The sequence below is a fragment of the Camarhynchus parvulus genome, chromosome 5 (genome assembly GCF_901933205.1).
Source record: "Camarhynchus parvulus chromosome 5, STF_HiC, whole genome shotgun sequence".
Classification (NCBI taxonomy): Eukaryota; Metazoa; Chordata; class Aves; order Passeriformes; family Thraupidae; genus Camarhynchus; species Camarhynchus parvulus.
The window spans coordinates 2,077,779-2,149,867 of NC_044575.1; the positions used below are offsets into that span (position 1 = coordinate 2,077,779).

The 72,089-nt window shown below is 41.2% G+C and overlaps 1 protein-coding gene across 1 annotated transcript; it reads left to right on the forward strand.

The window, feature by feature from the left end:
- Positions 1-6,909: 6,909 nt before the first annotated feature.
- Positions 6,910-18,810, forward strand: RCN1 (reticulocalbin 1). The gene is made up of 6 exons (XM_030950196.1): positions 6,910-7,156; positions 11,358-11,551; positions 13,100-13,278; positions 13,806-13,866; positions 16,396-16,595; positions 17,436-18,810. The coding sequence occupies exons 1-6, from the start codon at positions 6,930-6,932 to the stop codon at positions 17,541-17,543; spliced, it is 969 nt and encodes a 322-aa protein (XP_030806056.1). The 5' UTR covers positions 6,910-6,929; the 3' UTR covers positions 17,544-18,810.
- Positions 18,811-72,089: the final 53,279 nt, after the last annotated feature.

Genomic DNA, 72,089 nt, shown 5'->3' on the forward strand with positions numbered 1-72,089 from the left:
CCTGAAGGAGACATCCTGGCCATGGGAAGCAGAGGACTGGATAACTTCAGTTCAATGTTTTCTCTGACTCTGGTACTGCTCCAAAACTGGCCCATGAACAGGGTTTCAGCAGGTCTAGCAGTGCAGGTATTACAAATATTATTTTGAAGAAGCGTGTATTTCACTTGCCAGGGCCTCTGTAATTCCAAGGCACCTGTTGTTCTCTTTGATGTGATTTGGGTTTTAAGGAGATGCCATTCTCAGACAATCACATGCTGAAAATAGAAATGACAAAGAAATATCCATTAAATGCAAAGTAGGCAGACAGGCAAGTTCTCCTGCAGATAATTAGGTTCAATAGTTTCTGTCAGATGACTGAAAAGCCTGATCTTATATACTTCTTTTTGGTGCAGTTTGTTTTTCTTAGGAAGGCATCCTAACAGGTGGTTTCCTCTGAAAGGAAGGAATATACTTTTAATTTAATAATAATTACAATATTTCTTGTATATAAATATATATACATAATATATAAAAAACTATAATATATACTATTATATATTATAATACATAATACTATATAATAATATATATTATTTGTAAATTATAAATTTGTATATTATAGTTTATAATTTATAATTAATAAATTTATACATTATAAGTTATAATTATTTGTAAATTATAAATTTTTATAAATTCTATATATTATTTGCAGTATTATATTATTATATAATATATATAGTATTACATATATTATATATATATAATACTACAAATAATATATAACGAATAATTTAATAATAATTACAATATACTTTTGATAATTTAATAATTACAAAGGTCAGTAATATACTCCAGTGTAAATCAGAGGTGTCCACAACTTCAGGTGCTGTGGCAAGGTTTGACAACAAGCTGGATGACCTGAACATGGGCACCTTTCAAACTGCACTGCTTGGGAGGCTGGCACAGCTGAGCAGTGCTGAACTGTTACATCACAGAGAAATTAGAGGGGAAAAGATTAAACCTTACAATGTGGGATTTGAAGGCTGACCTGTAGGAGTGGCAAATCCTTCTGTACAGATATCAAGGGATACAGATTAGCAGTATTTTAATCCCCAGTTAATTAATTCTCTCCATGTCTACTACCTTTAGCACAAACAAAATTTCTCTGTGACTTCAATAATTTTGTTTGCACTCTCCTCCACAGTTCTGTTTGAGACAGACCATGTTTTTATGATGAAGACTATTCAGTGCTGGCCCATTGAAGAGCACAGCCTGCTCTGGGATCATATCCCTTACAAACTGTGATCCAGCTGTCCCTGTGGCTGTCTGCACCAGTCTTTCCATCACTCCACAAATCTCCACTCTCTTCTCTTGGGGTATTTCCTCATTTAAAGGCTGGGGCAGTGCAGCTTTCAGTAATCAGCAACTTCAGCATAGCCTGCAGCACTAAAACCACATTTTCACTATTTAAGTCCAAAGAAGAAGAAATTCAGCAACCATTTCACTCTTCACCAAAAAAAAATGCAAAATCTTTACTTAACCAATTTCCTTGTCTGCTTTTTCTCTATCTTTAACAAAAGACTCCAGTTACAGTTTGGAGGTGTACCTTAAAGTAAAGTTGTACCTTACTTTCATACATCCAGGGTTCTAAGGATACACAAGGACTAGTGTATATGCAGATCAGCTCTCCCACAGATTTAATTTTGCTGCTCTTGCTTATGACTAAACAAGGGACAACTTTTCCCAGCTCCTTCTCTGCTATTTCCCCATTTCACTAGCAATACTGATAAGTATTCAGCTACAGCAGTGTCTGCTTGGAGCAACAAAGCTGCTCTCCCCTATCTTCTGTAACTGATTTGAGGACATTTACACCTCAGTCCAAACATCTGTGCCTGCAATTCCACCCTCACGTGTTTGCAAACACAGGAACTTGGGTTTAAGCACAACAGTGTGTCCAAGTCTCCAGACTTTTATGCCCTACATACACCGTGGAATTTCCACTGTGCATACAAAATTATTCATGACAGAAGCATTGAAGGTCCATCCTCCCCCCTTCCTCTGCGAATACCAATGAGAAGCATAGCAAGAGGTTTTCTTTTGCTTCCTGATCATAGGGAGGAAAGGAAATTTTAACCCAACATGTTTTGCGGGAGGGAAAGGGGAAGTCACTGCAAAATGTTGAAGACCAGGGGTGCAAGTACATACTTGCATTAACATCTCCCATCCCTGGAGCTGCAGTAATTTGCATGACATTATCTACCTGGGATGTTGCTATGGTTATCACCATACATAAGTAATTACCAGGGCAAATTGCACATACAGCATACGGATTCACGCTGTCAGAAGCAAAGGATCTTTTTATATACTTGAAAATGTACATGTTTGAAAAAACCACTAATCACAAAGATTCCTGATATGAGAAAAACTTCTGGAGTGCTCCAAAATTGTTGTTAACTATGCTCATTGACACTTTAAGGACCAAGTCAAACCATGTCCAAGTGAAGAGAGACGCTGCACAGGCTCAGTAGAAAATCAGCAGAAAGTCACCAGTAGCAGTAAGCAGAAACCAATCAGCAGGAAAAGTGGAAATCCCTGCCAAAGAGTTTAAGGTACAAGCAGATGAGAAAGGCAAAGAGAAGGAGAAGGGGTGTATCAGACAGAGCAAATAAGATTGTCAGCTTCCTTGACAGCACAGGCCATGATTATTTTGGGTAGATTATGTCATGAAACTTTCTTCTCACAACTAGGCACAAAAAAATGAACAGAAGAGAAGGAGGAGAGAGTGATGCAGACTACACCCATGCTAAGAAAAAGACAAGAGATGTGGTGTTGTGATGAAGCAGCTAGTCAGGACGAGCCAAAACCAAGTCTAATCCAAGTGGTTCTCTGCAAGTTCCCCTACTTCCTCTCCTGCAAAGTTTCTGCTGCTGTTTGCAGGCTGAGATCTGATTGTGCTCCCCCTGGTTTCCCACAGGAGCTGAGACAAAAGTTACAGTCCATCTCCACTTGTACACCCAAGCTGAAGAGAGCAATTAACACCCAGCAGAATTTGGATGAAAGTAAAAATACAGAGTATCTAATGCTAGCTCATACAAAGTAAATTCGACATTAAAAGCCCATTCTGAAATACTGATCCTGTTACACTTCCAAAAAAATAATACAGCTGCACTGTAAACTAACAGCTTGAGCTGCAGTCCACTGGCATCAATGAAAACCTTCCAACAAGTCTGAAGTAGGTGTTCTGTGTCCTCAGGAAAAGACAAAGCTTTAAAAATAGTGCTGATACTGTGACCTGAGTAAACCACATTAGGCTGACTGGGATGTAAAATATAATTCTGAAAAGCACAAAATACGTTTCTACAGTTTAATTTGAGGTGGCATACACAAGTCTCATATCCATTCAAACCAACCATGTTTTCCATGTACAGAGAAATACTGTGATTATTCCAGATTTACAAACTACAGTACAATTGAGGAGAAAAAAAGTCATATTTTTCCATTTGTAGCTTCTCTTAAAAACAAGTTCTTCTGTTTACTTAGAAATCATCTGCTTCTCTCATATATTTTTACCTCCTAGTAGTACCAGGATACTACAATGCCATCAAATATTTTGACTATTTAAGCAGCTAGAACTAGAAAAACATAGAAGTATGCTCTGAGAAGAGCTTCAGAAGTGTGACAAGAGCAGGTATGAGCCAGCAGGCAGTCAGAAAGCACAGCAGCCCTCAGGGACTGTTTGCATGGCCTCAGGGGAGTCACAATTAATGATGTCCAGAAACACTGGCTAAAGATGCAAGATATGTGTAACCTCATTAGGATAAAGGAAGGCTGAAGACAAAGAGAGATGTGAAATAATTCATCTCAAGCTTTATCCCAGTGACTGAAAACCCACGGTGACAGGAACACTGCAACTCTAAATATATTTCATACAAAATAGTTTGTTGGCTTTAACTATATCAGTGAAAGGGAAAGTAAATATGTGAAGAGCAAAATGCAAGATGGAAAAAGTGAGATAAATATTGTTAGATTCAGAGGAAAAATGCTATAAACAGTAAGCAAAGCTCTTTGATTTGCACTGTTTTCCAGCCCATAAAACCCTAATATCTGCCAGCATTTCATTAAAAGCTTATGAACTACCCAGCATGCCTGCTCCTGCATAAATGTATTGCTAAAAAACACTGTTGATGTTGCAGATCTGGTATTTTGCAATGTTTCAAAGAAACCTTATGTGTATAAAACTCAGATGCATTATTGAAAGACGTGGGCATGGTGAAAATAGCCCCACAAACTCTAAAACTAATTAATCATTCAAGAGTGGGAAGTTTCTCTCAGAGATGTTCAGAGTAATATCTCCAAACCAGAAAATACAAATATTTTAAGAAACAGGCATAGTGGATAAAGGACTTAAGAGAAAGCTACCATTTTGTGAATTGAGTAAGAGGAGTGGAAGGCATGTCTTCACAGAGGATTGAGAGTTCCAGGTCACGACAGGCCAACAGCAAAATCTGTAAATGTTAATCTGACTGATACAAAGATCTGGCAATGCTAAGACTGACCAGATCAACAACTGTTCTGACTGAATGTGCAGCCTATTCTCAGCATTACAATCTCAGACTTCAGCCCTCTAAGGACAAGTAATGGCAATATCATTCCTTTTCCACAAGAAGTCATTTTGGATCAATCAAATCTTTATTGTTATTACCAATGGTCCCGAACCGAGTCTGGAGGGATCAGGACACTCATGATTTCCCATCTTTCATAAGACCACTGCATTTCAGGGCTCATTCTCACTGGAACCCAAACACAGGGCAGAATTAAAATGTTCCGACGGGCAGAACCCACATCCCTGAGGCAAAGCCTCCCAGTGTCTGGAGGCTTTCCAGTGATCAGCCATGTATGCACTTAGCCCATCCTGCATTGCTCTTACTGCAGCTCTCCTCACACAAGTGCCTCCAAATTGTTCTGACAACAAAACACAGGCATTCATTTCCCACATCTCTCAAATAACTTCGTATCCCTCTGCTGCTAAGATCAAGCATCAAGCTGATGTTTGATTACAACACTGATGGGGTGAATGGGCAGCAAAGCCCACCTGTTACCCATGCAAATGACTTGTCTCTTAACTAGCAGCACACTCTGGCACTTGTGGATATGCAAACTAAAAATTCAGCACCTCAGCACAAACCCACCTCTGGAATAACGTTAATAACAATATTATAGATGTAGGAAGCAGAGACAGGAATATTAGAAGACCAAGACAGAAAAAAGAGCCATATCTGAATTATTGCACAAACATGAGATTCCTGACTATGTTAACAAAAACTTGGTTTTGAAGGTAGATGCTTAAAAGCAAACAAATAAACCCCAACACAGCAGAAGGATTACATCTCACTAGCTTTGGAAACTCAAACGCAGCTGGTCTGATCAGCTGAGCCATTCTCAAGCTGCCACATGCCCATCACAGCTCTCACCAAACTGCACTGGAGCAGCTGCTCAGCTGGGGATGCACAAACAGCCCTAGAGGACAGACTGCCCGGGCCCACCGAGTGACTGAGCTCCAGGGGGTGCATTAGTGTTCCCCTCTGCCTAATTAACTAACAAACCAACATATGTGACTGTTTAAACCTTTGAAATCTGCTGCTGGTGCCAATGGTTCTGAGGCAAAGCAGCACTAGCCCTGCATGGCTCTCACTCGCTCCTTGCACGAGTCACAAAAGGCAGAGGACAGCACACGTGGAAATCTCCAGCACCACATTTCTGTGGTCATTACAACCAAATCCTCTACCAGGCACAGCTCTGGTATATGAGCTTTAGGTCAACAGGAGCTCTACCAGCGTAACAAGAGCACAAGGGGAAGCTGTGGGTTGGTGCAGCATCCCGCACATCCGTGTCAGCGGTACACCCAAAGGCCACATCAGACGTGGTTTGTACACGCTGTGGGCTGGGCTGACAAACCAGTTCTGGCAATTTGGAAAAGTAACAATGGACGGACCAGCCGTGGTGGTGGAGCACAGCTCACCACAGGACCCCTTAGCAACAGGGACATTACCCTGTAGGGTGCTGCACACGATGACAATCTTCTCTGCACTCTGTTTCTGGAGTTGTGAATGACGTGTGTAACATAGGAAAAAGGATCATACTGGGAAAAGGAATCAATTTCCTCTGCCTAGAGACTTTCACAACTGTCAACAAAATAAATTTCACTTCAAGCAAAACAAAAACTTTTTCTTTTGCTATATGGTTTAGGCTTCCCGTCTCCCACATTTTCCGAAGATCCCAAGTTCGGTTCCCTTATAGTGACAGCGACCCCATCATGACAAATATCCTTTGTGAGAGTGCTGGCAACCTCTTCTGTACCCCAGAGTGGAGCCCTGAACCCAAGTGTGGGACCCTGTACCCCAAAGTGGTGCCCTGAGCCCTACTGTGATGCTCTGTACCCCAAAGTGGTGCCCTGAGCCCTACTGTGATTCTCTGTACCCCAAAGTAGTGCCCTGAGCCCTACTGTGATGCTTTTCCCCTCGCACTTTTCGGGTATCAACACTCAAGACAGCGTGCGGGGGTTTGTTTGTTTGTTTGTCTTCACACCACACTTTTTGTCCTTTCCCAACCGATTCAGGATGACAGCAGCAACCATCATCAACCCGGCGCTCCGGACGTGCGAGCAGCAGCGGCGGGACAGCCCCGAGCCGCTGTCTGGAGCTGCCGAGGTGTTTGTCGGGCTGAGCTCGGGGCGCTCCGGCGATGAAGCGGCCCCGCCCGGCTCTGCCCGCCCGGCTCTGGCCCGCCCGGCTCTGGCCCGCCCGGCTCTGGCCCCACCGCCGGGCCCCGTGCGGACGTGGCGCAGCCGGGCCGGGCGCGCTGCCAAAGGCCGGCCCGGGGGCGGAGCGGGCCGGGGGCGGGGCGGTGCGGGCAGCGGAGCGGAGCGGAGCAGCGAGCCGGGCCGGCGGGGCATGGCGGGCGGCGGGGCGCTGAGGGCGCTGCCCGCGCTGCTGCTGCTGCTGGTGTTGGCGGCGGGCGCGCTGGGCAAGCCCACGGCGCGGCAGGAGCGGGCCCGGGCCGGAGCCGCGCAGCACGAGGACCGGCCCGGCTTCCAGTACGACCACGAGGCCTTCCTGGGCAAGGAGGAGGCGCGGAGCTTCGACCAGCTCAGCCCGGAGGAGAGCCGGGAGCGCCTGGGGTGAGCGCCCGGCACGGGCGGGAGACGTGGCAGGGGGAGGGCCCGAGCTGGGCCCGGGGCGGAGGAGGCGGCCTGGGGCTGCCTGAGTGTCCGAGGGGACAGCGGGACTCTGCAACCCACAGTGGTGCCCTGAACCCCGCTGGGATGCTCTGTGCCCCCATGTGGGACACTGTAGCCCAGAGTGGTGCCCTGAACCCCAGTGTGATGCTCTGTACCCCAGTGTGGGACTCTGTAGCCCACAGTGGTGCCCTGAACCCCAGTGTGATGCTCTGTACCCCAGAGTGTGATGCTCTGTACTCCAGAGTAGCACCCTGAGCCCCATTGTAGGACCCTGTACCCCAAAGTAGTGCCCTGAGCCCCAGTGTGATTCTCTGTACCCAAGTGATGCCCTGAACCCCAGTGTGATGCTCTGTACCCCAGAGTAGTGCCCTGAACCCCACTGTGATGCTCTTTACCCCAGTGTGGGACCCTGTACCCCAAAGTAGTGCCCTGAGCCCCAGTGTGATGCTCTGTACCCCAGAGTAGTGCCCTGAACCCCACTGTGATGCTCTTTACTCCAGTGTGGGACCCTGTACTCCCGAGTGGCCTGCAGGTCACTGGTCACCCAGGTCACCCAAAACCTCTGGGTTTTGACTTCTCTCCCACCCCGCTGGTTTTGCAAAGGAGCAGCCAGCAATCCATGGCTTTGGTGTTCCTCCCTGCTGCCTTTTCTGGCCCCACAGCAGTAAGGCTCTCAGAGGGAGCTGCTGTACCAGGTGTTGGACCTGCTGCTGGAGGCTTTGCTGCTGCTGCTCCCTGCCTCTGGGACACCTGCCCACACCATATCAGTGTTTTCTGAGTTTAAACCATTCCTTCTCCACAGCCACGTTTACAAGTGCACTTCCCACTTGTGCCTTCTTCACTCACAGTGTTTCAGCTGCTGTTACTTCCATGCAAAGGGCAGGGACCATGCCTTACTTTACTGCTTCTCCCTCCTTTACACCTACAGGAAGCCCGATCACTAAGCAGAACTAAATTTAATAGGAGTTAAAGAAAGATCCTTTAACGTAGTTACCATGAAGAAGATTGCTTAAAATACCCTGCATGTTCTCACTAAGATTTCCCCCCTGCCTTCTCTTCCACAGGGAGTTGCACTTGCTAATTTTCTGTCTAGTCCTACCACAAGCAGTAGCACTGCAGTCTCTCTTGATCCTTCTCAAAGCTGTCACTGCTATTTACATGTCTCAGTGAGTAAACAGATGAAGTGATTACCAGAAATGATCGACTCCATCCTCATTGTTTCAAGAAGGAGCAAAAGAAACAATGTTCTCAGCATGCATGGCTATGACCTAGATTCTCATCAGTTGTGTCACCGAAGTGGACATGCCCTCCTAATATTGGTCTGCACTTACTGGTACAGCTAATTCAGTCAGAGATATGATTTAACAATACAGATGTTTTTAAACAATTTTTACAAATTGTAAAGCAAGGGAAGAAGTTTTAACTTCCACTGACCTCACTGATTGCCCTTTGGAGGGGTGACACAGGCACATTAAAGTACACAGTCAATAATTACCTTTTAAATGGAGGTGACTGAAGTGGCTTGCTGAGGACACGTTGAGGTTGAGCACTGTGCATCTCAGTATCAGGGATGTGGCTCCTGGGGGACTTTTGGGAAAGTTTCATAACTTCCAGCATTCCCCAACCTTGTAATCTTGGATAGCAGCGCACTGGGAGGTAAAGAGAGGATTAAAAAAACATCTTGTGGCTTAATAGTCACATGCTGAACTCCTTCTCCCCATTCTTGTTATGGGCAATTTCTGTAGTGGGTTACAAACAGAGTCACTTCTCAGCAAGTGACTGCTCTTAGGAAGAAGGCAGATTTAATTAAAAGCTATTTTTAAATGATTTCTGGGAGAAAACAGAAACATAGAGTCTGCTGCTCTAACCAGAGTGCATGCTGCTGTATTTATAAGACATTTTACCTTGCTTAGGAAATGTGGCAGCACATTGGTCATCCCAGTAATAACAGTAAAAAGTGAAGTCCACACAATAGGTTTTTACCTGTGCCTTTGGGAGCCTGTAGGCTTGTTTTATTGTCCCCAAGACTGTTTTCTTGTCCCCAGCTTCAGCTGAGAAGTGGGGTGGAATAGTGCACATGGATGCAGTGGACCTATAAAAACAGGTGAAAAGGAGAAGACATGAAACATTTTCTGGTACACAGAAAATGTGTACCTGACTTATTTCATGTTATACCTTGCCAAGAGCTACCAGCATAATTATTTAATACCTTAATAGTAGAAAGAAATACCAGTTAAACAAATGAAATTAAATTCTTTGTGGGGAAAATCTTGTGACAAATAGAGTCCATCATGCAGGGAAAGGGACCGCTGGCAATGGATACAGAAGAGAAAAGGGTTTCTAGTCAGTTCATCCACACTTCTCTAATTCAGAAAGGAAATTCAGCAGCCCCTTTTTTTACCCCATAACTCAAACAGCATGTTCACAAAATCAGTCTGATACTATCAGACTCACACAAGATTGCTGGAAGTTCAGCAGAAGCTGCTGCTGCTATTTCAGCAACCACTTTTGTAACAAAGGCTTGAGCACAGACATTGCTTCACTACTTGGGCAGTTCCAAATGTGGTTTCTTTGTGGAGAGCCAAGATGTGGAATTGAAAAGAATGTTTAGAAGTGCAGATCTTTTTCCCTGAGGTTTAGGGAGCTCACCTGTTGAGTGTCAAGTCAAGATTTAGACAGGTGAGCTCCTGCTCTTCCCCCTGCATTCCAATGGCACGTCAGTATTCCATAGGCATGGCATGAGCTGGCCACTGGATGAGGCAGAGATGAGGCACTGCAGACAGGCTGCCCCTGCACCTCATGGGCAGGGGGAAGGGTGCTGATGTGCCCAAAGCCAGCCTGGATGTGCCAGAGAGCCAAGGTGGATGTGCTCAATTCCAAGAGCAGGCACAGAAGGCAGTTTCACAAGCTCAGCTCCAAAATGGTGGAGTTCATCAATTGCAGAGAGATTAATTGTGGAGAGATTAGTTGCAGAGAACATAAATGGTAGAGAAAGCATTGTCCTTTTTTTTTTTTTTTGAACTGCAGCTGTGTGCAGAATGTTTCACTCCTGCTGATTTCAACAATGCTGGCAGCTTTACACTGGACAGAGGTTTATAGCCCAGCTGCCAGCAATGGCTGGAGACCTGCTGCAGACTTGAAACTGCTTTAGTGAGTAACAGGCATTCCTGGCAACACCAGCAGTACTGGCTTCCACTGGGAATCAAAGAAAAGAAACAAGGGGAGGGACAGGTTGGGAAGGGGAGACTGTACCTGGTGTACATCCCCAGCATTACACACTCATATACTCACTTCACCCTGATGTCAGCCTGCTGGAAAGCCAAAGGAGAAACTGCAGGTGTCCACCAAGTCCTGGATTTTTGCTCTGGTTGCCTCCAACAAGTTTAAGTTCAGGCTTTGTCCTGAAGTGAAGTTGGTGTCTGTCGCAGGCATATTTTCTGAAAAATCCTTTTGCTAGGATTTTTCCTCCTGAGAAGCTGAGAAACCTCAGAGGAAAAGAAAAACAATAATTATCTGCTGCTGTGGAATGCAACAGGTGCATCTTTGATTGGTCCATGTGAGTTGTTTCTACTTGATGACCAGTTGCAGGTCCAGCTGTGTTGGGACCCTGGTCAGTCACAAGATTTTATTATCATTCCATTCCTTCCTTGCTAGCCTTCTGATGAAATCCTTTCTTCTATTCTTTTAGTTTTAATATATCATTTTCTTTTAGCATAATATATATCATAAAATAATAAACCAGCCTGGAGTCAAGATTCTCATCTCTTCCCTCGTCCTGGGACCCCTGCAAACCCCACCACAGGTGTCTCCTGCTCTGAGCCAGCACAACTACTCCTTGTAGGCAGTGAAGAACAGATGCCCCTAAGACAGGAGGCACAACCTAAGAAAAAGAAAGCCAGGTATTCTCTGCTCACTAATTTTGGTTGTGCAAGTTTCCTTTGAGTTTTTCATAGCAATGCTGAATGACAAATAAAGACACATTCCTTAAGATGATGTGTAAAATGCAGGAAAGCCTTAACCAACAGGACAGCTTTAGGAGTTTAGGGCACTCTGTTTTTGTGGAAAATCAGGGCCAGATAAAGATTACTAAAATTGGCTTGACGTGCAGTTGGGCTTTAAAGATGCTGATCTCTTTTTACAGGAAGATTGTGGATAGAATAGATGATGACAAAGATGGCTATATCACAACAGAGGAGTTAAAAACCTGGATTAAACGAGTGCAGAAACGCTACATCTATGAAAATGTGGCCAAAGTTTGGAAAGATTATGATCTAAACAAGGATGATAAAATTGCCTGGGAAGAATACAAACAAGCCACATATGGTTATTATCTAGGTAAGAGAGCAGATTGTATGATCAAGGATTTTTAAGATTATAAAATATGATTTCTTGCCTTGCAGTCAACTGGAGGTTGTTGTCACATTTAGGACTCTTGAAGCTCACATTAAATTTTATAGATGCTCAGAGGTCAAAAGCACTTTTTAGTTATTTATTGCAGCCCTTTGCACATGGGTCACCAGCACACAGAAGGTTTTGTAGAGGTATCATTAAATATACTGACACAGCTGAATTAAAGTCTCCTCCAGCTAGAAATATATTATTTTTTAACATTGAAAAGGGTACTTTAATTAAAAAATAATATATTGTCTAATTAACTGTATTTGTGAATTTAGTCTCTAAAATCCTAAGTCTAGATGTTAAAAATGTAGTCTGTGTCTAAGCTATAGCAAAGTTATTGATTAAAATCATTCTTGCAGAATAACATGCTTTAGACTGTGATCAACAGCAAATGAAAATCCTTAACAAATCTGGCAAAATAAACATTTATTAAAAAATATACCTGAATTCCCCCCACCCCCATCCATGCTCCCTTTGCTTTTATAAGTTAATGAAGGAAGAGGAGGAGAAGAGATCACTTAAGCTAAAGGGCAATACTGACAGAGCAACAAATCAGTATTAATTGACCATTTATACTTACTGGAAATGAGAAAACAATATTTACCTACCACAGAAGCAGTTTCTAGAGCAAGCTTCATGTAGCAGTAATAATTCCAAAGTCTACCTTAGATTTAAATGGAGTTTGTTGCATTTGTGAAAGGAAATATTTGACACACAGCCTCTGCAGAATTATCCCTGGAGCCCTTCTCAGCCCTTTGTCTTTGCTCCCTCTAAGCCCCAAGATTTGGAGAGCAGCATTGTGGGCTTGTGTTAATGAATACTTAAAATTCCCATCTGTAATTCCTGACCCAGTCTTTTTCGCCTGTGTTTGTCTCCCAACACGTGAATTGTGAAATTGTTACAAATATTTTTCATTTTTAAAGTCAGTTTAATGATCCTATTTTCAAAATGATATCAAATACCATTCCTTTTATGCCACTGAACACTCTGAAAAAATGCCATTGTTTTAAACTGAAAATAATTGTTAGATTCTCTGTAGCAGAGGCGTAGCACTGAGATAATTTCAGTCTGCCACCTTCTGAAACCACATTTCCTTGGTTTGCTCTTCTTGAAACTGAAAAGTTGTGTGGATCATATTGGTTCCTAAAGAAGAAGAAAACTTCTGTGAATGAAGTCCATTCCAAATATTGCCTCAGTGGTACTTGTAAAGGCAGATTAAAAAAATACCTGTGAGGGAATACTGCAAAATCCATTATTCTGGATTGTAACAGGAGGCTTGCTCAGAAATTTACCTCCTACTACTGTCACCTTTAAAAATCAAACCAAGTATTTGACCCCTGAATTTAAAACTTCATGGGGAAGAGAATTTCCATTTAGAACAATAGCTATTCTGGCAATAAACCTTTTTATTTCTAAACTCAAGCAGCTTTGGTTTAGTATGTTTTAAAGGAAAACACCTCTGAGATCATCTTGATTTGTCTGCAGAAAATCCAGAAGAATTCCAAGATGCAACTGATCAGCACAGTTTTAAGAAAATGCTGCCCAGAGATGAAAGACGATTCAAAGCTGCAGATCTGGATGGAGACTTGGCTGCCACTCGTGAAGAGTTCACTGCTTTCCTGCACCCAGAGGAGTTTGAGCACATGAAAAACATTGTTGTCTTAGTAAGCAAAGCAAAATCAATGCCATTGTTTCTACTTTTATGGGCGAACTTTGAAGGCTTCTCTCACCTTTCCAGGCAGGGTTTAGAAAGAGACACACACATAATAGATTATAGCTCAGTGGGGAACAGAAAGGGGTGCCTTTCATGATACTCACTTGGTTTAGGAGTCTCAACATAAGAAAGACTTTTTGAGTGCACTTAGACAGCTCCTAAATGGAATCAAGAAACAATCTTGGGGCACAGACTTAAACCAAAATAAAAGGAGGGTGTGCTGGCATGTAGCAGCTGAGTGTTTCATGCAGGCTGGTATCTGCCCCTAACATAAGCAGTTCATACAGGGAGTCTTTTCAACATGAAAGGATATTTTTATATTCATTGTGTAAACAGCAGTCCCACACTGGATTTAGTGAGACTACATTCACTTGTGTACAGGGGCAGGTCAAGGCTTCAGAGCATTAAATTATCAAAGGCAGGTAATCAGAGCTCTCAGTTTATTCTTGATGACTTTCATGCAAAATTGCTTTCCAGGAAACCTTAGAAGACATAGACAAAAATGAGGATGGTTTTGTGGATCAAGATGAGTACATTGGTAAGTGTTGTTACTTGTTTCTTATATAATCTCCAGTCCATTTTTTCCATCTTCTCTCAAATTGGCAGCAGCATTAACAACCCAGAGCAAACAGTTCAACTATTTTATACCAACCATCCAACCCAGAAAGTTTAATTTCATTTTAGGTAGATAGCAACATGACCAGGAAGAATTCCTCATGCTTCACAACACAAAATTCTCCTCTTGTTCTTATTTAACTCAGCTAAGAGTTATATGAGAAGAAAAGAAGAGAATCTGGAATAATATTTTTCATGGCAGGGATATTCTTTGTATATATTGCACCGTGTTAACTGCTGTTTGAAGGCATTGTTTAGAAATGCAGAAGGATCAGAAAATGAATTATTCTTTTCCCAAATAAATGGCTTTGGATGGTTCTCAAATATCCAAAACACCTGGTAATCAACCATTGCAGGAAGAGAAAGTTCACCTTGTTCCTACTAGGTTTTTTTTCCTAGTTTAATTAGTAAGTAAAGTCCATACTTCTGTACTGATGATACCATTCTATTTTGATGAGTTTTAAATCCAGAAAGTAGCACTAAGAAGGCATTAGTGCAAAGTTGGATGAAGCTTTCTGTTTCTAGTGGTGCTATAAAGATCACTTCACATAGAATCAGGAACAATATACACACGCTAATTAATGGCAGGGGGTTCTGTTCCTTGTAAATTATATTTAGCCCAGAAAGTGAATGCTATTCATCTATGACTGAAATAACAGAGCAGCATAATTTCCACAGTAATTTCAGTTCATTCAGTGACATTACCTACATATAATTATAAGGTAATTGTCAACATTTGTTACCATGTGAATGCTGGTTTTTCTTGTCTTCTATAGATAGGAACATAGAATGTTCTAGTCACGATCACCCCACATTGGCAAGGATGATAAAAATCAAATTGACAGGACATGTCAGTTGCTTCAAATAAACAATATAATTTGCACTTTAAAAAATGAAAAAAGAAAGTGAATGTGTTGTCTGAAGTTTTCTTCCCGAGTTGAGAAAACTATGCTTAAAATATTCCTACTTTCCTTTTTCAGAAGTAATTTTTTTTTAAATTTTGATGAAGTTGGGATTAAGAAACCAACAGAAAACTAAATCTCTTCTTTGGTAGTTTATAAGGAGCAACAAAAGGAAGTCCAAAAATTTCAGTCTCTATATGGAGTATTTGTTGGGGAGATTTGTTGAAGCTTATAGAATGATCCCACCCTCCTTTCCCTTCTTTCCTCCCATTTTGTCTTTTGCAAAATTTGGTTTAGATTTACACAAGCAGCAGAGCAAAATACCTATAAAAATGTTGAGCAGAGAGAACTAAATTCTCACTGTGCATGGGCAGGTAACAGAGTATTTCAGGGACACTGGGGACAGTGACAATGGAGAGCCTCATCCCAGTGCGCACACTCACACTGCAGGGTCAGGGGGGTAATTCCTGCCTTAGAATTCAGCATTTATGTTTCCCACAGATACTAGCCAGCCTCTGACCCTCACACCATCCAGGCTTCAATTCTAAATAGAGGAGTGGGAGGCTTGAGGAATAAGATCAGTAGGAAAGGATTGGCCACAGTGACCAGAAGAATGACAGAGACACACCACTCATGATGTGGAAAGCCCTGTGATGTAAAGAACATTTAGAAGTCAGTTGGTTTTAATAATCACTGCTGCTCTCCTGTGCTTGTGCAGAAAGCAGCTGCCACTGTGGCACTGTGGCGTGGTCCTACCAGTGCTCCCAAAATGCAGCACAGGAGTGATGTGCAGAGCAGCTGGGCTGTCTAACCTCTGCCTCCTGTCACACACAGTGCTCCCTCCCCAGGTCCCAGTCTGTGACAAGTACACTGTGCCTGTGGCTCCTCACACAGTGCACCATGACTCCTGACTTCTCCAGCTTTCCTGGAAGAGTGTCTTCTGCTGGAGTGTGCTGCAGCACTGCATGGTTAAAAGAGAGCTGATCTCCTAAGCTGGATGTCTCTCACACAAGACTTGTCTAAAAGCAGTACAAATGCATGCAGGTTCCATTTAGCAATTTTTGTTTGCCTAAATTCCCCCTGTGCCTTTTTTCCTGTAATCACTCTGCTGGCTGGAGTCTGATCTTATCCACAAAGACATTTGCTGGCAGGGACAAGATAAAATGGCTGAGTTCCTTTCTCCCCATGTGACTAAGCCTAGCACTAAAGCTTAAGACTGCTGTTCAGCCAAAGATCCTTAGAGGATTTTGTTCACTCTGAAATTCAGATGATGGCCTTTGAACATGTTAGCTCTCCTGTTAGCCCCAGCAGAAGGGCACAGGTATGATACAGGGTGCTGTGAGAATGGGCAGTCACCAGCAGTGAAGAAACAGGCCTGAGAGAAGGTACAGCTACTCTATCTACACGCCACATTTCTCTTTCTGTACAGAGCCACTGTGCAAAGAATGAAAAGTTCAGTCCCCTCTGAGGAACACTGTGAAAATATCTTTCTTTTGTGCTGAATTTGCAAAGTAAATAGGACTCAAGTAAGACCCTTATTTCCTCTCCAGCTGATATGTTTGCAAATGAAGAGGGTGGACCAGAGCCCGACTGGGTGATTACAGAGCGTGAGCAGTTTTCAGATTTTCGTGATCTCAACAAGGATGGAAAGATGGACAAAGATGAGATCCAGCACTGGATCCTCCCCCAGGACTATGACCATGCACTAGCTGAAGCCAGGCACTTAGTCTATGAATCTGATATAGACAAGGTATGTAGTGCTCCAGCGTTGTTTTTAAAGAAGTTATATAGGGTCTTGTGGGTTTTTTAAAATACCAGCTTGCAGGAATTTATTCCTAATAAGTTTTCTTTAGAGGCTAGACTTGCTAGTGGATTAATATTGCCATGCCAATCTCAGTTGGTAGTGTTAGAATTACAAAGTTTTGCAATACAGTTTATCAGCTCTAGAAGGTCCCCTGGCTTTCATTAGGTGAGATGAGAAACTATCAATATTTTAACACAGCAAAAAATACTCCTTTTCCTTTAAGAGTGGTCATTGCTTTTGTATGTTAATATAGCCTAAAAGAGGAAAATAAAGTTACATTTAGATACCCCTTGTACTCAAATGTAGGGGTAGCAAAACCACTCTCAGTTCTATATTCAAGCACATACCTTTCACTTAAACACTGGCTCTGATGAGGGACAGCATATGAGTGTATGAGGAACCTGAAAGCCAAAATGCTCTGAACACAGAGACTGCTAACATAAGCAACCACCTTCCACAAAGTGCACCAGAGGATTTTTGTTTTTACAGTGAGGAAGATGAACCAAACCACAAAACTGTGCACCAGGTTAACACACTGTTCCTGCTGCTTGGCATTACAAAGAACTTTCAGTTAGCAGTTTGATCTGCCTGAAGCCTGTGGGACTTCTGTCTTCCACTGAGGCCCAAATTTCACTCACTGTGACAGCTACAAATGATTGCTGAACCTGCAGTCTGCTGCTGTGAAGAACTGTCTGTTTCCCAGGGCTCTTGCAAGTCTGTGCTGGTGTGTCTTTGACTTAGTTCTGAAAATATTCTTACAGAGTTGTTTTTTTTTCCTTCTACCAGGATCAAAAACTAACAAAAGAGGAAGTTCTAGACAACTGGAATATGTTTGTTGGAAGTCAAGCTACTAATTATGGGGAGGACCTGACGAGAAACCATGATGAGCTATGATACATTGTGCCAACCAGTGTGCCACACATCTTTTCTCCACCTTACTGAAATCACTGTGTCCATCCCCTCCTGGAGGGAAGATGGGCAAGGGACACTCACAACTGAATGACTTGCATTAATATTATTTTTAAATGCCAGCTTATTACCTCAGAAACCACTTAGAAATAGCCTTTTTACTCCTTTCACATGGTTAAATACAATCTATAAGTTACTACAGTTTTATTTTTGAAAAAAATTAAGAAGGTAACTTTTCTGAATAGGTTAGAGCCTGACATGGAAAAGACACTTCTAAAAACATTGCAAAGATTGTTAATAGCCAAATATTTTCTTCAAATACTCACTTTTACCATAGTGAAATGCACCTAGGATTAGAACCCTAATGTTTAATCAGACTTAAGTTATTTAGTTGTCTTTTCTAATAGCATGTAACAGTCTAGAGGTGACCCTTTGAGCCTCCCACCCAGAGAAGAGTTTGATACCAGCTTTGTCTCCACAGAGTTGCTGTGTGCCTGTTGGGTCAGTGCTGCTGCAGGAGTGTCCAGCAGCCCCCTGGCTCCTGCTCCAATGTGCAAATGCACAGGTCCCTTGTCCCTGACCCTGGCGTTCCCAGGCAGGGGTGCAGAGTCCAGCCCGGCAGCAGCTCCTTCCACAACAGAGTGTAATGTACAGCTGTTTGTGGGCCCTTGGCCTTGCTGCTTCCTGGGAGGAGTTGTGCCACATGGAGCATAATTTATCTCCTGCTTTTCACACTTCACCCCAGCCCTACTCTTGTTCACACAGTGTGAATGGCAGCAGCTCTGTGATGGAGAAGGAATGAGACATATCACCCCTCTGGGCCTTCTGTCTCCTCTGCCACTAAGAGGACAGATTCTTGTGGCTGAACTCCTGGGTTTGTGTGTATATACCTGTAACTCTAAAGACAGCTCTCCTTCCAAAAAAAGGGGGAAGCTTTCTACATAGGTGCTTTATTTTTTACTGTATAATGTGAGTTGTTACATGTATATTTTTATATAACCAACTTCTCCAAGTTTGGTTGGTTTTAACTGTACTGGTTTTAAAAGAAGCACAATAAAACCAATACTCTTTTTGATACTGTGAAGGTGCAATAACACTAACACAGATTAGCAGAGAGATGATGTGAAAACAGAAACCAAGCCTCTAAAGCCAGTAGTTCCCAAAGCACTGGGATGGTCATTTCCAAAAGCATCTGGACATACAACCCCAATTGTTCTTTGTCACCTCATTAAATAAAAAGAAAAGCCAAAAAGAAGTGCATTATGCATAGTAGCTGTAACTGGAATTTGTTCTGGACACTAGTACTGGGAGATCAGGACTCCCCAGCAGTGTTCTCTGGGACGTTCCTGGAAGGTTTGGTGTAAAACATCACACCCTGGTCCCAGAACCATCCAGAGGGGAGGGAGCTCTGAGACTCCCAGGCTGTGAGACACTTCAGCAGTTCAACACATTTGTAAAAATCATCAGGAGGCAGTGCAGAACTGTGACCTCTGTGAACGGTGTCGTTTTTATAAGGTCATGGAAGAACCCTGGTGCAATATTTTACATCTTCCACTTGAAGATAATTAAATGTAGATTACTGAGTCTGACAGAAATTACATGTGCTTGCTGGCAGCACCACTAAGCTTTTGGGGTGCACGTCTTGTGACATTGCCAGCAATGTCTCTGAAAAATCCCTACCTCTCCCACTAACATACAGTAGGGCAAATGTCATAAAAGTGAACTGGTTTTGCTTTTACAGTACCCTCAAGTGAAATAAAAGCCTAAATGCAGTGTTATCTGGGAAGCAATAAAATTGTATCTTGGCACGTGGAAATGATTATATATTTTCTTTATGGCTTGGATTTGGAAAGGTTTATTGTACTCAATAATCCTGACAATCTTTATCAAACTAACATATTTTGCTAACAGATTTTTCAGTACTCTCTGTGTACTCAGATTATCTTCTGCTGTTTCAGGAAACAATACCTTAAAAGACCTCAAAAAACCGCTTGTTTCCTGCAAGTGAAACTGCAGCTCAGGCTGGATACTAAGCCAAGGATTTTCACTGGAGCCCAGGGGAAGGTTGTTTGCTCACTCTTGTTGAAATTCAGTGGGAGTTGGGTGCTGAGACACTAAGCATTGTTGCCCTCAGCTAAACATGACACTTCTGAATGCTCTGTGCACCGTCCCAACAAAAAAACCACATCTGTGCTTTGACAAGCAATCACATTTTCTTCCACATTACTAAATGAATTTGGAACAGAATTAGCAGCACGCGAGAGCAAAATCCTGTTCTCATATTTGTTCTTGATTCCTGTTACTGCTTGGAACACATTGGTATTTTCCAGGGTAAAACTGTACTTACGTGAGGAAGAATACTGAAATCAGAGGAGCTTTCCACACAAACAGTAACTGAAAATTCAGATCCAGAAAAAGGGTTTTTTTTCCCAAAATAATGGTACTGAGGTAGCATATATCCAGCTAGGAAAAAGACAAACATGCCAATTAGAATGAGATTTAAAATAATCAAATTATTTATCAGTAGTGGGTTAGGGGGTCATAGTAAGATTAGGAGCTTTTTTAATAAAGCAGAATGTAGAAGCAGTTTCTGAGAACATAACTATCCCTGATGTGATTTCATTTTAAAGGCTCCCCCGTTTCTGCAGTTCTCCATGGTGTTTCTCTTACCAACATTCAGTAATGGCACAGTACATTCCATGCTCTAAATTTCCCTTTCAAGCTCAATGCGCTATGGAAGAGTAGCTCCAAAAGAGACTAGAGCTTCTGGGTTTAAATTTAACACTATTTAAGGAAAGCAAACCTTTGCTAGGGGATATAACTGTTAACATTGTGATTTTTCAAGCCTAAGGTTTCTAATGGGGTTTGACTGTTCCGGAGATAACATTTTTTTTCCTAGGTAACATATTTCAACTCATATTATGAGCAAATGTTACAAAATTTTAGTGTAATGTGAAATACTGAAATGTCAGATAGCATTATTTATCTTCTTAATATGACTAAAACCATTAATTGCTGGGAGCCATACTTCATCCCAGCAACATGAAAATCCATTTTGTGCCTATCTTGTCAGTTATTGCCAATTTTCTTAATCAATTGTGACACAGTGAAATTCTGTTGGGAAGCATGTTTATATATTTCCAGCTGCAGGTTCTGTATGGTAACTTATTACACAGATCCTCCATTAACTCAGTGTTTTCACCATGACTATGCCACAATACATCAAAGGTGCATTTTTCTTACTTAGATATCTGGAATAGCCATTATTATTGCCCATGCAGTTTTAATTATTGGAATTTATGAAATGAGCTAAGTGGCTAATGTTCGTTGTCTTATAATTCCATTTAATGATTCAGTCAGGTTGAATCTGTCTCCTATTCCAATGAAAGGGACTGCAGAGAACTCCCTAGGGAGAGGAGGTCACAGCCCATCCTGCTCCTGTTACAAGAGTACCTTACAATAATTGCAGAATGTTTCATTATTTGCTGTGCAGAAGCTGATCTTGATCCCAGTGAAGTTATCATGAACTCCTAAGGAATATAAGAACTACTCTAAGGCCTACTCTAAGGCCTTGGCCACCCAAAGGCAAGCAGAGCAATGGGGTGGTGGGACTGGAGGTCAGAAATAACCTTACAACCATCAGATCCTGATCTCCTTACCACCACTGGCCCCTCACATTTAGGAATTAGACTGGTTCATACTCCTGTGAGATAGGCTGTAAGTCTAGTTCATGGAAGGCAGTGTGTAAAGTCTTTGTGGTCTGCTCAGGGAGCCTGAAGCATTTTATTGAGTCATGGTAGCATCACTCTTAGCAAATGAAGTGAGTTTTACAGAGTGACAGAACGATCTACAAAAAAAAAAAAAGATTTCATAGCTAAAAATTTTGCACAACCTGACTTGGCCTATAGCCAAGCACTTGGAAGCATTCAGCACTTCTCTTTTCATGGCTGCAGTTGTGCTGTGCTCCATTCAGAGTGCCCAGCATATTGACCATTTCCACTAATCTCAAAGGGACAATTGAGGGTTATTTCCCACTGAAGTTTCAGGCACCAGGAAGGCTGATGTCCCTGAGACTCAAGTGCTGTAGAGATTATCCCAGGCATGGAGAATTCAGAGCAACCTCAGAAGTTACCAGTTTTCCCCCAGTGTGAAACAGTGAACAAAGGGCACACACCTGCACATGACACAGCAGCCAATTTCACACCTGCATTCTGCCTCTCCACAGGACAAAGGAGAAAAAGCAAATAAAAAAACGTTCTGCAACTATTGTAAGGTACTCTTGTAACAGGAGCAGGATGGGCTGTGATCTCCTCTCCCTAGGGAGTTCTGTACAGTCCTTTTCATTGGAATAGGAGACAGATTCTACCTGACTGAATCATTTCTTCACTCTGGCAGTGACAAGGATACAGTGATCCTATTGTATCCTATTGATAATTACTATTCCTATTGATAATTAAGGGATGGCCATCCTCAGCACAAGTGTTGGCTCTGAGGGCAGCAGAGCTCAGTTTCATATACTGCACATTAGCTGTTTTCTCTGTGGAAGAATTTATTTCATAATCATAAAGGGTCCAGATATGGTCTGGCTGGCTAACTTCTGAAGTTTTAGTATTTTTAAATGTTTCTTAGTTGGCCTCATTTGTAACATTGGTCACATTTGTGGTCTGAAACTAGCACATACCTGAAATTCCAGAACAGCTGTATAGAAACAAGGCATGGCAGGATCCTGAATCTGAGTGCTAATTAGAATGAGTACTATTAGAATCTGAGTGCTAATTAAGGGGGACACATACATTAGAAATGTTCCATCTTATCAACAAGAATTTAGATGTGCACTGAGATGTGTAGGAAATATTTTCTTTATATGGGAATAGCCTGACAGCTTTTAGAAAGGACCAATGGGAGCACTGAAGATGAAACATTAGTATAGCTTTTGAAAATGTACCTTGAAGGAATTACTGAACTCTCAGGAGCCTGATGTTCTCAGGGCTTCTCAGGACATACCTCCTGTTTGGATAAAAGTCAGAGAATTTAATGTTTCAGGAAGAAATAAAAGTGGGGATGAGCTTTGATCATTAGATCAACTGTAAGGTAACACAGACATACAGAACACAGTATTGATGAGATGGGCAGGTCAGAGAAATCCCTCCAAATTACTCCTGATGCCCCCTCCAGTTTTAAATTTAAATATGGCTTTCACTGCATCACACAGGTTGCTGGGACACAAAAGGAAGGAATGCTACTTGAGAACCCATCAAATGACAAGTGCAACAGATTTCAGATGGCTAAAACTTCCTGAAATCTTTACAGGGTAACACATAGGTGAGGCATTTTAAAATCATAGGGAGCATCTTTTTTAAAAAGTGAATTCACAAGGAAATTCCACAGGGAGCTAGAATGAAGCAAAAAGTGCTGGAGAGGTATCCTAGAGGCATCCTTCTCTTCATTCTGCTCTTAGTTTAACAGATTTTGCATCATTTTTTTTGCCTTTTTTTATTGTCCTTAGGTTTTAAATTCAGTTAATAGTACAGGTGTAACATTTCTAGGAACCCCCAGACCTCCCCAAATCGCTGATAACTGATAACTTTTAATTGTTTCCTGCCAAAGAAATGAAGTTTTCACAGCTATTACATCTGTTCCAAACTGCATACAGCAAACTATATTTTAACAATCAATTTTAAAAACTCCACAAATGCAAGGGACTAAAAAATCTATGATTCCATAATTCCCATATATACTTATAAACATCAATATATCTAACCTGAAACAGACTTATTTAGGGTTATACTCAGTTGGAATATTTAGTTTACTACAAAATAATTTAGAATTTAGCTCTGTACCGGAAAAGTATTTGTATACTTGCAGGCTAGAGAGTATCGTTTTCATGGAGACATTAAATGCAGCAATTTACACTTGAGTTTAGTCAAACTGCCAAATGTTTCCTGCATGGGTCTTTCTGTAGGGTAAGCTGCATGACCTATTCTGGAGCTAACATTCAAACCCCGTGGCTCTGTGCCAAGGCTGCCAGCTCAGCTTCTTAATAAAAACGTCTATTTTAGATCAGCTCTACACGTGCTGCATCTCCTGAGCACGGAGTTTGGAAATCTTCAATCATCACAAACCTGTTATGAAATTTTTTCAGTATGAAAGGACCTTTGCAAAGCCTTGTTATCCCTTTGCAGTAGGTGTACAGGACAATTCTGTAAACATCTGAATGCATAATTTATTTTTCCTCTTTTTGCAAGGAAATCCATTTTCTGCACTTGTTACCCTTAAAGCTGGTAAAAAGTAAGCTTGCATCTAAGATGTTAAAATAGGTCCTCTGGGATAAGGAGCTTGGGGATAAAGCAGGTTTTCCCCTGAATCAGACTGTATTCATGGTCCAGCTTCGCAGAGAATTTTCTAAGCATGTAGCTGTGATGCAAATAAACATTAGTTTAATGGTGGGAACGTGTGTCCAAAATGCAGTCAACAGGGACAAGTAGGGACCTTCCACTGTGGCTTTGGAAGGTCTAATTATGGGTGCATAAGGCAGCCAGTGCAAACATCCCCTCTTTAAATCCTGCATCCCTCCTAACACACACAAACACAGCTGAAATGAAACAGGCAAGATGAAGAGCAATGAGAAATGACATGAAATACTGCCTTCAAAATCTACTTTATTCAACTGGAAACAAAACATTTTAAAAGGTGATAATGCTCTAAAAGCTATTTAACTCACCAGCCAAATCAAACTGACCAAAATCTAATTTATTCCTTGTCTTGTTTAGCAGATGCTTAAAAGATCAATATAGTTGTCTCCGTAGATCGACATGAAATATTAACCAGCCTGAGTGTTCTGAAGCTTTTTACAACATATTCAGCCTCATTAAACATTAAGCAGCCTTGAAATATAAATATAAAATAACTATCAGTTTCCTATCCTTCAGACACAGAACAAAGGTAACTCAAATGTGGGAAGCATGAGGAAAATATATTAAATGAACTGGGAATTCACAGAGAAGTTAACTTAGGAAAGCTGTCAGTATAAATTGGCTCAATCAGATACACTTTACCATAAAGAAGGAAAATATTGTAAGAGCAGGAGAATATCTGCTACAGAACAGAAGAGTGGTGTGGCATTCACAGCATGACAAATTAATAGAAATAAACCTCTGACCACAACTACACTAATCTGGGGCCCAGGGGTTTTTTTTATACTCCAGCCCCTTCCACCCCTCCCCAGGTTCAGTGAGAAAGGAGCCCTCTTTTCCCTGCTTTGCACTACTGCCTGGTGTGTCCAGAATATCTGGGCAATAGAGCAGAAAGGAGTTTCAGGTTCACTAAAGGGAAATGTCAGCTTTGCAAGTCACTGAAAGTGACCGGACATAAACTGTCAAAATCAGTCAGTGAGAGAGACAGTGTGGGTATTGTCAGCACAGAGCTCAGCCCTGCCAGGGAGTACAGACCAACTCAGCCAAAAATGCTGTTTCATTTCAACAGATGCAATTAAAATGGGCAATATGCAATATATGTTTATCTGTGCAATATATGCAACATGCAATTAAAATATGCAATTTATTATTATCTATGAAATATGCAATATATGCAACAGGACATAAACTGTCAAAATCAGCCAGTGAGACAGTGTGGGTATTGTCAGCAGAGAGCTCAGGCCTGCAACCCCAGCAGTGCCTAAAGGTTGCAGACAGCACAGCAGCACAGTCTGCCAGGGTGTGCAGAACAACTAACTTAGCTAAAAATGCTGTTTAATTTTAATAGATGCAATTAAAATGGGCAATGTGCAATCTATGCTTATATATGCAATATATGCAACATGCAATTAAAATATGCAATGCATGTTTAATACCTGTTTCTCCCATTTATCTGCTTGCTTTAATATTACCACTGCTTGCTTTAATATTAGAATAAAATCCAACCTCTCACCACTGCTGGGTCTGCCAGGGTTTACAGAGAAGCTTTGGTTGTTGCTTTTTTACTTCTACTTCTTGTCCAGCATTGGTGTCAGAGCAGGCATGCCAGTGCTGCAGTTCCTTGCAGCCACCTTCCCTCAGTTTGGCAAGAAGTGAAACTGCAGGCATTCATTCCCCTGCAGAAACACAAGATTTTGTAATCAGTATGGGGAGCTCTTAAGTTCACATTCTCTTCTACAACATGAAGGTAGGAATGCCATCAATTTGCCAGTGTAAAAACCATGAGGAGCTGAGAATGAAACAAAAAAAACTAATTTGGTACACTTAGAACCAAAAAAAAAAAAAATTAATAGAGGTATTTTGGAATTTTTGCAGCATAAGCAAGATAGCAGTGGGCTCACATAAAGAATAAGTGTATCAGACACATTAAGAAGTGATATCAAATAGCATTTGACATCAGGCTATTTTTGCTGCATTCTCAGAATAGAACTGGAAAGATACTTTGTCATTCCACTGCATTACACCATATTTTTATATTTTCTCTACCTGTATGCCATGCTGTTAACAAGCATTGCTTTGAACAGCATCAAATCAAATGTTTTACACTCACTTGCATGCTGAAACTTCACATGTGCTTTGTAGACAGGGTTACATTACCTCCAAACATGTACTTTACAATGAAATTAAAAATCATGTGTCATGGGAAAAGATTACACACACTGTGAGCAAATTTTTAAGTCAAGGGGACAACAACATTGCCAGCTGGGACAGGCTTGTGGAGGCAAGAAAAGCCTCAGACCTCCTTGTGCACCATCCCTCCCTGCTTCTGGTGAAACCCAGACCAATCCCAGAGAGCCTTTGTTGTTGTTATTGTTTGGGGTTTTTTTTGTTTTTTTGTTTTGGTTTGGTTTGGGGGTTTTTTTGTTTGTTTTGTTTGTTTGAGTTTTTTGTTGTTTTTTGGGGTTTTTCTTTTGTTTGTTGTTGTTGGTTTTTTGTTTTGTGGTTTTGTTTTTTGGTTTGGTTTTTTTTGCTTGTTTGTTTGTTTTGTGGGTGTTTTTTTGTTTGTTTTTGTGCTTTGTTTTGGGTTTTGGTGGGGTTTTTGGGGTTTTTTTTTTTTTGCTGCCTGGAGATTCTCAGAGCTCAGCAGTGGCACAAGGAGTCGCCCCCATTTCTCACAGCCAAGGCACAGGGATGAGGAATGCACAAAACTCTCACAGCAACTCAAGAAGCAGCCTGGAGCCTTGCTTGCTCCTTTAATCCGAGTGCTTTGCCTAAATTGCAGGTCCTGCGGGCTGGTTGGGAGCAAAGGTAACGTGGCAGTTGTGTCGAGCATTTCTTTGGTACCGTGGTACAACACAGAGCAATGCAGCAAGGCAGTTCTCCTGCTGAGATTGCCACAGCCCTTTTTTCCAAAAATCCTCTTTTCTCAAGGCTGTTCTCACTCATGTGTCATCCTTGTGCCTCCCTGAGCTGCTGGTGTGTGGGAAACAAGCCAAAGCCCACAGTTAGAAGGTCACCTAAGTGTTATGAAATTGGCATTAAGGCTGAGGGTAGAGCAGGCAGGCACAGAGATGGACAGACAGCAACAGTACTGTGAGGGGAGAGGAATTTTCCCTGTCCCCTGCTCTCCAATCAAACCTGGAAATCAAGCACAGATGAAATCTGCTTGGCTTTTGGTGCTTTGCCCCCCTTAAAAATCTGAGTAATGTTAAAACCAAAACGAATGCCAAACTTACTGTACAATTTGCTCACTCAAGGTCTGCCTGCTATCATCAAGCTGCACTTGCACTTCTCTTAAACATCCATGCAAACCCAGTTTGTGGAATGCAATCTTTGAAACCTTGCAGGTTCTTTTCATACAAGACCTCCCAGCAGAGCCTTTAGCCAGGCAGTCCCTCATCATTTGTAACTTTATCACCGCAGTGTTGGTTTTCTTCCCTGAATGCACAGCTCCCAGCAGCGCTGCAAAGCAGAGCAACAATTCACTCCCTCCAGTCCATCCAGTTCCACAGGACTCATCTTCACTTCCAAAAATCCTCACAGCCCCCAGGATGGCTGATCTCTCACCCACTGCTGAAAGTTTTATTGCTCCTGCTCACCTAAGTTGTTTTTTTAAAGGCCAAATAGAAGCTAAAAAACGTGACTATGCTCCCATGTTGCTCCTCGTATTTTGGAGGGATTTCTGAATTTCTAGTTAGCTCCCAATGCTCTCCTCAGCCACAGCATTGAGGGATGTAACTGCCCAGCAGCTCATTAATGATGTTTCCTCTATCAGCAGCACTAAACAGAGAGCAAGAAATGAAGACCTAAGAGAGCAACTGACATTGCAGAGAGAAAAAACTTCCTCAGTCCCATCCAGGGTGCTGAACTCAGGCCGTGCATCCCCCCTCTGCCTCCAGCCCTGGGCTGTCCTTTCCTCAGCAAGCTCTTCTGGTTCAGCCCTGCTGCAGTGGTTAGGGCAGGGAAATTCTGCCTCATGACTTGGATTCCTAAGAATTACAGTAATACCAGCAATAAAACAACCACAGTTGTGTCTTCATTTGACTAAAATTCATACCTCAAGAGCACCAAACCATGAAGAAATAGCGTACAAGGGAGAGAGAAAATAATCACACAGATCAGAATGGCACACCACAAATGCATCAGCCCTCAGCTCATATTAATTCTAGGGTTCTAAAAATGGTATTTTCTCTCTCTCTTTCAATGTACCTATGCTCATTTACATCCACGGGCGCTATTTAAAATAAATTTAAAATCAATTTGTCTGCAAACAGTCCTCCTAGGACAAAAAAAACAACAACTAACACTGAATGAAACATCTCTGCACAGTTTTTTTTTGCTGCTGTAGAGGACATGTAGTGGATGTCTGTGCAGCAGCACATGAAAGACAGATGAAGAAGCAAATTATTCAGCTGTTTGGTTTAAAACAGGACAAAAATGTTAACAAATATGCAAATTTCTTTCACTGAAAATTATATATATAAAATATATATTATATATAATATATATATTATATATATTTATATTATAAATATATGTAGGTATTTTATATGTCATATTATTTATATATCTTTATATATTATATATATTTTAATAAAATATATATTTATATTATATATAAAATATATTTTACACACACACACACACATATATATATACATATATATATAATTAAATTATATTTTTATTGGTACAGCTCTGTCTCTCCACTGTCTCTAGAAAAACTGAAAACCTTTTTAAGATCCAGACAAACCCTGGCACACTCATACTCGTGGGAAGGTAGACAAGCCATCAAAGCATGCCAACAGGAATGTGTGCTGGTTTTGACTGGGATGGAGTGATTTTTTCATCCATAACAGCTGGCATAGGGATGTGCTTTGGATCTGTGCTGGGGTCAGTGTTGATAAGCCAAGGCCTTTCCTGCCTCCCAGGCCAGCAGAGAGGGGCTGGGAGAGGACCCAGCTGAGCCCAGCCAGCCCCAGGGGTGTCCCAGACCCTCTGGCTCATGCTCAGTGTATGGAGCTGGGGGAAGGAGGAGGAAAAGGGGATGTTTGGGGTGGGGTGTTTGTCCTACCAAGTCCCTGTCCCATGGGATGGAGCTCTGCTCCCTTGGGCTGGAGCCCTGGGATGGAGCCCTGCTCCCTTGGGATGGAGCCCTGGGATGGAGCCCTGGGATGGAGCCCTGCTCCCTTGGGATGGAGCCCTGGGATGGAGCCCTGGCGCCCTGGGCTTGGGATGGAGCCCTGGGATGGAGCCCTGCTCCCTTGGGATGGAGCCCTGGGATGGAGCCCTGCTCCCTTGGGATGGAGCCCTGGGATGGAGCCCTGCTCCCTTGGGATGGAGCCCTGGGATGGAGCCCTGCTCCCTTGGGATGGAGCCCTGGGATGGAGCCCTGCTCCTTGGGATGGAGCCCTGGGATGAGCTCCCTCAGGAAGGGGATGGATCCCTGCTTTGGCGGGCGTGGGGGGGATGGAGCCTGCTCCCTTGAGGCCCTGGGTGAGCTCTGCTCTCTGGCCCAGTGTGGAAAGGGGGAATGAATTCCTTGCTTTGCTTGTGTGCATTGCTTTGGCTTTCCCTACTGAGCTGTATCTCAATCCATGGTTTTTCTCACTTTAACGCTTCCAAGTCTCTCCCCATCCCAGTGTGGTGGGAATGAGTTTTTTTGTGAGCTCTCTCAGAACACGCCAACAGAAATCCATTGAATCTCTGCTTGCCATAGGTCATTGGAGAAAATGAGTTTCTGCAGCAAACCTTTCAATAGAATTAATTTTTTCCTTTAGAAGTTAAATGCCTATATATAAATGATTTATATAACTGGGTACAAGCACACACAGAACATAGATGAACTACCAGCAGCAAAGTCACTTGACCATTTATTTTCTTCAAATGTCTGATACTCTTCAGTAAGTTTGTTTTCAAAATATATTGTGCTAGATTTGCAAACAGGCTGGATAAAAACCTAATTAGAGCTAACCATTGCTGAGAAATGCTAATGTGGAATGGAAGGCATTTAAAGAACAGTAACAGAGTTTAAAATGTAAGTTCATTCCAGTAAATCAGTGTCAAAATGACAAGAGAAGCCAGCATAGCTCAAGACAGATATATGGAACAATATGTAAGACAAACAAAACTGCTTTTGAACCCATCCATGGAATATCAGAAGTGAAAGATTTGATCAAGTATTAAAAGAAAAAGGCTGAACAAAATGAAACAAAACCAAAAGTGAATCAGACAGTCAAAATCTCTCAGTGTGAGGTTTTTTCCTGGTTTGGGTTTTTAATTTTTTTTTAATTGGGTCAAACCCAAACCCATTCTGGTCACTTTCCAGAATGAGAGTGAAAAGCATCAAACTAAAATCCAATGACTACTTGGAATACTTAAAGAACTAATTTGCCTTAATTTAACTGTTCCAAGGTATAACTGCATCTGATGCCTCCTACCTGAACACTGGTGCCTTTGCAGCAGGGGCAAAGTGGCTTTCTCAGTCCTGTCTGGCTCCTCACCCTGTCATGACAATGAAAACTGCAAAGGTGGAGTGTTCCATGGTGGCTGATCTTAGGTAAAAAACCTATGACAGAATTGGGCTTTGCCTGCTTTTTCTAAATCAAAATAAACTGCTAGGAGAAACAATTTAAAATTGTTAAAAAGCACACTGGGTGTTCTATAGATCTTCCTCAATCTTCCCCACGAGGCTTCCCAGATCTCTGACTTGACACTAAACCAGAGCTACAACCTGGAAGCTTCACTGGCACTTCAGTCTGAGCTTTCTAACTCTGGTTAGACAATTAAAGATGCAAGGACCATGTGGGCATACCCTGATATAAAAAAAAACCAAAATAACTCACTGTTTGATGCACTGTTAATGGCATCAGTGCCAAGTTTTCCCTTGTGCAATGCAGTTTCCCTGTTGGCTCAGTGGCAGCCCATGCAGGGGAGCAAGGCAGTGACTCCCACACTTTCTTGTCCTGCCAAAGGATGCACAGCTGAGCCCAGCCATCAGACATCCAAGGGAGAAATAGAAGTGGGAACAGAAAGTGAGAGAAGTCTTCACTGACACTTCAGGAGTTCATGTAGTTCAAGAGAGCTCCCTGAAGGCAGGAGACCAGCGTAATGCCATTAGTTAAGAGAAAGGCTGGGGAGGCTGAAAACGTGTGTAGGGAAAGCTTAAAAATCATTTCAGAAAGCCAAGCGAGGGAAACACTTTAAACAAGCACACTAGTGGTTCAATTAAGGGTTTCAGAGATGCCTCTAGGAGGAAATCTCAGAGGATATTCCTGCTAGGATAGACAAAGGGATGCAATGGGAACCTGATGTGGAGATGTTCAGAACCATTTCCCCAAGTTTCATATCGGAAGCTAAATGCATTAAAAAATTTAGAGCAGCAAATGTATTCCAGAAATGTGGACAAAGTGCATTCAATAAGCTATTCAATCATAAATCAGCTCAAGCAGAGGGGCTGAAGCTATAATTCTACAAACAGAAAAGCACTGAAAAGCAAAGCAAAGGGGGCATTGATTAATAAGGTAGGCAGATATGAGAAGAGATAATTTGCTTTTTAATAAATAATTTGGACATTTGTTAAAGAGAATATGCAAGTCCTTTTAGGAAGAACTCTGCTGGTTGATCTATCAAAGAATGCAAAATGAAGACAAAAAGGCAGAGAAAAAAGTCAAAATGAAATCTGTTTTAAATCATTAACCACGAGTTGACCAAGTACTTTGCAAAACAAAGAATACAACTCAGTGTAAATAATAGGATGCAATTAGTACAATTTTACATTGAAATAATTTATTTTTAAAACAATGGCAGGGTTGTTTTCTTTTTTGTGGGAGGTGCTGGTGGACAAGTGGTGCTGGAATTTACCACTAAACCAGCGTACAGATTTAAAAAGATGAGGAAACTTTATCATTTACCCCTTTCTCTTCCAAAACCAGGTTACATTTCCCCTAGAAGCACAAGGTATTTTCCATCCACTGGTTAGTGTGCGTTGTACAGCCCCAGTGTGAGCCCTACACTTAAGTGCTGACTTATTCAGCAGAGAAATCAAAGAGCTTCCTTCTCCTGCTCCCCATACTCCCATTCTCCATGGTCACAGCTGCATGGCCTCTCTTTAAAAGTAGGTCTGCATTTGCCTTGTTCATAGGGAATGGGAGGTTTTCACTGGAACTACAAGCTCCAGCTTCATGCTTTTAGCTTGGAGGGATCCAGTTAGATTTCCCATGGGTTGGACAAATATCAGAGGTCACCCAAAGAGAGAATATGTGACCCTATAAGAGCATAAAAACTGCAGAGGAGAGAAGAGGAATCAGCAACAGCTTCTCCCTACCACCATCAACAGTAAATCACAACAAGCTATTTAATGGGGTTTAAAAATACTGATGCAGAAACTAACTTCATCCTGTGTCCACAAGCTGAAATAGATATTTAAAGTTGTACTGCTCAGTTTTCTGAAAATAGTAAACATTTAACAGCCTTTCCCCAGAGATTGGTCGAAATAACTCGAGAAGGTCAGCGGAGTTTGATTGATTTGCAGAAAACAATCCTCACACCTTTCCTCCTCTGCCTCTTCATTTCAGAGCCATGTTCCTAACTCACCTGCCTGGTGAGAAGGATGAGGAGCAGCAGAGGATGCTGCTCTGCACATTCCCCTGGCTGGGATGGTTCTCCTGCACTCTCCTCAGTCCTCGGCAGTGATGGCAGCCTGCAAAATAATGCCCTCAACAGCTTCGTGGGCCACTTGCTGCTATAATCTGTATAATAAGTATTAGTTTAGCTTTTCATATGGAAAGTTAATCTCCTAATAACATTTCAAATTGCCGAACAGTGTTTGGAAAAAAGTCATACCTACTATTCAGAAACCTGTGCTGCAATCAGCTACAGGAGATATAGAGCGTTCAGTAATTAGTGCACACCTTTCAGACTTGGCTAATTATCTCTTGTGAATTAAAAATGTTCCCCCTTCCCCCACCACTACACTTGAGAGGGAAGAGAAAAAGGAAGAAGAGATAAGGACTATACTTCTAAGTTGGCTGAAAATTCAGTAAGATAATGTCCCTGATGTGGTTATTTCCAGGTGAGTGTCAGGTTATTCAACCTAGGTGAATTTAATGACTCTGGACAGGTCGTGCAATGAATTTTCCTTTAAATCACTTATAATTGCAAACATAAAAATTAAAAAGCAGTCTGAAGAGAGAGATAACAATATAAATGATGGAAAGCAGTCATCTACAGATAGTGTTGCTGCTGTTTTAATTGAGAAGCTGCTGAGGGGACAGACAGCACTAGGATGAGAAGCCCAGGTTCTCTAACCTGGCAGAGCTCTTAAATTACTATGCATGATTAACAAACATGTTTTTAATAACCTGACATAAAAACTTCAGCATTTCTCCTCTCTAATACAACATTCTTCTACAGGTCTCAGAAAGACCAGGCTGGACTTGGCTATCCCCACTTTCTCCCCAGTATCCATCAGCAGCTGGCTGTTTCTGCTGTGCTGAGCCATGGATTAGGATTAGGTTTGCTTTAGGTTCCCAAATCAGTGTTTTGAATGATGCAGAGCATTTCAGGTTCCAAATTGCCTGGGTAGAGCCCACCTATTTTGATATCTCTGAGTGCTGCTCAGATCAACACCACCATGCCCTGGATTGTGACGGTGTCACAGGGGTCCCAGGATTTGGGAAGAGATGAGGATCTGACTCCATGTTTCAGAAGGCTTGATTTATTATTTTATGGTATATATTACATTAAAACTACACTAAAAGAATAGAAGAAAAGGTTTCATGCCAGAAGGCTAGGCTAAGCTATGAATAGAATCAGAAAGAATGATAACAAAGGTTTGTGGCTCGGCTCTCTGTCCGAGCCAGCTGGGCTGTGATTGGCCACTAATTACGAACAACCAACATGGGCCAATCAAAAATCCACCTGCTGCATTCCACAGCAGCAGATAATCATTGTTTACATTTTGTTCCTGAGGCCTCTCAGCTTCTCAGGAGGAAAAAGTCCTAAGGAAAGGATTTTCATGAAAAGACGTCTGCGACACTGGATCAGTGGGCATTTGTTCCCCAGCTTGACAGCAGCACCCAAGTCCCAGTTCAGTGGTGGAGAGAGGGAGCCCAGCACCTCTGCATGCCCTTGCCATGCTTTGGAGCACAAAGGCCAGTCTCATTTGTAGGTGTTTGTTAAAACAAAGTGCTGGCACAACATCCCCAGCCCTGCCCTGCAGCTCCACAGTGCTCTGGAACAGTGCACAACCCAGGACAGCAAACAGCAGAAGGACAAGGTGCTCCAGACCCCTGCCCTGTAACACAACATAAATGATGGAAAGCAGTCATTTACATAGTGGTGCTGCTGTTTTAATTGAGGCCATTCTGATGGGAAGCTGCTGAGCCTCACAGGGACAGCACCAGGGTGAGAAACTCAGAAAAAAAACCAACTCAAAAACCAGCAAAAGGACAAGGGGCTCCAGACCAGTCACTGCTGTTCTTTAAAATAACAACTGGAAAATACAACTCTTCTCCTCTCACTGGAAATGGGAACATGATGGGGTCTCTTCTCCTCCCCTTACCTGGCAGGGCCTGCAGCAAAGGGCTGTACCTGCAGCAAGAAGAATGTTCTCAAATCCTCTGAGCTGGTGTAAATGTTTCATCACCTTCCAGCAGGGAACCCAGTCTTCTTCATGCACGTCATCCAATGAAGCAATGCTGCCCTTTTAAAAATAACTCTGCTTTAATTTATCACCTCTTTAGGGTTTTTGACAGGTTTTGATGCCTTTTATTTGAGACCAAAGCTTTTAGGGAATGTTAGCTGCATCAAAAAGGAAACGTTGAAAATCACATTACAGATTTTCAGAATTAGAGATGACTTGAGTTTCAATCGAGGAGCCAAACTCATCTGCTCTGTCCTGTAAAAGTTTGGAGCCAAGATTAAACCCAGGCTTTTTCTGGTCATAATTTAGATAAGACTGAACATTTCAAACATTATCCATTTTGATCAGATTTTGGCTCCAGATGAAAGAAACCTTGCAGGTACAATCATACAGCCAAATGACTAACTGCCACCCTTTGTGCCTGTTAATTATTTCTGGCCACAGTATTCAGTGCATAATGGAGCATGGACACAATATGATGGCTTTTCTTTTTCCTTTCTGGTTTTTTTCCTCCTTCCCCTTATTTTTCCCCCCACCTTCTTTATTTTTTGTTGTTTTTTTTTTTTTAATTTGGCTTCTAGATCAACCTTTGAGAAGTCAACACTTGCTTTGTTGAAAGTAAAGGGATGGTCGGCCTGAAGCATCCTGGGTTGTTTTTATAGGTATTCAGTATTTGCTGCTCCAAATGACTTTTAGTCAGAAATGGGAGAGCAACCATAATTATGAAATCAAGCCCAAAGTGCTTCAAAATTAATCACTTCAAAAATCCAGAAGCCATTTAACAAATATAGACATTATGTTGGGGGCAGGGAGGGTGAGGGAAGGAGTTTCATCCTTGGGAGAAAAATCCCACAAACTCCTGTCCCAAGCCATTACATTTTATTTTATTTTTAACTTCTTCCTACTCGCCATGGGACAGAGGTATTGAAATCTTTCTATGGTATCACATTAATATAAAATCATCCTGCTTTTTTTTCTCTTGTGATAGTGAAGTGTAGTCACGTTAGCACATTTCATTGTAAGTTAGTAAAAAGGAACGTTAATATGACCTGATACTAATCCACCATGACAGAAAATTCCTAATACGATAAAACTTTCATATCATATTAGTAGAAAAAAGTCAGTTCCTGCCTGTTCCAGGTCACTTTCAATGTTGCCTTTGAGCATAACGTAATGACAAGCATTTGTCTATCTACAAAAAGGGTCTCTAGCACTATTCAATGGCAAAATAAAATTGTATTTCAATGTGCCTTTCTTTCATTTTTGGGTTTTATTTTTGCTCTGTGTGATTTAGCCCATTGCAGGAGAGCCCTCAAACACATCATCTGAATTCACCTTCATTTCCAGGCTTTCATTTTGAGATGCCCAGAGTGTCTTTCTTATTGAAGAACAATCTCTCTTTAAACAGTTGTTTCTGTATATTGAAATTCCAACAGCTGCAAAGATAAATTATCAGTCCAGCTTGGCTCCTCCACACATTTTCATGACCAGCTTTGGCAGGGAGCAGTCACCCATGGGCAGCCTGGTCAGGGAGCCCCTCAAAGCCAGGCAGACAAATAGTTTGGTTTTTTCTTTCCCTGCAAGGACTGGAGGTGTGGATGAAGCAGAGTCAAGCCATAGCTGGCTCCAGAGCAGCTTTCTTCCATGGGGCAGCTCCTGCAGGCTTTGTGGGCCAACCTCCATCTCAGTTACACCAGGTTGGAAAAGTTACAAACCAGTTACACTGGTTTGAAAGCTGCCATCAGTTCTTCAACTTGTCTTTTGTAGTTACAAAAGCTTAAACTCTGATCCCCCCGTGTTTGTCAGCTCTGGGTTACTTGTTTGGACCAGGATTTTATGAACAATGATCCTTTCTGTAATGCCAAAGTTGTAAATCTAATCTAAAATGTCTAAATAAAATGGTAGGTACCACCTAACTAAGATATCACATGTAAATAAAGATATCAGGACTTGGGCATTTCCCAGAAACTGATAAAAGACTTGAAAGAAGCACCACCAACTTATTACAAAGCTTTGCCAAACCTCTGGTTGAGCTGACTCTAAATCACAATTAAATCCATTTCCTTTGTCCCTGGTGACCCAAGTGAGTGGCCCCTAGGTCATTCTGTCCCCTGAGGTAAATTCAGGAGGAGGTCAATTTAAATCCAGATCTCCATGGCAATTTCCAACAAACTGAGGTCTGGTTTTCTTGCTGTAGTCACTTTTCCCCTGAAAAGCTGCAAATGCTCCTCTTCCTTGCATAGGTTTCACAATTCACAAGTGTTACAGGGAATTAAAATTTTCAACACAAGGGTTCAATTTTATCTACAGGAACACATCCAAGTGACAACGACAAAACAATCTACTTGTTTTACTTTTCCTCCAGGAAGTGAGAGGAACAAAGAGTTTAAATTAAACTGAAGTGGGAGAGTACTGAAGACAGATCCCACAATGGATCTTAGGCTACAGAACATCTCCCAAGTCAAACAGTGTAATACTTACTTTACTTTTTTCTTCAGCTCTGGTTACTGGATAGAATTCTGTGTTGAAGATGCTAAAAAAAGCCCCAAAACTTTTGAGTAACTTCACTGCTCAACCTTAGAAGGGAAAAGAGTAGAAAACTGTGGTTCTGGTGGGGAATGGCCAGGTTACTATAAGCAAAAAAAAAAAAAAAAAGTACTTTTCAGTTATATTGTTGCCTGTGAAACATTACAAGTGCAAAATGTAATTACCTTAATGCTATTTTTGATATCATATCAGCAAATTACACCGAGTCCCTACTGTGACACTTATATCAGGGTAAGAATTATCCTGTTGTGAGTGTCGATCCCAGGGGAAAATGAGGCAGCACAAATGGCTGTGATTCTTGAGCAATTAGCTGCTCCAAGGTTGCAGATACTCTTATTTAAAAGATACTCATGGAATGTTTAACCTGCAAACATCTTGAACATTTACCTCCTATTTGTTTTTTCGGTAATTAAGCCTCCAGGGGATCATCCTATGTAACGAGCATTCCTTCCTTATTTCGCCACCCATTTTTCTTTTTAATCACGAGAAAATCCCTTTCTGCTATTAAGATCCACACCATGAAATTGGGAATTGTTTGTAATAAGTATGTCTTTCCATTAGTACTAATACCCTAAATGCCACAGGAGAACCAGGCAATGTGCTGAAGGATTATAGAACTTCACGTCGAGCAAAACGAAATTACAAGTTTCAGTCGCCTTTGGGAGTCAGTTTTTCAGTTTTCAGAGTTCTGTAAAGAATTATTGAGGGAATAAAGAAATATTGATCATTGCAACTCATGTCAGATCTTAAAGCCTTTGCTCTGGAGCAAGAGGCTGAAAAAGCCAAAAAGCCTGGAAAGGGCAAAATACAGAGCAGTGCCTTAGGCAAAGGCCACCTCAGCGTGTTCTGCAGTGGGCAGCAAAAGTGCTCACAGCTCTTCAAGGAAACCTGACACACACAGCAAGAGGAGGGGGACAGGATTTCAGAGCAACGGTACCATTTCAGCATCAAACCATTCAATAATCTCTACAGCCTTACTTCACACTCTGAAGTCTATAAGCTTATGTTCTGTAACCAGAATTCTGGGTTAACATAAACCTTGAAGTGTTCTGTTAATCAGCACAGGAAAAAGCCAGCCAGTCCAGTGACAGAAAGTAAAAACATAATAAAAATACACTTTATAACCAAAACGGTTTTCAACTCTAGGCACAAAAAAAATTGTGCTTAGAACAACCCTCAAAAGAATTCAAAAATCTTTCTTTAAGGCATAGGTAATAACATTTTCTAACATTAATTTACAGACAAAATACAGCTTCATAAAACCATAACTTATAATTAGGTGCTTATAAAATATAAAGCTTCTCTTGCTGCTTGGTATTTCCTTTCTATCTATCATCTCATTATCTTCTGTTACACTCTTCTGATATAGAATATCTCTATTTTTGTAAAAAAAAAAAATATATATATATATGACTCACAAAACATCAGTTCAACATCTCCAAAATTCTGATTTAAGATAATTCTGCTAACAGCCATCATTTGAAATTAAACAAAATTACAACGGTTACGACACTTTTATTATTTTAATGTAGACTGAAGCAAGCAAAGTATGTGCTTTGGGAAATTTGGAAATTATTGATTTGTTAAATGCTTCACATGCCCCATGCAAGGCTCACAATATTACCCATATACATAACCAAGTTATTCTACCTTTTTTCAACATGATTTCCTTTCTTCACTTACAGCTGCCACACAATTAGAGTTTTTTCCTGTTTAATAACTACTGACTTTTCTTATATCATTAACTCCTTAGCAAATTATGCTCTGTTTGAAAATAGCAACAAAAGGATTTTCTTTACAGTAGGTAGAGAGCCTTGAGATATGTTGGCAAATGCAATAAGATCCGTTCCACCTGTTGGGAGTTTTAAATCCAGGCTTTGTGCTGCTGCTTTTAACAACTTTTGTGTCACTGCAGCTGCCACAGAGCAACAGAAACATATTTCTATTTCACTTTGTGGCTTCATAAATCTCAGTTTCTCTGCTCGTGTGGAGTGCACCGTGGAAGGACAAGGCTGCCTTGTCACTTGTAGGTGAACACTGTACACCCACACAAAAGCCATTTGTTTTTTATCCTCCTGGCAGGACAAAGGTGTTGTTAAAAGAAAAATATTTGAAAACAGCAGAAATAGAAAACAATGCACAATTCTGACATCTGTTGAAACGTTTCTGCATTCATTCCTACACTTGCTAATGGCATCAAACTCTCCCGGGTCCCACATAATACAATAAGGAGCTGTGAAGCAGAACAGATTTTTCTCAATACCAAGAGCATCATGTAAACAGGTTGCTTTCATTGCATTCTATTTTTCCAGTTGGTATATTAGAGGCTTCATATTAATTCTTTCATATGAACTCTGACATCACTGCCAATAAAAATCTATGTTCAAATTCCCATTTTGCAATCAGTGGAGTTAACTTGGGCAGAGGAAAAAGGATGATTAAGTGAAAAATTGCTCATTATAAGACAATCCTTTGAATCAGTGCATACCTGCAAATATCAATAATACTGCCAATTGCATTTAATGTACCAGGATTTGTGCAAGGCCATGTTTAACATGCACTTGAGAAGAAAAGATAATAGTAAATTACCTTTGCACTTGAGAATTATCCAAACATTAACATATTAATAAAAAAATCTGGAAAACTATCACAAAGAGGCACGAGATATGTACATCTTGCAGTTCAAACTGCCTGAAAAGATCTGCAATGATGACACACATCTTACCTTTCTTAAATTAGAAAGAAAACAGACCCATTGCACGTGCATTTTCTATATTTCCCAACTTGCCAATGCCTCTTTCCTTGTGTGGAACAAGGGGCAGCCACGTGAGCCTGTTCTGGTCGCTGAGGCAATGGTGCTCACATCTAATCTGTGTTAATGAGATTTCTGACAGGGACATTGACAATTCTGAGAATAAACTCGCTAAAAACCCATTAAATTAAAATCCCAACCTTCCAGAAACCCAGAGAGCAAAAAGGATTAGGATGCAGCAGCAAACAGCTGGATTTGAACTGCAAAGGTTTTAGAGGGCAAAATCTTCATTTCCTCAAAATTAGTGCTCAGTGCCACACAATTTTTTTTCTGTTCTTACTCTTGCTGCTTGGTATTTCCTGTCTAGGTATCATCTCATTATCTTCTATTACCCTCTTCTGATACAGAATCTCTATTTTTAGACGAGACCAAAATTGAAATGGGAGAGTGCATTTCATGTGAATAGTCTGTCTGACAATCACCAACACAAACATAACACAGCAGTAGAAGGGAAACAATGCCCACACCAGAACTGGTCTAATCTTTAATATTTGCTGTGAAAGAGGATATAGGTTAAAAAGTAAGGAGAAACAGGAGACCCACACACATCCCTCTGGCACTCAGCTCTCTCATTCTCCTTTTCTTACCCCTGAAAACAATGAAGACATTATTAATTAATGGACATTATTATTTAAGGAAGTATTTTGGTGCAGTCACTCCCCCAGATCAGCCAAATTTTCTCTTTGAAGAAAACAATATGTTAAAATAGAGGGTTTTTTTTCCTTTTGGGAACTACATCATAAATCCAAGTGTAACCAAATAATCAGTTGTTATGAACCTCGTGTGCTACAGGGACATTCAAATAAAAATGTGATAAATCTTGCAAGAAACAGAATCCTTTTGAATATCTCATGATATCCCTTTTTATGATACAGTCTACCTGAAAACAAGATCAGTAAGTAATGCTTCTAAAAGTGTCACGACAACTTCATCACTAAGATATAGATTAAAAGAAATAAAATGCTTTTCAGCAGTAAGCATTAAATCTAAAGTAAAACTGAAAATTACCCTGGATAGATAATCCTTCCTTTGTCCATAGCAAGCATTCCTAGCAAACACAGGGAAGAAAAAGCATTCATGCAAAGTACTGAGATGACCTTAAAAACAGCTTTCTAATAGATAAAAAGATTTGAAAAGTCATATAAAGAAACTGCAGTTGAGGGTAATTTAGAAAAGAGGAATCTATTTCTATACAAAGCTGAGTAGAAATATTTATCAGAGGCATAGATGGTCTAAAGATATTAAGAAAAATAATGAAAAATTACTATTTCATTGTCATATACTTCTTGCAAATACATGCTGGGATAATGCTCCAACTATAATAAAACTGCTCATTATCTGGAGATGCAGTAACAGGAGAACACACATAATTTATAATGCTGAGAACCATTCTGTGGAGGCAGCAAAGGACTACAGGAGCAGAGATTCCTTTTTGATATTTGATGTTTATGTAGGCTGATTGAACTGGAATGATTCAAATCATTTAATTAGAAACTGTACATGGAAGTTCTTTGTGAAAGGACAATGTATATATTTGTTCAAATTCACCATACCCAGGCTGATAGTGGTACAAAACCATTTTGGGGGCAGAGGGAAAGGAAATGAGGAAAGGAAAATTGTGCTGCTCTGCTGACCATGAGATATTTGATGAGGTCAGAATACTGGATGCACTGCTCTCCAGTCCTCACCGGCGATCCTAAAGCAGTGGATCCCAAATCCCTGTGTTTTCACTGGCCCACAGGTACACACTGCGTGCAGCAGCCATAACCCACCCTCCAGGTTATTCACGGCAGCCTAAAGCTGAAACAATACCAGTCTAATCCCTCCAAAAGACAATGAGGGTCACTTCTTAAGCAATGTGGATTCTTTTTCCCTTAAAACAAGACTTAAAACAAAGATGTGCACGATTGTAAAAAACCTGCTTAATAACAGCTTCTGCCCTTTAATGGCTTAGAGAGGTTCAGGCTCAGGAATTCCTGGTGCCATTGCTGCACTTCTCTCTCTGAGCTGGGGCTGCCTTTGCTGCAATCCTCCCCCATAGCAGGGTCTGTGGGAATCATTTGGGAGCTGCAGCATCCACAGAGCCCAGCCAGGCCTGCTACAGCACTTAATGTGCACACACAGAATCAGCCCTGAGAATATCTCACACAATAAAAGAGCTTTTTCTTAATCAAAGAAACGACAAAGGGAGAGAACAGGCAATAATCTGAAGTGCAAAATGAGCAGTGCATGACAAGGCTGACTGACTGTTACTTCCATTCTGTGATGAAATGCATGCAAAATTCAATAAAAATAATAATAAATATTTAGTATTTCATAAAAAAATACATAGTTAATAATTAAAAAATACAAGGAAAAAATTCTGGGTTTACTACAGTAGTACAAATATACTTTAGGAAACGTTCTTAATTTAAAGTTCTTCCTTTTTTTTTTTTTTGTAATTGGTAATTTTTTTTTTTTTGCAGTTTTTGTAAAAAACAAAGTAATTTTAACTTTATGCTATACAAAGCTCTTGTTTTCTGGCAGTGCCATTCTTTTTGCTGTGTCTTCAGGGGATTTCAGTACAGGAACTTAGCTTTCATAATAAGTTTATATATATATAACCATATTAATTTGCAAGATTAGTGTTCTTAGCTTTTATAATATGTTTATATATATAACCATATTAATTTGCAAGATTAGTGTTCACATTCTTTGCATTTTTTTTTTCAGACATATCAGCATTATTTCCAATCAGGACCATCTGGGAGCATTCACATGAGGAGAAAAAAGTGTGAATGTCCTCCATGGTAGCACTGTAACATGGGAAAACTGCTGGCTGACTTTGTTCACTGAACCCAAAATTAGGCATGGAAAGCTAATAGGAGCTGAGCAAATAACGGGTTAATTTTTAAGATTCTAATATTTTTCTGGCAGACAAAAAAAACCCAGAAAAAACCAAAAAACAACACACATCCAAACAAAACACTTTCCTACCTAGAAAAATCCCTTATTTCTGCATCAAGGACTGTGGGGAGCTGCCCAAAAATAAACTCTGGGATTTTGGGGCCTTGTAGATTTTCATATCTACTAAGCTTGCGAGTGAGAAGAAAAATACTTCATCCAGGAGGCCTTGCTGTCCTTATTTGCATGGACCTGGAATTATTCACATGCAATATTGAGGCCACAGCCAGATCCAAGCATTCAAAACTTTGCCTTCTCTGTGTCACACACCTTGCTTGGCAGAACCGGGGCGGGAAAAGGGGCACACACAAGTCTCCAATTCTGCCTGTGACACACAGCCAGGACCAAGCTCCTCAGGCAGGCAGCTCAGCCCAGAGCTGACAGACACTCTGAGCTGAGCAGAGTTCACTGAGCACAGCTCTGCCTGGCACTGTCCCTTGTCAGGCTTCATTCTGCTTTCACCCCTTTCTGGGACATCTCAGAGTTGCAGGGAATTCCCCTTGGCAGCAGCTGGGGAGAAGTTCCTCCTCCCCAACACCCTGAGGAGCAAGGGCCAAATTGGCTGAGTTTCACAGCTGAAAAAAGAAACAGCCCTCGGAGCAGATGGCAGGCAGCAAAGAGTGGTGTTGGAAACAATCTTTCAAGGCAATTTAATCCAAAAATCACAATTCCACACAGCTTTCAAGTGAGACCCCAGCTACCTGAAAAACCCTTAATGTCCCAGGAAAGAAACTTCTGACCTTTAAATAAATACGTATATAACATCTAGAATTATTAAAAGCAAAGGTGTATCAAGACAGATTAGTGCCACCAGCAAAGACACAACAGAGAGAGAGACAACCCCACACCAGCAATGCATTTTTGCCCCCAGTGTGGGCAAAATCAAAGGTGGCACCAGGCTGATCCTCAGCAACAATATGAAACTTGCAGCAGACAAACTGTTCATGGAGGTTGCTCTGAGAGAGCACATTCTGCTGTAGGACTGGGAGTGTCACATCCTCCCTGCTGACCAGACTACGACATTCCGTGCCAAAGAGTAGATAAAGCAATATACCTACAAAAAGAGGTGCTGAAGTGATTGGTTTGGCACCATGATAAATTGGTTTAGTCTGAGATTAATATTTCAGAGGAGAAACTAGTGGTAATGAAAGATTTTATTGCCCAGTTTTACTCAGCACAGCTCATGCTGCTATCTGTTATATATCATCATCATCACGGTGCCCCCTTGCCCATTCTGCCAATTGAAATAACCCAAAAACCACAACATCAAAAAGATTATGTTTTCTTTAAGCTGACCTTTAAAACTGAAGTTTACAATGCCCTGGTAAGAACTTAACATCTTAATTTACATAATTTTCTTCTAAATTACAAGTCATGTTTTATCAGAAGAGAGTGAGCCAGAGGACATGAGCAAGCTGTAAGCCAGCAGCAAAACATAAAAAAACCCAACGGGCCTAAAAGTTCTCACAGACAGGTTATACAATGCAGGAAAACAGGAAAAAAGAAATAAAAACAGGAAAAAAGAAATGAAACCTCATCTGCTATTGAGTTTCACATGCCGTCTTACCCTTGAGGGTTGCCAATCATCTTCTGCTCTTTCTCAACATTTCAAACAATTACCCAAATGAGATGGAAAATAAAAGTTAGTAAGTGTTGAATTCCTAAGATTGTTCCTAGGAACAATCTGGAATAATATGGCAGAACAACTTCTTGAATTAAGAAAGGTTGTTTCCTTCACTTGCTGCATGAAAGAACATATGAACTGAAAGTTGTTGAGTCCACTTCCAGCCCCAGCAACATCACAGAAAATTAACATCAATCCAGAAGGAACAGAAAAATGACAACTGGATTCAAAGTGCTCTGGCTGGAGGAAAGTTTCCCTCAGCATGTGTTAACACCCAGCATCCATCAAATATATTATTGTTCCTTGACAAATGTGTGAAAACGCAGAGTGAAGCCCCAGAACTGTCCAAATCTGGAAAGTACCTCGTGCATTAAAACAAGTTTGTAGACTTGGTTGAAATGGTAGTAGTTAAAGACCTGTATGTGAGCATCAGGACATATTTTTAAGGCCAGATGCTAGACTTGAAAGCATATCTGAGGGAAAGCCCATTTTAAAATCCTTAGGCAGAAAATACATGGCTACAGCCATATCCTCTGTGGGGCTGATTACTCACATTTAGAACACCTTTGCACAAAAACAAAATAGAAATGAGAACATGCTTGGCACCCCTCCCGGAACATTACATGTGCTAAGAAAAAAGGCTTTTTTTCTCCATATGAGCTAGTCAATGATAAAAAGAACAGCTATTACAATATTTAAATGTTTGATTCCTGAAGCAGACGAGGTCCTGCTTTCAACATCATTCCTGCTTGATGAAATGTATATTCATGTGTCTTCTTAGCAAAGAAAGAGGTGGATTTGCTGAGCAAATCCCAGTCAGCTGCTCTAGAGCAAGCTCTGCAAATCAGGTTTTGACATTATGCCTTAATTAAATCTGCCTGTGAAATTCCAGCTCTTCCTTGGACAGCCCTTTATCAACTTCGACACAAAAACTCCAAGAAGGAGATTAAAAAAAGAGAAAGTGTTTAGGCTTAATCCTCCATCGTCACTGTCATATTTTCTGAAAAATTCCTTCGCCAGGATTTCTTCTCCTGGGAAGCTGAGAAGCCTCAGAGAAAAAGGAAAACAATAATTATCTGATTTGCTTCTTCTGTGTTTTGCTGCTTTGGAATGTGGTCTGGAGATTGTTTATCCAACAGGTGATTATTTGATTGGTTCCATGTGAATTGTTTTAACTTAATAATCAATCACCATCAAACTGTGTTGGACTCTGAAGAGAAAGTCACAATTTTTCATTATTATCTTTTAGCCTTCTGTAATTATCCTTGCTCTATTCTTTATTATAGTTTTAGTATAGCGTTCTTTAATATAATATCATAAAATAATAAATTAGCCTTCTAAGAACATGGAGTCAGATTCATCATTCCTCCCTTCATCTAGGAACTCAGAAAATACCACACTCCATTTCCTTTTAAACACTATGATTCACTGAAAGAATTCCATATAAAAAAAAAAAAATCAAACTTTTCTACTGTTCCCTCAGGCTAGAGTGCTGATGGCACACAGTTCTGCACCCTTCCAAGGATTATTCAGGTGGCATCTCCAAAATCCTCAAGCTCCTCTGGGGAATGGCTATCAGTGGCAATCAAACTCATTTACATTCCAAAGCTGCTCTCAAGTGATTACTGAAATCCCCCTGATTTCACTTATTTAATTTGGTAAGCAGATTGTGTTGCTGCAAAGCAGATTTGCAGATATCTGGGTGAACTGTCACTGTGTGCAAGACATCATACTAAATACAGGCTCACAGAACAAGTGGATTTTTGTAGCTGGAATGGTGCTGTCTAAGGGATGTACAAAGGAAAAAAAAAATCACTGCAAAATTTTGATCTCATGTTTTGGTTACAATGAGCAGAGATGCAGAGCACCAAATCCTTGAGCATCTGTGTACTTCATCAGTGCCAGTGCCACAGCCCTGATTTCAAAAGGCACTTCAGTCAGGGAAAAAAGAAAATCACATTTTATATTAATATTTATGCCTACTTATTAAGTACTTGCATCATTTGCACAGCTACCCTGTTGGATAAAATCCCCACTGCAGATACAATCACATCTGAAGATATTTAAGAAATAAAAACACTTAGCTGGTCCACTGCATTAGATCTTCCCTGCAGTCAGTCAGGACTCATCCAGAATTGCAAAGCCACGTTTATCAGCCCTCTGAGTGCTCCTGTGAAAGCTTTCCATGTAAAAATGTCATTTGCCTTTTGTGGTGACAGCCATAAATGTGAACTACGAGCCTGAACAGGAAGCAGCATTGATAGCAGGGCCAGACCTCCTCCTCTCCTGTCAGCAGCCAGCACAGATGGGAGCTGCATTTCTGGGGAAGACTGCCTTGCTGAAGGGCTCAGAAGGCAAGAATCACCTCTCAGCCTCCACTACAGAGGATGCTGTCACTGTCATGTCTTCTGGAAAAATCCCTTCGCCAGGATTTCTTCTCCTGGGAAGCTGAGAAGCCTCAGAGAAAAAGGAAAACAATTATTATCTCATTTGCTTCTCCTGTGTTTTGCTGCTTTGGAATGTGGTTTGGTGATTGTTTAACCAAAACAGAGGTTCAGGTGATTGTTTCATTGGTTTCATGGGAATTGTTTTGACTCAATGACCAATCACAGTCAGGCTGTGTCGAACTCTGAGGAGAGAGTCATGGGTTTGTAATTAGTATCTTGTTAAACCTTCTGTCTGTATCCTTTCTCTATTCTTTAGTATAGTTTTAGTATAGCATATAACATAACATAACATAACATGGCATAATATGGCATAATATAATATAATATATCATAAAATAATAAATTAGCCTTCTAAGAACATGCAGTCAGATTCATCTTTCCTCCCCACGACAGGGGACCCCGAAATTACCAGAGGATGCAACTGCAGCAGCTCTGCCTCTGACTCACCTGCCCAGCAGCAGACCCAGCAGAGCTGGCTGGCACAGGTGGGGAAACATGAAATACATTTAAAAAACACTAGGAAACAGTTCGCTGCTTCAGTTGACTGCAGAAAGGCAGGAATGTGCCACAACAGAGACAGTGCAAGTGCTGGACATTTTCTCCAGCACAAGGCTCCTGCACAGCTCTGCACAGAAGGTGAGAGAAATGAGCAAATCACTTGTTTGGCCTCTAACTCAGACAAGAATAACCCACCCTGCTCACCTTATGAAATCCAAGATAAGAACATTTCACTCACACACACCAAGGTGCACAGAAGGTGCAGTATCAACTCTGTTTTGGGAAGGCAAACAGAGGAACATGACAAATTAATCCTGAATTACTACAAATGTGTGTGATGGGATTTCATGCCCTTTTAATGTGTATAAAGTAAGATATACTTATGGGTTCTTATCATACAGACAAGATGAATTTTGAAAGTGAGCATTACACCTGACCCCTCAGGACAATCAACTCATTTGATAACATTATTTTATTTAGTCTCATACTTCTTTGAGCCTCTTTCCCTCACTCCTCTTCCCCCATAGAGCATTTCTAGTTTTGAATAACGCAGAAGCATTTCCTAGGTGAGGAAGGCCAGCATGAAGACAGTAATTGTTATCGTTTATGCAAGCAATGGGCATCTGACCATGGTGATTTTGACCAGCAGAATCCCTGTGATAATAAGAGGGCAGTGTGTAGTTCTCTGTTGTTTAAGCACCATGTGCAAGCAGTTAGACCAGGCATGGAGAAGGTTTGCAGCTTGAAAAGAAAGAATGAGATAAATAAAAAGAAATTTAAGAAATCCCACATTCCAAGGCCTTCTCCCTTCTGCACAGATCATTTGTGAAAGATGCACTACAAAAGCTTGAGTTTTTCCAAGAATGTGAAGCACCTGCAGTCATAACTCAAATGACAATCTGTGCTGGCCATGCCACCCAGCCCTCACTTCCAAGGGTGAAGTAAACAGCTTGAGGAAGAGGAGAGAGCTCTGAGGATTGTGTCATACAAGCATTAAAATAATGCTCACATCAGCAGCACCGCGGCTTTTTAATTTAAAGCATGTATTCCTTTGAGAGTTACCATTATCTCATTTTTTTTGCACTCTACCTATTATACAGTTCTTTTTTTGGAGATCTTAACGTGACTGCCATGGCTTCTGAAAAGCAGCAAAGGCAACCCCCAGCCACCAGCAGCCCTTTAAAAGGGCCCAGAGGGGAAAGCCAGCACATCAATTGTTACAGCTTTCAACATGTCTTTTTTTCCTGTTCTTTGTTGTTTTTTGTTTTTTTTTTAAGGAAGAGTTAAGTGTTATTTTATATATTTTTTCATGCATAATTCCAGTTATTTCTCAGTAAACATATATCCCTGGGCTCTGGCATTTCATGGCAGAAGTTTAATTGAAAAGGGTGGGAGGTGGATGCAAGGGGAAGGGAGGGCAGGGAGGGAAGGTGGGAAAGGCTGGGAAGGAGGGAGGGAAAGGCATTGGAAGAAGAGAGGGAAAGGCTGGGAAGGAGGAGAGAGGGACAGGCTGGGAAGAAAGTAGAGAAAGGTGGGGAAGGAAGGAGGGCAAGGTTGGAAAGGAGGGAGGGAAAGGCTGGGAAGAAGGAGAGAAGGGAAGGCTGGGAAGGAAGGATGGAAGGGCATGGGAGGGAAGGGCTGGGAAGGAAGAGAGAAGGGAAGGAGGGAGGGAAAGGCCAGGAAGAAGGAGAGAAGGGAAGGCTGGGAAGGAAGGAGGAAAAGGTGAGGAAGGAAAGATAGAAGGGCTGGGAAGGAGGGAGGGAAAGGCACTGATAGGTGGGAAAGGCTGGGAAGAGCGTGGGGAGGTGGGGAGACGGGAAAGGCATTGGAAGAAGGGAAAGGCTAGGAAGGAGGGAGGGAAAGGCTGTGAAAGGTGGGAAAATCTGGGAAGGAGGAGGGAAGAGAAGGCTGGGAGGAAGGAGGAAAAGGTGGGGAAGGAAGAGAGGGAAAGTCTGGGAAGAAGGAGAGAAGGAAGGAGAGGCTGAGAAGGAGGGAAAGGCTGGAAAAGGGGAAAGAGAGAAGGGGAGGCTGGGAAGGGGGGAGGGAGGGAGGAAAGGCAGGCAGGCAGGCAGGCAGGAAGGAAGGCAGGAAGGCAGGAAGGCAGGAAGGCAGGAAGGCAGGAAGGCAGGAAGGCAGGAAGGAAGGAAGGAAGGAAGGAAGGAAGGAAGGAAGGAAGGAAGGAAGGAAGGAAGGAAGGAAGGAAGGAAGGAAGGAGGAGGAAGGAAGAAGGGGAAGGAAGGAAGGAAGGAAGGAAGGAAGGAAGGAAGGAAGGAAGGAAGGAAGGAAGGAAGGAAGGAAGGAAGGAAGGAAGGAAGGAAGGAAGGAAGGAAGGAAGGAAGGAAGGAAGGAAGGAAGGGGTCCCGCATCCCCCCCGGCGCAGCGCGGCCTTAGGGCGCCCCCTGGCGGCGGGCGCGGAGGCGGCCCCGGGGATGGGGATGGTGGGGACGGACAGGGAGGGACGGACAGGGGGGTGCGGGAGCGCCGTCCCCGCTTGATGAGTGCACAATGAGCGGTGATATATTTTAATTTAAACACCATAAACCTATTGAGTGCTTAATTAACTTTAACCGTCTTCAGTGGAATGAAGCCAATTTGAGGGGGTCAAAAGGAGTTGTTTCAATATCAAACGGTTTTACATAGTCAATCCATTCATTCGGCCCACAGCTACTGATTAACACACAAAATTAACATGTTAGTAAAAATTCATATTCGGGTCTCCGGGGAAATTAAGATGCACATGCACAGAGCATGATTAGCACAACTATTGTTTTCCCCCAACAATATAATTTAATGGGTTTTCAGAATTACAGAAAGAGAGACTGGGTCCTGGTTTGAATTGATTATTTACCACAAAGCTTTGAAATATAGAGAGGACGGAAACCATCCTGAGCCAAGAGGGCAGCGACAGGAAAAAACACGCTTGGAGCAAGGAGCAGGCAGGCACGGTGCCCTGCCCCATCCCACAGAACCCCAGCAGCCTCCCCAAGGACACTTCCCTCTGCCCTCGCCCACTGACGCCTCCCTCTCCTCCTCCCCTCCTTCCCTTTCATGTCCCGACGTTATTTTTCCATTGTGTCATCTGTTTTAGTAAGAGAACAAACAGCCCAAAGCTTCTTGCTATGCCTCAAAACGTTGTACTTGCCAATTCCTTTGCAGAAATAAGAGGATTAGGAAGGGCGCCAAACAGGCAAAGCAAAGGTGAATAAAAGAAGCGATATTTTTAAAATTTACCACTGGCAAGCTGAACAAAAGTGACTTGCTGGATGGCCTGGCTTTAAGTAGTAACGAAAGAAAGTAAGAAACCCTCAGTGACTTCAGTGATTTTTGGATCAGGCCCCCCCACACATGGCTGTTCCGCACATCCTATAGGGCAGAGCATCATTTCCAGTGCAGAGAGGCACCAGGAGAGTTACCAGCCACGTGGGCACACACAGAGCTGCTTCATAGGAGGCCTGAAAGCCAACAGCAAGGGAGGAAGGGAGAGAGAAACAAATGTCTGCTCTCTTGCATCACTAAACTATCCCCAGACCTCTTGTTCACCCCATTAAAAAAACCCCACATGGTATCTTAGGGGGTTCAGATCAACCATTCAGTGTAAAAACAGACCCCTTCCACCTCTTATCTGAATGATGTGACCAAGGTCTACACAGAGATAGATTTAATGCCAAATAACAAAGAAATAACAAAGGTCTTGTGACTGGAGAGTGGCCCCATGGCTTCCTAGGTTTCATGTATTCATTGTTTTATGAAGTAAACACAGAGACAGGGAATTCTCTTGTGATAAATGCAGGTGAGCACACCTGCAGCTCGTTAGAGACCTCACTGTTACACCACATCTGCAGTGTTTGAGCTACCACAGCTCCCACAGGGCAGTCTGTGGGGCAGGAGAAGCTACAGCTGCTGTGCCTGGGGATACCAGCAACATCCACAGCCATGGGGAGAGTCTGGAGCTGGAATTAGTGACTTTTCATGAGATAACCAGGGCAGGAGCCCAAAAAGACTGTGCAATCTCCATACACATAAATTTTTCTCAAAACTCAAGCTGATGCAACTTTTACATGATTGGAGTCTTCAGCAAGAGATTGGATTAGGTAATTCCCAGAGGTCCCTTCCCACATAGCACCAGGATATTGTGGGACAGTGGCACCTGAATGTGGCACAGGCCACAGCACTACAGTCCCAACTTGGGGTGAGCTCAGGGTTCAGGAAAAGCCAAGAGCGCTGTTCCACACAAGCTGGCAACATCATGAAATGCTGACCACTGCTATGTGCACAAAAATGACAAATTCAGGGTTATGACGACCCAGGAATCTCTGAGTCCTTGCGCAAAGTCTGTTAGAATCAGAATCCTAAATGCCAGAGCAAGAACACAGAAATCTGCTTGCCTGGTGTTCCAGCTGTGTTTGGCAGAGGCAAAACAAAGCCTAATATAAATAAGCACTGAATTACTTGGGTCAGAAATTTCAGCTTAACCTTAACAAGATTTACAGCTCTTCTTCCACCATTTTGGCATCTGGGCATACAACCCTGTGTGCCTCAATGTGCCTCAGTGTCTGTCCATATCAGATTTAAACACCTGGCAGAATTCAATTATTACCATCACTTAACAACAGTTTTGAACCTATGTTTATGTGATCATTTCTGGAACAAGGACTAACGAGAACAATGGCATAACCCCACTCATATTTGCCTGTGGTTTCCATTCTGCACCTGATAGTAGAGATTCGAGAAGTTGTACGTGTAGAAAACTTTATAAAGAGCAAAGAATTTGAAAGGCGTCTGGTGTGTGTAGATCAGAAAGCAGATGAAAGCAAAGTATTTGGGATGGTGAGGCAGGAGAAAACAATTCTGAATGTCCCATGAGAGCACAGCTTGGGAAACTCAAGTTTGGTTCATCACCAGCTGATTTTTGCAAGAACTATGGTGAAGCACCTAAAAGTGGAAAGCTGAGAGTGATCTTGGACTGAACCCTCGATCAAACACTGAAAGGACTGTGAGAGAACCAGAACAGCTCAGCAGTGGCCAGTCAAGGTTCACCTCCCTTCAGAGTGTGGTATGCAGTAATAATCCACATAATGATTTAAGGAAGGGAAATTGTCATTTATTGCAGAGATGGAAGTCAGAAACAGCTCATAGTGGGAAACTCCAAAGAAGTAAAAATGTATTTAAAGTGGTGGTAATAAAAAATAAACCTGAAGAACAGGAAAGCAATATATAAATTATATAGAGGAATTTTCAGGACAGCCAAAGCTGGAGAAGCAAGGAGGATAACTAAGTTTCAGAAGGCTTCTCACTACTTAAGCTGTTTAACCAGCAATCCATAAATAGAACAGGAGAATCAAGAGACTACAGAGCCACAAATATATTTCTCCTAACTGGCTTTAGCACAAAAGAATCTCATTATTTCACAGATACTGGGGGCATGATCTGCCCAAAAACCTATTCACATACAATAAAATACTCCAAAATCTGAGACATCTAAGAAAAGAATTGATTGTTTTCAATAATTTTCATTAAAAATTAGGATCAGACAAGGCTGACAAAGATTTCCAGGAGAAGCAGACAATGTAGTTATTAACGGAAGTTTTGCTTGAATATGGGTATGCTTTTATTAGGAATGGAAAAGGCCAAAAGGATGATCATACTTAAAACCAGCTTAACAGCCAGGTGTTCTGGATTGACCTGGAAATTGTGCATCACAGTTGTGCATTTCACTGGATCTGAGTCTATGAAAAGACACCAAATGTGTTCCGTCTGCTCCAGCAGCAGAGAGGAGGGGCTGAAAGTCCGACTCTGGCTGAGTCCCCTTGACATTACCATGAAGCCAAAGAGAAACACATCAGCTGAAGCTAAACAAGTTCAGCATCTGGGAAGAGGAGCAAAACCTCCTGTCCTACTCACAGGAATTGCCAAAACTGCCAAACCAAGCACACAGGGTTATTATTTAGGTGGCATTGAAAAGCCTTTTGATCAAAGTGCCGCGTAAGGATCAGGTGAAATAATCCAAATTGACTCCAAACACGTCAGGATGGGTGTTGGGAGCAGGGAGTGTTAAGCTACTGTCAAAACTAAAGTGCTGAAGTCAAACCTAAAGTGCTTGTCAGGCCACACCTGGAACTCTGCTGAGTTTTATCCCTGCTATATGAAAGAGTTGTGGATGGCTTGGACAGCGCCACATGAGGAAAAGCAAAGAGAGAACTGGGTTTGTTCAGCCTTGGAAAAGACCTTAAAACAATATTTAGTAATATTGTACTGTACCAAATATTTAATGTTTGATATTTAAAGGGTTCCTATACTAAGAAGGTGGAGACTCCCTTTCTTCAAAGAGCTGAGGGGTGACTGGTACAAGCAATCCTAGGGACATTCCAGTTAGACACAAGAGGAAAGTCTTTCACTATGAGAACATTCAGACATTGTAATAATGGGTAAATGGGGTAAAAATACCCAACTTTGGGCATTTTTAAGGTTCAGCTGAACAGGGTGCTGGACCATCTTGTCTAGGCTGTGCTTTTGCCAAGAAAGGTTCAACCAGATGATCCTTGAGGTCACCTTCCAACCTGAGTAAGGCTCAGCAAACAGTCCAGGAGAAGGTGGAAGAAGCAAAGTACTTGCTGCAAACCAATTTGTGTATTTATTTTTAAACAGTTGGGAAAAAAGCAGGCACATAATGTTGTGCGGATGGCAGGTGTCTGTACATTCAACACGGTGTAATTTTGGGAAACCTCAGAGTTCCTCTGTGCATCTTTGCAAAGGGCATTCAGAAACACAGCGGTGTCCAAATTTCAGCAAAAACAGGGCAGGAACATCCAGTAAATAAGCTGCTTAGCATTTTAACACTAGATACTAAAAAAAGTCTGAAAGTTATTTTCCATGGCTCATGTTCAGGGCATCTACATGTGTGGATAACATCTTCCCACTGCCAATAAAAAGCAATTATAGGACCAAGAGGAATACCAGTTGCATTGCTTACAACCTTCCAGGTAAGAAAGAAATAAAACCACTTCTTTTACATCAATTGCCTATTTTATCTTTAGCTTTGGCTGCTGCAAATCAAAAGATCCCACAACATTTTATGGATGGAGATTGTTTTTTCATGGAAAAAAAATGAGGAAAACCAGGATGATTATCAGCAAAATGCTGTAAATTACAGGAGATAGCACACATGCAGCATGAGAATTTTCCACTGGCCTTTCTCATAATCAATGAGACAAAAGTCCCAAGGAGAAATCAGAATGTAATAGCAAAACACACCAGAGCCTAATATGTAACAGAACCTCTTGTACAAAACCCACAAATTTACATTAAAGAAATAAATATTCAAAAATCTGTCTAGAAAACATCAACACTTATAGCAGACAATCAAAATATACTTTTATCACATACATAGAAGTAAAAAAATTTCAATCATAATAGAACAACAGATCCATCCTGAGAAGCACATCTCAAAGAGTTTTAGAAAAAAAATGTACTTCATTTATATAAAAGACTACTTCCTATCAAAAAGTAAATGATAAATAATGCTGAAGTAACCTCAGCAAATATTTAGTTAAACCACATAATTACATTTCATGCCTATAATTTGCCTTTGTCACAACAGAATAAACCATAAGCAGGTGATTCACAGATAAATTCCATGCAGAGGCCAAAATGTATGGTTCCCATCTAGGAGTGTGTGAGCAGATCTGCTTTCAGCAATATAAATTATTTAGTCCAGCACAGACTGAGCAACACAAGCAGTGGAGAAAGTTTGTAAACTCTGGGTGAGGATCCTCCAACTCATACGATACCCTTAACTGGATTTTCAGCAATAGATGAAATATTTATGAGTTTGGGTAACATAATTCTCCACAACTATGCAAAAATTCTGAAGCATTTTTCGCTAACTGGTATTAAATGTGTTTTAAAACACCCATTGAATTTATTTCACATCTTATGCTGTCTGGCAGTTCCTTTAAATAAATAAATGGTGAGAGAAAGAAAAACTGGAGAAACTAAGAACATTAACAGCTTGCATCAGTAATTCAACCTGAAGTGCAGGAACTCACTCGACACCCACAAATGGAGCGTGTGCCTTCCACCAAACCCACCCAGCACCAGCCACTGGCCCATGACAGGACCTCAGGACACACATTTTACAGGGGTTTACAGCAATTTAACCTTCTAGAAGGCTACGTGGATTTGGAGGTGCAAGAAAAGCAATTCTTTGTTTTATCTCTGTGGTGAAATCAGCACTTGATGCACCTGACGTTTTTCCATGAACTTCTTGCATTGCACAAGCGATGGCCTCCATTTAAAAGTAGAAGAGTAACAGCATTTCCTATGATTTCTTTTCAAGCAGAATGAGTGAAGAGTTATGGCAAGCTGCTAGCACTTCTAAGATCTTGTTTAACACAAGTATCATAATTGTCACTTAATGGGTCAGGAAACAAAGACAGACTTGTCTCGGTGGTGTTGTCTGTTCTCTACGGATCACACTTATTTTCTCTTCATATTTAGGAAATGTAATTAAGTCTAATTCAAATTACAAGAGACAATAATTACACAAAGCCATTTTTTTCTTTATAGTTAATCCTCTGAATATTTTATTTGCCAAGGCATACAATTTTCCAAAAAGAAAACATTAACTTATGTGCCCGTATGGAATTTATTTAATTATATGATTATCCAATATGGTTCCCTGCAATTTATTATGTTAATTAATTAGATTATGTGTGAAATATTTTGTAATAAGCCCATTCCCTTTCTTTATATGACGTAAAAATAAAATCTTTCTAATGAACCATTTTTCTGCATTTATAAAAGATATCTGGGCTTTGTAATTTAAACAATTAGTTCTAATTTATATCAGTGTAGACTTACTAAAGATTTTGAGAGCCACAAACTGCATTTTGTGAGACTGCAACATCCTTACTATAACCAAACAGAATAATTGGAGAACATTGTGATTTGATATTATAACTGAATCCTGTACTACTTTGGCAGTAAGTGCAATATTATTGATTGCAAATGGAATAGGAAAAAAAAAAAGAAAAAAGGAAAATACCTCCAATAATTCTACAACCAGGAGGGCAGAAGAGGATTAAAAGAAAGCCTTTAATAGTCAGCATGTGCAAATCTCTTTTGGAAACGAGCCAACAGACTAGAACAACATGGATTTTTTTTTTTGCAAGAAAGCAAGTTACTGTTTGTTTTGTACAAGTTAACTACAAGTTACTACTACTATGCGAGCAGAGAAACACATCTTTGAACAGAAAAATTCCTCCATGACATCATCTTAAAAGTACGTTTTCCAACAGTCCTGAGGTGCTGTCCCTCTTCAAATTTCATTTTATACATGCAATTCCCCCTTCCTTTCTAAAACAAGGAATGCACTACTCCCCTTCCTTGCCTGAGTTTTCAATAGGAAAAGGTGAGCACCCTCAGGTTTGTGCCAGCAAATCCCTGCGTGTCAAGGCTGGAAACACTTCCAGAACCATGCTAGAACCCCTCATCCATCCTGCATTTAGCTGGGAAGCTGTGTCTGATTCTTTACTCTCCAAATACACCCTGCAGGCAGTGTACCTGATAGAGCACCACGAGATAAAGCCCTGAAAAAGGGCCCAAAAAACCTGCTTGATCTTCAGGGATCATCTCCTCCAAGCTCAGCAGTGATGCCTCCCAACACGGTGGAAGTCAGGCAAAAATGGAGGAACAAGGAGCTCCTGGGCAAAGCCAAACACAAAAAGGAAGCCTGCAGATGGTGGAGGCAAGGATAGGCAACGTGGGAAGAATAAAGAGCAATTGTTGGAGCAGGCAGGGATCAGGTGAGAAAAGCCAAAGTCGTGGCAGAATTACATCTGGACGGGGATGACAGGGCAGCAAGAAAATTTCCACAGTAAATTGGTGATGAAAGGAAGACTAGAGGAAATGTGGGACCTGTCCAGAAGGAAATGGGAGACCTGGTTACACAGGCCAGGGAGAAGGTTGAGGTTCTCAACAATTTTTTTTTGCCTTGGTCTTTACCTGCAAATGCTCCAGCCACAGCGCCAAGAGAGAATGAAGGGTCCCTCGCTGTAGGAGACAATCAGGTCTGAGAGCATCTCAAGAACATGAGAGTGCACAGGAGGTCCCTGGGACGTGGTGGGCATTCCTCAGGGATCCCTGCTGGGATCAGCACGGGCGGCACCTTTGTCAGTGACCTGGGGATCCCTTGTGCAGGCTGCCCTGGAGCAGAGGCTGGACAGAGCTAAAGAATAAAGCAGGGATTGATTCCAAGCATCTCCTCCATGGATCCACCTTGGGCAGCACCAGAGCCCAGCCAGGGCTGCACCCAAGAGGAACCAAAATGGCCCCAAAATGCACGAGCGCTCCCGGGGTCTCTCCCTGGGATCAGTTCTGCTCCATTTGCATCTTGCACTTCATTGTCCCATTCCAGCTTTAGCCCCTGCAGTCCCACCCTGCTTGTTTTTCTCTCTGCAGCCCACGGGGTTTGTGCTCTGGGGCTGAGATTTGGATCATTTGTCCTTGGTGCCCAGCTGGAGCAGGAATTGTTTTGTCTCCCTGCTCTGTGCACAGAGCTCACCATCCCTGAATGTGGAGCTCAGACCCACACACTAAAGCAGCACAGAATGTGAAAAATAGAAAACTAAACCCCGAGACATCATGGGCAGAGGGATGGAGTGCAGCCTCAGCAGCCTTGCTGACAATTCCAAGCTGTGTGTGCAGCTGCTGGAGTGAAGGGATGCCATCCAGAGGGACACTGACAGCCTGGAGAGGCTCAGGAGAACCTCAAGAAATTCAATAGGGACAAGTGTGAGGTCCTGCACTGGGGCTGGGGCAAACCCAAACACAAACTGGGTCTTGGGGATATTTCTTGACTGAAAAAAATCCAAACCTGGAGGTCATAATAGGAGTTATCCTTTACAAATGGTGCAGATGTCATTAGTCTATAGGTGGTAATAGACAGAAATAAAGTTTAAAATGCCTGCTGCTCAATGGTGATGAGCACAAAAAAACCCACAGAGAAATTCAAGTTGAATCAGCCTTTCTCTTTAGATCCTTAATGGCTCTTCCTGTGTGTCATCTGAAAATATATTAATGCTGCAGAATCCTGATGTTGGCCCAAATGTCCCATTTAAGTGAGTTTCCAATTATTATCTTACCATTCATATTCATTTTCCCTAAATGGAGCCTGGGTATAGCACAGTAAATAATTCTGCTGTGGTCACATGCATTTCAAAGATCTGACAGGCCAGGCAGCTGCAGAAGCCCTGTCTCTATTTCAGATGACCTAAATTTCTTTGATCAACATATAGTGATGTAATAATAATAATCAGTGGAGGCAGAGAAGGGTGTATTCCCAACAATCTATGCTTGCGTGGATTTCCTCCAACTGTTATTTCAAGTCACATTTGCTTCCATGTGTCTGTATTCTTAAAATGCTTTTATACTTTGTGTTACATCTTTGTGTTGACCTGCCTGATGCTAAAAAAACAAAAAAGTTCAGAGCTACAGTATTTTTTTTTTATCTCTGGAAGAAGAGTGGAGATATGCTATATATCAAAGTATATGTTGTGCAACTTAGACATTGCATCTCATGCAAATGCCATGAATTTTGGCTGCACTTGATACTTTGCTGGCATTAGAATCACCAAACCTAACAGCAAAGCATTAAAAATAACCAATAAAACCCTCACACCTAAAAACATCCCTGAGAAATTGCAGTTCTATTTCATAACATATAAGCAAAATCCAACACAATTTCTCTCCAGGCCTGCAAGCAACTGATTCCTTGATACAGCATTTTTTATGTCCCATACTAAGAGAGCACAAAGCCAGAAAGTTAATCCTTGCAAGGCTGGTTATTTAAATGTCTTCCTGGCTTAAGAAATATTGGAAAGATTAAAAAAAATACAATAACCAACACAGATGATTTAAAATATGTACAGTCTTTCACTTTAAAATTACTCTCATGCAGGCTTCTGACTGCTCAGTGCAGGAGCTCTCCTGTGTGCGCTCCTTAGCAGATATCCTTGAAGAAAATATCACCACAAATTTGCTAGACTGAGAAGGTATGTAGTAGTCCAACCACTGGTTTTTAGTTTGGGTTTTTTACTCTGTAAAATTGCCACTTGAAAACATCCTAAATGTTCCTGTGCAGCAAGAAGGTGGCATTTCATTATCCCCTGGATCACTGGCCAGTGAGAGGAAGGAGGAGTGTCTCAATTGTCACCGTCACTTTCTCAGAGCTCTCCCCCAAGGATGCTCCCTAGCAGGTCACCATGGACTCAGAGTTTACACATCCTTAAAACAGCTTTAAAGGCTCTCTGACAGCCAGCCTTTAAAGCACCTTATCTTGCTTTAATGCCCATTAGAGAAGAATTAAGTAGGGCTAATACACTCACGATGAAGTTTACATGAATGGTTCAAGAATGCCTGCATTATGTTCCAACTGTTGTTTCAGAGAGCAAAGTAGTTACCAAACATAGATCACATAAAACACACTCAGTTCCCACCACTAAATATCACAACTTGGATCTCCTAACTTCCCTCAACACTTTCTCCTGACCTAACAATCAACAGCTTCTCTGGGGCCTGTACTTTACTTCTTATTTCCCCATCAACACAGACTACACCATTAGAGCAGGGAATTAGTCTGTGTCATGCTATGAAACACTCCTGATCAGTTCTGAGAAATCCTTGACAAGTTTTTCCTGGAAAAAATCCCAAAAGACTCTGTGCACCAAGTCACAGGGTTCCTCAATTCTCAGCTCCAAGCCTTTCAATACTGCAGTAGCTTTGATTTAAATGATTGTGATGAACAAATATTCTTTCCATGTGTATTGTATACTTCAACACACTACTGACAGTTTTAAAAACTGACACATTAAAATAATTGCCTAGCTATGGATTTAAACAATTAAATCATTATTAATTCAGTAAATGCCATAATAGGCTTTTAGAAATGACAAAGAATCCTTTCCCATGACATACATCGATATGATATTTGTCTAACTAGGTGATCTGCTTATTATTCAAAAATTTAATTCTTTCTTGAATTATGTAGCAACAAAACACACAGAAGAACAAAGTTACCCCCTGTAATTATTTGACAGGATAAGTTTCAAAATCCTGACATGCCAAACTAACAAAAAACACCTTAGTGCCATCACGGGACCTCCCAACTCACTTGGCACCACAGGGTTAATCTCACACATGTAAAATCCTACCTCAAACAAGAATAATTGTAGCAAGAACCAAGGTTTTAGGGTAGCTTTGGTAAGACCACGCTGCTTCTTTAGAACACAACAGTAAAAAACCCATGCAAATGGAGATGAATGGAGCACAAGCCACTGAGGTAATTAAAAATGTATTTTCCATCTCCTAGTAATTGAATTGTGTACAAGCTGCAAGTTAATGAGGTCATCTACCCTCGAGCACTGACAGGAAAGCAGGAATAATTATCTTTCAATTTTTTCTTATGTAGCAATTAATTTTAACCATTCGCCTGCAGCCCACTCCCACTTCCCTCCCTCCAGTCAGTCAAAGTCAGGGCTAAGCTGAATTGACAAGCAATTGATACAGAGGCAGCACGGAGCCACCCAGGCAGGCAAGGTAATCAAGGGGCTGCAGCTGTTGAGGGCTGAGAGCTTCCAGGTGAATGTCACCTGAGATTTTGCATTCTGCCACTCGGAGGGCTTGGGACATACAGCACATCTGCTGCCAGGTGGGCAGGGAGGGAGCAGAAGGATGGACGAGGATTGATGAATGGACAAGACTAGAAACAAACATGTCTTTTTTTGCTGTTGTTTTTGCTTGTTTTTCTGGTTTTTTTTTGTTATTGAGTATTGCAAACTACAGCTGGATTTAATAAAAACAACAGCGTAATGCCTTGGCTCTTAACTCAAAAACCAATTAGACTCATACCCTTATGACGCCTCCTGTAACCATCTGACATGGACTTTGAGCAAGTCTACACTTCAGAGGAACAAAACAGGTGCCAAACCAAATTTGTGAGAGCAGGACATAAAGAGGAGTTTGGCACTTCGGCCTGTGGAGCAGGGCCTCACAAGCTCTGTGTAGATGTCCACATTTATAACTGGGCTGGCAATCTCTGCAGTCCTCCCTTTGGCCTGAACCATCTTTCAACAGCTCAAATGAGCAGTTCTGTTCACAAAAAAAACAGGCAACACCACCAATGTAACAAATGGGCTTAAACATGTCACTGAAATGATCAAGATAAAGGAAAGGGCCTTAAGTGTCTGGTTGTTGATACAACTCCCTCCTTTCGTCCTCCAGTGAAGAATACAAATATTGTTAGGACATTGCTTGCTAGATGGAGTGCACAGGAAGGCCATCTGAGCCCATACCAAATGACAACTTGTCCCAGCTGCACTCAAGTTAAACAACTTCTACAATTACTGATTTTTGACTAGCAGTTTTAGAAACAAACCCTTTCCCAACAGCAAAAAATCTAACTCAGATATCTTACATTCATGAATTGACAAAATGATCGTGTCTTACCCACCTGGCTGAGCAGAGCAGCAAACCTGCCTGCCAAGTCAAAGTTCTCTGCATTTGCAAGATGTATTAAAATGTCTTTCCTACATGCACCACTTCACCGAGAGAGAAGCTCCAGAAAAATGGCAGAAATTATTCAATGTCAGCAGCGGTGTAAAGAGAGAAGAAATCTGAAATTTGCCACGGACTCCAAGTCCACAATCCATCTGCCTCCTCCTAACACACTTATGAGCCAGTTCAAGGGCTTGTTCTGAAGTTGATCCTACCAACTTCAGACGTTTCCAACAAATGCTTTTCCTTTCAGAGGAGCACAATTGTCAAAGTAAAGCTTAGCAGAGAAGGTGCCAGAAGTTAGTCCCTGGTGTTTTACCTTATCAGAAATGCAAGCAGTGGTTACTGTGTGGGTGAAAGCAGGCAACACCTGGAAAAGTGGTACACATAAAGGTCACCCCAGCTTCAGTACAAAATTAGCATCAGGAATGGAACCAAAGGCAAGCAAATGCCAACATGTACACACTGGAGGGAAAAGGAGTCGTCACTTTCTTTTGAGCACATGAGGAATATAACAGCACATGACAGTGCAGTAATACAGTAACAGCAATAATTTCTATACATTTCTTTTATCTCCTGACTTTCTGTGTTCTCTGCAACAGTCTTCTACTCTTCTTCCCATTGATGCTGCTTCTCACAATCTAAAAGCTGTCAAGGTAAATATCAATAGACCAGTAAATAATAGAAAATAAGTTTGTTTCTCCTGAAATGAAGATCAAGTTTTGCTTCAAGCAGGAAACTTCATGATCTCAATTTCTCATGTCACAGGGAGATACCTGATGCAATTCTGTAGCACATGCACAGAGCAACTACTTCACAAATACCAGCAAAACGAGTTCTTAGCAGAAAATTTTATGCTTTTTGCGTTTTCCTTCAGTGCTGAGTAGCACCCAAGAGACTAGAAACTAAATGTGTATCTACTTTGAGAAATGACAAGTGCAAACAAGGGCACTGACTCACATTTAGTCAACCAGAAATATTCTTGGGTAATCGCAAAACAAAACCCGAAACTTTTGCTCAAAATTTAAACAACAATTAAACAAAAAACCAAACCCCAAATCAGGACAGAACAATACTTCAACTTCTCCTTCAAAGCCCCAGTAGTTTAACTAAGAGAAGGTAAGTGCACACCTGGGACAGTTGTGAATACTGGTGACAAGTCCAGATGAGCAGCAATCAGCAAGAGTGTCACAAAGGAAGGCACATCCATAAAGCTACTGTTCATCACTCATAATTAAACTCATTTGAAAACACTACACACACGCTCATGAATTGTACTACAAAGACAAAATCACTCTCAGTGGTTAGTTAAGTGTTGTCAGTCAATCCCAACCATTTCACCACAGCCAGCTCTCTCTCTGTAATGGCAGATTAAACTTGGCAGACTTGATGGGGCGTAATAAACTCCATGTAGCTACCACTCCTCCTCTTTTTGCAAAGCTAGGGCATGTTCATCCCTTTAGGTTCACTCCTGGAAGCCCAGATAAAACAAGGAGATCAGTTTCCATGTCCTCTGGAGGTTCTGCATGAGCAGGGGAAGTTCAGGTACACGTGCACAAATGAGGGAGTTGCTTGGTGCTCTCTCCTGAAGTGCAGAGGGACAGAGGAGCAAAGCACTGCCTCAGACAGAGCCAGGGATAAAGAGCAAAGACAAGGCTTCAACAGCAGGTCAGCATCTTGTGGCTTCCGCTCTGAACACACAACATTTGCTGTGCCAGATAACGGGTCCCTCCTGGGGAGCATCCTGCCTCGCACAGGAAACAGAGGATGGTCCCTCACACGAGCAGGTAACCTTGACTGGTTACTGTGGTTTGTTTTCTGGGCATCCTCCAGCATCCAGAAGTGTTGTCCTGGTGTATTTCTAAGGCACAACCCTCCTTAATCCTCTCAGTATATCTCTTTACAACCCTGTTGTCCATCTGTTTGACTACTCCCTCCTTGAACCTGCAGATGCTGCGTTTCTGCAACTTTCTGTGGCAATTGATTCTCAAGTTTCACTACCCACGGTGTTAATACACTCTCTGCATGCTTGTCTTCTGATTTGTTAAAAATTCTCATATCATGCCAACAAAGTGTCTCTTTCCCTGCTCTTCTGTCATGAACAGAGTAGAAACAACAAGGTAGTTATTCCTAAAGATCAGCATAAATCACAGAACTTCAAAAGGAGAGAAAGAGGGAAAAGAAAGAAAGAAGGGGAAAGAAAAAGAAAGAAGGGGGAAAGAAAAAGAAAAAGAAAGAAGGGGGAAAGAAAAGAAAAAAAAAAAAAAGGGGGAAAAGAAAAAGAAAAAGAAAAAAAAAGAAGGGGAAAAGAAAAAGAAAAAAAAGAAAGAAGGGGAAAAGAAAAAAAAAAGAAAGAAGGGGAAAAGAAAAGAAAAAGAAAGAAGGGGAAAAGAAAAAGAAAAAGAAAGAAGGGGAAAAGAAAAAGAAAAAGAAAGAAGGGGAAAAGAAAAAGAAAGAAGGGGAAAAGAAAAAGAAAAAGAAAAAGAAAGAAGGGGAAAAGAAAAGAAAAAAAAAGAAAAAAAAAAAAAAAGAAAAAGAAAGAAGGGGAAAAGAAAAAGAAAGAAAGAAGGGGAAAAGAAGGGAAAAAAAGAAAAAATTCTTTCCATCAGAAGCAAACATCTTGCCCTAATAGTAAAAACATTTAGCTGAAATCCAAGATGAGACTCTTTCCTTACATTCAGAGATTTTAAATGTCCCATATATTTACCACAGATTTATTTGGCACTCACGATAAACTAATTTGAGTTATATGACATGGAAATGATGTGACATTTTAAAAAAAGAAGCAAGGAGGAAAAAAGAGTTTACATAGGTTCTTGTGAGTAGAAGGTAAATTGTGATGATGCAAAAATTAAGTGTTTGTGATATTTTTTAATACTTAGCACTGACAAATTTTTCTTTCATATATTAGTATCAGATATTTTCTTTTATATATATATATATATACATGTCATATCTCCACATTTAAAATGTTTTGGAAGTGTTTCCCTTTTTTGTTATGACTACTTCTTGCAACACACTTCTATGAGAATTTTATATGTCCAATTTCTGTAAATATAAGTCTTCAGATCTGGATTAATCCCTTTTTCTACCATTCTCCAATGTAGAGCTGGCGAAGGTGGACACGCCAAGAATTAGCCACAGAATTGTCACCCTTTAGATCCAAAAGCAAAATCCTTCCTTGAGTCAAAGCAGGGTTAGCTGCTACTTGGGTTGACCTTGAAAAAGAGCAGGGCAGCACCCCTTCCTTAATTTACATTAAAGTGCATAACAGGGTCACCTGGCTGCCAGAAACCTCCATGGTCAGGAGGATTCATGCAGCAAATGTAACCCAAAAATGCAGGTTAAACGCTTTCCCTTTAAAAACCAGATAGCTAGCATTCTGAAACAAACCACAGACAGAATACAAAGCAAGAAGCAACATAAAATGCTTTAGTCTTGGACAGCATGTGGAGTAATGTCATTGGTTTCTTCACAATCAAAACTCATAGCACCTGAACTGAAATCTCTGCTTGGGTGCAGAAGTGTAAAGGAATTCTTGTTCCCACCACCCTGCAGCAAGACATTTCCACAGGCACATGGGAATAATTACACCTTGATACAGCTTTGTTTAAATGCAACCTGTTCCAACAGTGATCTGCACAGGAAAGCTGATATGATTTAATCCTATAGAAAAGGCACCAACACACCCTAAACACTGGCATAAGACAAATACAAAGTTCAATTTGGCCTCAATTTGATAATCAAAGTGCCACTCTGAAAGGTAGAACTTCTCACACAGCCATCTCATCTGATCTATGTTTTTTAAGGGCAACTCATTTTGATTTAGCATAGGTTTAACAGTCTGAACTAAGAAAATTGCTCACCATCCCTGTTTTTCTGCACCACATTCCTTACAAGATATTCTTCCTATTATTTTGAGAACACTAAAAGAAGCAACCTGACAGAACCTATCCAATCCATCACCTTTTCTTAGGGGAATATCCAAGAGCTCCAGTCCTGCTTACAAAAGTGCATTCCTGAGCTGCCAGACTGCAGAAGAACACGGTCCCAAATCCAGAGGCATCTCCAACCTAAGCCTTGAAACTCAGCCTGGAGTTTTCCATTCACAATATTTAATTTCTGACCATTGTAGGTAACTTTTAACTTGAGACAGGCGCAATCACAGAATTGTCAGGGCTGGGAGGTACCCCTGGAGATCACCCCAGGTCCTTCTCAGCAGAGCTGCTCCCCAGCCTGCCCTGGGCTTGGACCCTACACTTGCCCTTGTTGAGCCTCATGAGGTTTCTCTCTGTCCAGCTCTCCAGCCTGTAAATGAATCCTACACCAACATTCTCTTGTGAAGGGTTCCAGACACACCAACACAGCTGACAGGTTAATGCCTGCTCTAGAAGTGCTTACAGAGCATAACTCCTTTTTTTAATGCTGAAATAGATTATTACAGAAACTTACGCGCTCATGAAAAATTTTAGGCTGCGCCATTGAATATTTCTGCTTTTCTAAATATCCCATCTACTCAACTGTTGCTTATCAATCATACATTTAGTTATTTTACTCTTTTGCTTGATCTGGGTTTGCTGCACCCTGATAAATTGTGCTCACCCTGTTCCAGGCACTATTTTCCCTGCCCTCTCCAAAGGGTCACACAGGGCATCTACACTAAATATATTTTTAAAGGAAATTTCACACAAATAGGGAAATAATTGGTTGTTTCTTTGGAAAAAAAAAAACAAACCAAAAACAAACAAAAAAAACCAACACAAAAAAAAAAAAAAAAAAAAACACCCAGAAAACCACACAAAAACAAACCCAAAAAAACCAAACCAAAACAACCCAAAATCCCCCCAAAAAACAACCAAAAAAATACCCCAAAACCAAAACAGAAAACCACACAAAAACAAATCCAAAAAAACCAAACCAAAGCAATGCAAAACCTCCCAAAAAAACCCCAAAATCGCCCCAAAAAACAACCAAAAAAACCCACCAAAACCAAAAACCACACAAAAACAAACCCAAAAAACCGAACCAAAACAACCCAAACCCCCCGCAAAAACACCAAAATCCCCCCAAAAAACAACAACCAAAATAAACCCCAAAACCAAAACAGATAACCACACAAAAACAAACCCAAAAAACCCAGACCAAAACCATGCAAAACCTCCAAAAAAACCCCAAAATCCCCCCAAGAAACAACAACCAATAAAACCACCAAAACCAAAACAAACAGAAAACTACGCAAAAACAAACCTGAAAAAACCAAACCAAAACAACCCAAAACCCCCAAAAAACCCAAACTGATCCCCAAAAAAGAACGAAAAAACCCCCAAAACCAAAACAAACAGAAAACCACACAAAAACAAACCCAAAAAACCCAGACCAAAACAACACAAAACCCCCCAAAAAACCCAAATTGATCCCCAAAAAAGAACGAAAAAACCCCCAAAACCAAAACAGAAAACCACACAAAAACAAACCCAAAAAACCAAACCAAAACAACACAAAACCTCCCAAAAAAAACCCCAAAATCCCCCCCAAGAAACAACTAAAAAAATACCCCAAAACCAAAACAGAAAACCACACAAAAACAAATCAAAAAAAAACCAAACCAAAACTACCCAAAACCCCCCAAAAACCCAAATCCCCCAAAAAACAACCAAAAAAAAAAAAAAAAGAAACCAAACAAAAAAAATTAAAAAATAAAATAACAACAAAAAAAAAAAACACCCAAACAAAACAAACCTGAAAACTGAGATGTTAAAAGAACTCTGACCCTGTTCAATAAACAGGATATCAACTTTCCACACAAGCTCACCCTTACCAAGGTTCTGTGGCTGTTCAAACAGCGGCTCTGGGAGATCCAGGCATGAAGAGAATGACCTGAGGTGTAAATCACAGCCCCAAAGCTGCCTCTGGGGCAGGGCATCCATTTCCATGATCACAATGCCATTTTCTGGAGGTCCTTGGCAGTGCTGGTGGCTCTCTCCAGCTGTTTAACCCCCAAATCAGGGTTATTCCATAGGATCTCACTAAGCCTCACAGAACAGGTTGCTGACTGTGCTAGCCCATAATAATATTTTTTTTAAGAAAACCCCAATTGGTATTCTTTGTTGGTAGCACTATTTTAATTTCAAAAGCACCTTCATTCGAAGGCATTTCCACTCACCAGCTGGCTCAATATTTATTTCTCATCCCCCTCTCTTCCAATCACACATGAAAATTAGAGGACAGGCAGAAGAGAATAAAGCAAAACATGGAAGATTTCAAGGGGTGTTCAGGGAGTAATTTATGGAAACAGCATGAATTTCTGCTCAAAGCAATGGGGAAATTCTGCTTCCTCCAGACACCATGATTAAAACACTGCATATTAGTTCCAGCTAAGTCAATTTTCGCTTAAATTGAAAACTCCGATGTAACAAAGTTTTATTAAATTTTTTTGTTGTTGTGAAGTGCCATTGTCCCTGCCTATGCAGAGATTGAATAGAAGAACACACGCCCAGTTCCAGCAGGCTTAATATTCCCTCAGAGATTCCACCCAAGTCTCTTGGCATCAACATTTATTTACTTGGATATTTTTTATTTTACTCTTTTCATTGAAAATGTTCTTCCTTCATTCCCATCTCATAGCTGAAATAATTTATTCCTCAGGTATTGTCTGAAGGTGAAAAGGTATTTTAATTTCTAATGTATAGGTGCAGATTAGTTACTGAGTTAAAAAAACTTGTATCAGCAGTTGAGGTATGTGGCTCATCACAAATTATACTTTGCAATTCTGATGAGCAGAAATTATATATTTCACACTTTCATTCTGTTCACATTCAGATAAGGCATTTAAAAATCCAGTATTTCATTGACTAAAAGAAAAAAGCATCCTAGAATTTTGAAGGAACATTTTCCGTGATATTTAGAGTATTCAGATGGCTTGCTCCTTTCCAAAGCATGGTCCTATAGTTAGAATATAAACTCTGAATAACATATAATGTAATTTCATTAGTTTTTCCAATTATCTTCAGAAGAGAAGATAAAAACTCGGGGAAATGCTACTGGGTCAGCACTGCCTCATAGCACATTTTACACTATTGACCAACGATATAAGACTAAGAGAAGAAAACTGACCTTAAAGTTCAGTTTTCAATCAAATTTCTGATTATAAATTATTATTTCAGAAAATCATATTTCTGATTATAAATGTTTTATGACAAATAACTTAAAGCCCTACTCAGAAAAAGATACATCATGCTTTCAATGCCCAGTCTGCATCTGTGCAGGACTGAACCTGAGCAAAGCAGTGCTGCCCTGTAGCACAGCATGAAATAAGTCCAATAAAGAAACTGCAAGAAGATCAGAGCAGCAAGATCTCCCTGCTTTTCTTCCATTTCCTAGGATACTCCTCTCGACCTGGGTTTCTTTCATGCCCATCTTTCCAAACAGTCATTTAACATTTATACCTGAATTTATCCAGGCTATAAATCCCCCCCGCCACTACCACCTTTTAATATATCCAGCTAGTTTGGGGATGTTTATACAGCAGCATCCCTTGGTTCTTCACAATGTTTACTCAGGAAGCAGCTCTGAAGTCCTGGCTGAGAAAGTCCAGCAGCAGAAAGAAGCAGGCAGCTGCTTTGAGGGAATTCCCACCCTAGGTGACAATCACAGCTCGTCACAGGAGTGGCTCTTCTCACAGAAACACACACTCACAATGGGCTGGTCATTGACCCGCCAGCTCAAACTGAATGTTTTCTCAGTCCTAGACCAAGTCAAAATCAAACATGCAGCTTTTTCTGCTTTTTCCTGAGAGCTGACCTTCTTAAACCAGTGAAGCAACTCCTCAAGATGAGCTAAACCCTCAGCTCCCTCCAGCAGTGATGGCTGCAGGTGACTGCAAATACATCTGGAAAAGAATGACCCTGTGGCAAGGTTTGCTAGCTGAGGTGCTGGAGCAGCCTACCTGCATTCCTACAGCTCTCTGGAACAGCAAAATTCCCCATGTGCTGAGAGAGATCCCAATCACCTCTCCATAATTCATCATCCCGTGGCTTCTCTGCCAGGCAACCACACACCTTTCTCACCTAGAAGGCTTCCACTGTGAATTAAAATGTGACTTTCTTCCTTCCAGTGAAATAGAAAGGGAAATCAAAACAAATCTTCCCCTAGGTCCTTCCCTTCCCCCCCAGTTTATGTGGCACAGAGCAGCCAGCAATAATCAAACCAGAGGCATTTAGTGTATGGTCTAGTCTTGCTGTGACTAATAGGATGATTGGTTGTATGGTTTCTTTATGGTTGTTCATTATATCACCCTTACATAAAGTAATTTAATTTCAGTGGGATAATTAGGGTATTTCTAATCTAACTGATAGTCTGAATGAAATGAGATTCTCAGAGGGAGATTTGTGTACCAGGAGATTGGTGACCTCCGGCCCCAATTTTCACACAATGTATTAAGCTGACAGCCTCACTTCCAAGCCCTGCTGCACTGGCTCCTCACCACTTGTGCAGATCTATGTGCTACAGACAGCAGCTCTCAATGAGGCTCTTCCACCCAAAAATCCCATTATTAAGGGAAAATGTAATTTTTTATTTGGATCACAGAAAGATAATCCAGGTCATCAGTCACTAGTTGAAAATACAGCCCTGTTATTTGTCTGTCATGCAAAGCATGCATCTAAAATCTTGATTTTAACCTGTGCCTTCCAGGGCAATATCAAATATCTCCACATTCACTTGATCAACACCTACACTTTCTCAAGTATTGTAAAGAAAATGTTACTCTTTGTGTTTTCCAGAAATACATAAATCTTGAAGAAAGCAAAATTGAATCAATGCCCTATTTTATTTATGAACCAAAGCCCCAAGTTTAGCTACCTTCTGCTGTAAGCTGTCAAGCAGACCAGAAAACCTGGCTGATTAACAGACAAGGTGCTCCATTTGTTCACTGGCACTTGTGTCCCAGCTCACTTCTTTCCATGTCTCTGAAAATTGACATATTCCTTTCCCACACCTGTCTAGCACAATCCTGCCCCAGACCAACCCAGCTCTCTGAAAGCAGAAAAATCCTTTTTGTTCCCGCTTCAGTAAAGTGTGGACTGAATCTCAGCACTGTAAGCAAACCCCTCCTCATCATCCCTGCAGTTGCACATTCCTCTGCTGATCCTGGGCTTTACCCTTAAACACCAGAAGCCCTCACCCACAGACCTCTGGAATTATTTCCCTGTGATTAGCAAACCTCTTCAACCTCAACAGCTCAGCCTTTAATCCTGGCAGCTAATAGAAGCAGAAAAGGCCCTACAAACTGAGGGAAACGCTTTGCTCTGTCACATCATTTGGTTTCAGTGTTCCGATATTTGATTTAAAGACAGTAAATAAGTTATATGAGCTTTCAGGCTTCTTTGTCCCAAACTGACACAAATAGTTCAAGCAAGAGACTGAAGACTGAAAGTCTCTTTTCCAGACACAAGGACATCCTGGATACAGTGAAATCAGAGCTCACACTAACTTCAAAAGCATCACAATTGCACCTCCAGCTCTACAGTTACACACAAATAATCAATACACTGTGTCCCACATATCTATAGATATATACACTAATATACATACACAAAGATGTATGTAAATACTATGGATCTATCAAATATGTATTTTGTGTATCTATGGACACCCACTTAGTATGTATGTGTATATCTGCACAGAAACACATTCATATTTTTTCTATTTCAGTGTAATAAAGCATAATTTAATGAAAACAAAACCTCAACATCTGCACTTGAGTACAGATGAAAATATATGATCTATAATATTTATACCTCAACCCTTAAATCAAGGGAGTTCATGCAGGGGTAATTATTTTCAAGAAATTATTCTGCAACTAGCACCTTTTAAAGAGACCTATGTCATTTTAAAATATCAAAACCCAATGAACTGCTACATATTAAAGCTACCTCTGTGTACATCCATATTTTAAGCTCATAAATCCAGAATAAGAGCCCACCTCAAGCTTTATTTCACTCAGTCTCTCACAGTATCATTTTTCAGTAATGGTAATTTGTATTCTGTGTTTT

Excerpts from the sequence above, each read along its gene's own strand:
- RCN1 (XM_030950196.1), top strand. The coding sequence starts at position 6,930 with ATGGCGGGCGGCGGGGCGCTGAGGGCGCTGCCCGCGCTGCTGCTGCTG. Across the intron at positions 13,867-16,395 it reads GGATCAAGATGAGTACATTG|CTGATATGTTTGCAAATGAA; the intron begins GTAAGTGTTGTT and ends TTTCCTCTCCAG. Across the intron at positions 16,596-17,435 it reads ATGAATCTGATATAGACAAG|GATCAAAAACTAACAAAAGA; the intron begins GTATGTAGTGCT and ends TCCTTCTACCAG.